We start from the raw sequence: 72,089 nt of genomic DNA, 5'->3' as shown, positions 1-72,089 counted from the left end.
ATTTGTAGGATGAACTGAACCTACAGCAGCACTTTAGCAGAAAAGCAATGTGATGCAGCCTTTCTCCCAGTAGCAGGGACTAATTGCAGTGGGAGGTATTTATATGACACACATAAACCCCCCTATGCTAGTATTTCCAAACTAGCATGAAATACTAACTGAAACTTAGGTACTTCTGTACTGTGGCTCTCACCAGGTGGAAAAAAAGCACTGCAAGGAGAGGATATATGCTTTGAGTACTATATGGGGATGTGATGTAAGTGGCCACCAGTCAGAGGGAAAGGCAGAAGATCTTGGAGTCATATTTCAGGTTCCTGTCTGTCTTCTCATTAATTTGTTGCTGTTTTTCCCCTTCCAAGGGCAGTCCTTCTTGGACAATTTTTTTTGTTTGTTTTGAGGGGAAAACAACAACAACAACAACAACAACAACAACAAACGAAGTCAGTAACCTTTCATTTCATCCGTCCCCTTTTCAAACAAAATTTAAGTGTTACAGATTTTGGTAGGCAATTGTTTTTACTGTACTTTCTCATCTTGGTCTTGTCTTCAACCACTTTAATTCTTTCCTGCTCTGACCCAGTGAACAGCAGGGAAAATGGCAACAGACCCCAAGGGAACTACAGATCCAATTGTTAAAGCCTTTGCAAAGTATGGCTGTGTGTGAAACAGGACATTAATGATGTCATTAAAAATGAGATTTTGACTATTGCAGAGTGGTTGCAGGCACATCACAGTCAAATTTTGCCTTACACTTACAATACTGTTTATAAACCTGAAGGAATCCAATAGAGCATGCTTTTTGGACATGCATATCCAAGGGACTACATTGTTTCAAATTCTAGACATCTTGTGTATGGAAAAGACTGTGTTCGTTTGAGCTCTGTGGGTCATGCTTGTGTATACCAAGAATTGAACTGAACTGTGATGTATCTTTAAAAAACCAAAACAGGTCTGAGGAAAGGGTTCCTGTCAGACTTGTCTGACAGAGACGGTTTTATCTGTTGTTTCAAACCTATCTCCACATGATATGTGGAAGTAGCACATGGACAGTAGTTACAGTGCATACCTGTCCATGATCTTATTACAGATCCCAGACATATATACCTGTGTGCCTTCGATAAGGGCCATTACAGAATCATAACTCAGGTTGGGAGTCACCTCAGAAGATCACCTGGTCCAAACCACTGCTCAGAGCAGGGCCATCTGGGAGCTACATCAGGCTACAGAATGCTGCGTCTGGGCAAGTGGAAACATCTGCAAGGGTCAAGACTCCATATCTTCCTTCAACATCTGATCCAGTGTTCAATCATACCCATGATAATCCCCCTTCCCCCCCTTTTACTTTACTGGAATATCTCTTGTTGTGGCTTATGTCTGCTGATAATTTCTGTGTTGCTGTGAACCTGCAGGAAGAGTCTGGTTCCATCTTCTCTATACCTTCCCTTTAAGTGCACCCATTGGAATGGCAGCCAAAAAATATAAAAGCGAGCAAGGGAAAAAGTTGGGTGTTGCCTAACCCCGGTAATGGGACAGACTGCTAAAGCAGGGACAGTACCAATGATTGTGTAAAGCCTTATAGAGGGGTTCAGATCATGCTGGATGGTTCCCATCCTTCTAAAAGACCAGGATGAGAAGGCAATGGAAATGCACAGTTTAAAGAACTGTAACTGGGATTAGATAGGAAGAGGGAAGGGAAAGTTGCACTGGTTTAATGAGTTTTTAAAATCAGTATATTTACTTAGTGCAAATGTGCTTGTGGACTGGACTTTTGCTCTCCCTTGAATGCACTCAACAAAACATAAAGATGAAAATATATTTATGTTCTTCCCTGCATCTGGAATAAAAGAAGGAAAGGAACTGAGGAAAATGGATGTTACTAAAAATCAGCTTCCCTGAGTAGAAAACGTTACAATTTATTACCTTTTGTACAGAGATGCATTACTTTTCTGGTGTGAAACTAATTTAATTACAGTACTGTTTTAATCTACTTATTAGTTTGGGATTTATATTTCCACTTAAAGGTTTTCAATACAGAAGTCTGACACTTGGCTTTTTAAAAATGTATTGTATCTCATGACTGTTGATTACTACTCAATTATAAACATTTTTCCTGCTGCAAAGGCCCATTGGTGGTAGAGGTATTTATGTAAGCCAGGCAATTTGGAACTAGCTCAGGGTCTGCAGTAAAATGCTCAGCCAAATGGTCTTGATAGTAAATGGAAGGTTTCTTTCTCTCTTTTTTTTCTTTTTTTCTTTTTTTTTTTTTTTTTTAAATATATTTTTAAATGGGTAGATCACAATGGTGGCTGAGAAATCTTTGTTGTTCCCATCTCTCCCATCAGCAGCACTCATATCCAGGCTGAATAAATCCTTCAGCGGCATTCTTTGCTCATGGCTGTTTGATGTGGTTCCAACAGCTTCAAACACAGGAGGCATCCAAACTGCTGGAAGTTAAAAAGGCTGAAACTACACCATTGTGAGAGTTATGAGTGGTGGTGGGGCAGCTTGGCAGTGCCTTGCAAGACCAAAGATGCACACCCAGAGAGTCCTTCTGCTCTCCTGCTCTCCAGTGCACTTGGAGCATCTTTCCTAGGGGTGGGGACAGCTGAAGAGCCCAGCAGGGTGGTGGCAAGGTCAGTGAGCTTTGGGAGCACAGTGGGATCAACTATTTGTTTGTTGGAGGGAAGCTACTGGAAGGAACGACCGCTATACATGTGCCCAGTCTCTGCTGAAATACATGTTTCTGTGGAACTGATTTCCCTGCTTACTGTGCTGTACTAATGAGTCCATCTGCAAGAAGAAGGTGGAGAAGGGAAGGTGATGGCAGAGACTCAGGGCCACTGGAGCAGGATTATGTTGGCACTGTTGTGTCCATGAGACTCTTTCCGCAGATGATGTCTTGGGGACGTATGGTTTCCATGGGGTTTGTTGTAGTTACGAGTTGGTTCCAATTGTTGCTAAGCCTAGAGGTTTGGTAGCCTGGTGACTGTGAGCAGGCTCTGCCTACTCAGAAACTGCAGACAAGAAATGGATGAATGTCTGGAGAGAGAAAGGCCAGAGGAGGAGATAGGCAGCCCGGTGCCTATCCTGCACCTTTCCTGGACAGAAAGTGATACCTTTGCATAGCACTTGCCCTTTGTGAGTGCAATAACTCCTCCTGCAGCAGGAGGTCCTGGTGAGTCCAGCTTGACAGGCAAGCGAGTGGCTGGGTACTACAGCCTTAATGCCATCACCTCTTTCCAAGCTCTAGGTTGGCTGCATCATGCTAATGTCCCCTCAACACAAGGCTTTCTTTTTTTTTTTCTGATGACTGTGCAAATGAAAAGCTGGGCTGAATGTGGGTGCAAAGCTGCTAGTGGATATAATAACTACTTGATGTTTCAGTGCCAGCGTAAATTCGTAAGTGCCTGTTGTCCCTCCTGCTAGCAGCAGCATCTGCTCTCAGCTCCCAGGATGGCTGCAGCTGGAATTCCTTTAACAGCTGTCTTCTGCTTGCCCATAGCTCTCTTTCCTTCAGCCTCTGGTTTTCTCCTTGGCTTGGTCCCTTTGACCTCAGAATATGGCTTACATTTTTGAATTTATACTAAGCCAAACTAATGGTATGCTGGATGAGTATACTTCCTGAATTGAGTGACTTGGGAGTTTTTGATGAAATAGCTCTTGTAGAAAATTCTGATTTTTCAAACACAACTTTGTTTCCCCTGCAAGAATATATTTTTATTTAAACAAAATTGTCAAGAAGAAGCACTTCTTGAAACCTAGAAGAAAAATCATGGACCCTCCCCAAGATATGAAGAATTCAAAGATGAGAGTGAAAATTGTCCTTGTTTTTTTGCTGTTCATCCCAGATTGTCTTTCTTCACTATTTGTTCCTTCATGGTGAAATCAGGGGAAGTGTGGGAGATTTGCTACTGCCCCTGCTGAACTGTGGTGTGGACAGATTTTGTCTTCCACAGCTAGAATTCTGTCACCTTTCAAGAGAATAAGATTCATTTTAACAACAAAATTCCCAAGAGAGAAACCTCAGATAATTAAAGAAAACCACCCCAGAGGTATACAATATCCAGTTGAAGACCTTGCTGAAAACTGAACAGATTATGCTTGTTATATGTGGTTAAACTGGGCCATTAATGTTAAAACTGTTCAAAACACAAAATAAATTCTGATTTTCTTCTGTCAGAGCCTGTGGTTCAATGTTCACACATTCTAGGCTCCAGTTAAATGATTTACTGTACAATTTAATGCTTTTCAGCTGTCACCCACACAAAACGATCCCTTGAATGATTTGCCAGCAAATGAAGGCAACACTTGTCCAGGATGGAGTTGGGCCAGGACTACAAAACCCAACGTGCCAAGATACACAGGAGCAATCACGTAACCCCCTGTGACCCACACTTGGTACTCAGAAAAGCAAAGGCCACACAGCTGTGACTGTATCTGTAAAAACACTTCATTTGAAATATACTGAGACATTCATTCTGCTGTGGGGCTTTTGCAAGTATTTGCCTCTACAAAGGCTTGCATCACAGGCATGCTGCTGTTCTGTGCCCTTCTTATGAACTCTTCTCTGTTTCTGTTCTTTAAATGGTGTGAATTCTTGAAGTGTCTCTCAAAACTTCACAATGGTTTTTTAAATTCCCAATTCTCAAATAGCAACAGGCTGAAGAGAAACAATTGCCATGGGACAGTGAAAAATGTACTTCATAAGCAAGGAAGGAAATAAAAAGCTACTGCTCTTCTCAAATTATACATTTGACATGGCCTAAAGTTCCTTGTTTTGTCACTATCTGAATTCATAGCATACGACCAAATAGCAGTGTATGAACAGCACCTTGCTGTGACTTCAGTCATTACTCAGGTTCCTCCACCTCTGGAGTAAAACTGTAGAGGCATTCAGAAATGCAACACTTGCATTAGGATTTGGCCTCAGTCGTGGGGTTATTCACCATTTTAAATGTCTAAGACCAGATCAAGCTATTAGACCAAAGCTTAGGTGACCACAGTGTGGTAAGAACCAAAACTTTTGTCTTGCCATTTCTACATGAATTCTGTAACTTATTTTTTAGCTAATAATGTGTCTTTTAGAAGCTCCTGCTTTTAAGACCAGATGATAAAAAATCTGCCACAGCCCCAGGTAAAACCTAACAGTTACTTAATGCAGTGTTAATAACATGCACCCTGGATCCAGACTGAAATTTCTCTAGATTCAATTTTTCAGCCCAGCAGGCTTTTGTGTAAAAGGGAGTTGGTTTTGCAAACAGCTGAAGACCGTGACTAGGATACCTTTGGAAGATCTCCACCCTTCAGCTGATCTGCTGGAGAGCTGGTCAGGCTCACTTATTCAGCAGAAAAGTGCCTTTTTTTTGTTTTCTTTTTTCTGGTGAGGAAGATGTGTGGGGTGAAGGAAAGATCACTCTTCTAGCACCAGGGAGCATTTTTTGCAGCCCATTCGATCCTGCTGAAACATTTTTCAAGTCTCTCACTGTGCCACACACTTTTCTAGGATCCTGAACAGCTCTTGCAAGTGTCTCCTCAGTTTTCAAGATCTATTTTGAAATAGGGATACTGAAGGCAGACTTTTACCCCCAGGAACTAGTGCTACACCTTCTTAATAGCACGATCTTTAGTTCTGTCATAGATAGCTACATCACCTGACTACAAGGTCCTCTCTGGCCCTTTCATGTGAGCAATGATTCAGTACTGTCGGAAAGGGAAGAAAGACACCTATCAGCTTCTCATTGCTGCTCCCCTCTGACGGGTAACTCTCAGATGGGAGAGCTCTGCTAAACTGGGAAAAGCTTGAGATATCTCCGAGTCTGGGACAGTCATCAGGGCTTGGCTAACACGGCTGACCCAGAATGGCCTGAAAATCAAATAAACCTCCACACATTCAGAAGAAGTTACTTTTAGGCTCCAAATACATCCTGTAAAAGAGCCAAGCTAAGTTTGTGCCGTGTAGCTGTGTTTTCAGATCCAAAACAGTTAGGCAGCAGCTTTATAGCTGCACTCCAGTTTCACAGCAAAATCATTTGTCTCTAATAACAACTTCAGAGATATGAAACAGCAGTGTTGTATCACTGTCTGCTGATAAGAGGAGAAAACCTGAGTGGAGTGTTACACAATGGATAGGAAGGTGGCAGTAATAACAGATGAGGTTATAATTGCTATTAATTGCTTGCCAGGTTTTTAAAAGATTCTTTCCCATCCAACACCAAGTTCAAAGGGACATTTATTGGCTTGTCTTTTCGGGATCTTACTTGTTGTGCTGGGTATGACATAAAGCATACTTCCCAATTAGCCACTTCTTCCCGTGTAACTATTCCCTCTCTATTTTCTGGAATGCAGAAGGGGACACATACAAAAGGAATAGGGTTTGCTATGAAAGGAAGCAGAAAGAAACATGGGATTTTGTATTCCTCTTCCCATCGAGCAGATCAGTAGATCTTTTTCTTTTATCTTAAACTCTTCCAGAACAACCTTTGCAATGGGTATTAGAGTACTGCAGTGTAGTCAGAGCTGTTGCATTAGGATATGTTGAATCCACTTCAAAAATGAACAGGAATCTAAATACTTAGCTGACCTCATGGCACTTTCCAGGTACCTTCTGTACTTAACAGCTCCCTTTTCTTACCTAACTGCCCTCTCTCAAGCAGAACAGACCTACCTGGGTAATCAAAACTTATTTCAGTTGAAATACTAATGAACAAACAATTTTTTTATTGTCCCCTAAATCCCTGAGGAAAAATCACAGCCAAGGCATTCTGCTGGCCACATGGTAGCTGTTCCTCTTGCTTGTGGGTGGCCTACAACATGCTCAAAAATGTTGTAGTACTGTTGTGGTGCCAGGGACAGGTGCAGAGTTAAACTGGAGATTGAATGGCTCTTCTGAAAAGGCCAGAAATGGCAGATTCTGAACAAATGCAATTCTTGTGGATTTTCAGTTGCTTGGGGTCTATTTGACTATTTGTGTGTTTATTTGACATTACTGAGTTTTAACTCAAAAAAGGGAGCAGTAGTACAGGGGAAAAACCTAAATCAAATATTTGATGAAAGGCTGGGAGACCTGGAGTTATTCAGCCTGGAGAATAACTCCAAGCAGACCTTATTGCAGCCTTTCCATATATAAAATGGGTTTATAAGAAAGACAGAAAAAATTTTTACCGGATCCTGTAATGACAGGACAAGGGGCAATGGTTTTAAAATGAAAGAGAGTAGGTTTAGATCAGATATAAGGAAGAAATTCTGCACTCTGAGGTGGTGAGGCACTGGAGCATGTTGCCCAGAGAAGTTGTGGATGTCCCATCCTGGGAAGTGTTTAAAGGCAGGTTGCATGGGGCTTTGAGCAACCTGGTCTAGTGGAAGATGTCCCTGCCCATGGCAGGGGGAGTTGGAATTCAATGATGTTTAAGGTCTTTTCCAACCCAAACTGTGGTTCTACATTGCTAAATCATGTATTGTAAAGATGTTCAGGAACAGCTACAGAGACCCACAGGGCTTATGGTGATCCCATAATTCCACAAAAATGCGCTTGCTTCCAGAGAGTCAGTGTGCCCACTTCACCTGGGGTTGCTGCCCACTCTCTAACACCAAGTGGGGCTCCTCTGGTCTTGGGGAAGTTCCTACTCTCACTGATATCAAAGCCACACAGAAAGGAATAAAACCCCCAAGCCCACCTCTCCCTAGAAATCCCTCACACCTCATTTTTGAATGGATTGCTGTAACTTGTGACATCTAAAGCACTCAGGACCCCTAAAGCGTCAAATTAGTGCAGCATTTCAGTTGCATTCCAAACACTGTTGATTCCTTTTAAGACTAAGCCTTGGAGGTTGAACCAGTACTACTGAATCAGTCTTATATGTGATAAATACAATGAAAAATACAGTGAAGCAGTACAGTCAATTCCAAGGTTCTGGTTCAGAAAATACCCTCTTTATTGTGACTGTAAAAAGAGAGAAATCTTTTACTCCTTTACATAAAAAAGTTGTTTAAAAATTGGATTGTGCTGAATATTCACTCACCTTTTTTAAAAGTGGCATCCTCTGGGAGATGTATAGGTGTGGCAATTACACCCCAGATAGACCAAGGGAGAGGTTATACCCACAGAGGCCACCCCCTTTCTAAAGGGTGGAACTGTGCATGCCATGACCTAAACTGAGGACTCTGACATTCAGCAGGATTAGCCTAATTTGAAGCAAGCCAGAGTCCAGCCCACAAGAAGCTCCCATAGTAGCCAAGTCTGTCCAACAAAGTCTGGCAATTAGTAAATAAGAGGACTGGGGAAAATGCCAGCCCAGGGTCACGGCGGGGTCTATTTGGGCAAGGCTGCTGCAATCTAGAGATGGTGACACAGAAACATGACGCATGAGGTATAAACCCTGTGGAGTGGCCTTTCCAAATACTGCCTGCTGGAGAATTTGTGGAGTTCCACTGGTCCTTGCCTAGGTGTGAGGCTCACTGGGATCTCTGGGCAGGTAGGAGGCAGTACAACTGGGCCATGCTGATTAAGGGATGTACGTGATTAAGGGATGTGTATTGGGATGTATATGTGTATTGGCTTACGAACAGTGCACCAAGCACTTTGCATGTGATGAGTAAGTTTTGGACTTTTATTGGAACTGCTGGTAGGAAGAACTGTAATGAAATGGAATGGAAATTAGGAAATAGGAAGTGAAAGGAAGAAACTGGGTTTGCTGTTACGGATTATAAACCAGCAATAATTAACTGTTGGGCACTCAACAATGTCCTTAACTTTTTTTCTAGACCCTGATCAGTTTAATGAGATGATTCTCATGAAACTGAGGGGGAATATGGGAGGAGATAAAGAATATTAATTTGTTTGACCCAGAGTAGTGATGAAAATGCCAGAGAAGGGAGTGTGGACAGAATGCAGGGAAGTCCATGGAGGCTGCATACAGAAGACCGTGGAGAGGCCTGAGGAGCTACACTGTCACGGTGTGCACGGGCAGAAGCTGACAGCCTTCAGGGACACATGGGTCCTTGTATAGTAGGGACACTACTGGGGCACTGTGTAGGATTTACGGAGCCAGTTGGCTCTGGCTGCCCTGACTTCTGTGACTTTAAAACGCAAATGATGTTCTTCCAGTGCAAGGATTTACGTGTAAAAATTGTAACTCAGGGCACACGATTGGCAGGAGGATGGGTAGAAGCACCTTCCTTGCAAGCCAAAGATGACGCCCCAAAAGCAGGGGGGCTGCATGTGAAGAGTGGGCATGGCTAGAAGGAGTCTGGGGAAGAGTGGTGCCTGCGTGCAGTGATTTTGGATCTGCGTCCTTAATATTGCAGTTGCAATAGGTGGGCTGTATTAAAAAGCACTCATTCAAGGAGCGCAGATCCTGCAGGCTGATATGATGCCACATTGGCCAGAGCAGGGTGACTCAAGTCAAATACATCCTTTGCAATACCCAGTGGTACAAGAAACATTAACCTGCATTTTCCAGTAAGCAGATCTTCAGTACAAGCAGTCAGTGTGCTACTCTCCTGTAACGTCCATTATTTGTGAGATCTACATAAACAGGGTCCCAGACAGAAGAGATCTGAAAACTCATCGCTGTGCTGAGTAGGTTTAGGAGCTGGTGTACAAACTGGATCTGATGTTAGCATGACACATTGGTTTCCTGTTCTGATTTTCAGGCACAGTGAGGTGTGTTGAGTCAACAGGCAATTTGAACAGTGCCACTGCAAGTTCAAGAAGTACCTTGTTCACCCAATAAAACCTGCTTGGACTTCAAATAACTGAAATCTGTCATGGAAGCACAGCTTCTTTTGAGCACAGACCTTTCTCCTTCTCTTGAGACATTTAGGTTTTTGATTTAGATACCCTGACAAATATTTAAATGGTTCTAAAGAAAAGCAAGCTTTTCACCACAAATACCAAGAGGTGTTTGTCTTCCGTTTCTCTTTTTGGGTATTGTGGGGCCTCATTCGCTGCCATCCATGGGCAGCCTCACCTACTCCTCCGCCCTGGCTGTCCCCAGGTAGCACCAGTAAGGCCAGACACCAAACCCAGCACTATATTTCACAGTTTCTCTGTTGTTTTGGGGCACATGTGCCCAGATGCAGCTGGTCACCATCTGTGACTGACATTTAAGCTTATCCCTGTAGACTGTGCTGGAGGAGAGAGGTCCCTTTGCAAAATGTGCTTAAAGTACAGACTGGTCTCTCCTCCCTTGCCAGCCATAAGATCCCTTAAGGACATACCTGGAAAGGAAGTGTTAGAAAGGACCTGTGAGGATGTCCCTTGTAAGCACCTGAACTACTTCTGCCCTGTGGCTCAGCCAGAGAGAGTATGTGTGTTAAACCCTCTGAAAAATTCACATTTATATGGAAAGATTTGTGCAATGAGGCTGTTCCTGTCTTCTGATGGGCTATGTGGAAAGGGATTAAAATGCAATTTCTGTAACTAGTATGAATAATAGAATAAGTTGCTCTAAGCCAAAAAATACAGTGGGTTTTTTGTTTAACTTGAAATTGTGATGGTCCATTTAAATTAATATTGTCTGTATGTTGGGAACTTCAGAAACCCACAGATATAAGCAATAAATCTTCTCAGATCTGCATGGCATGCCTTTTCCAAATTTTGCTGTACTCCTAACTCGTTTGTTCTGTGCCCAGCTCAGCTTTGTGTGGGTGAACTTGCTTGGCTGGACTGGGCTGCTGCCTCCAGCCAGCACCAAGCAGTGTGCAGTCAGCTGTGCTCCAGGAGGAGCACCAGCAGGAGCTGGGTGACTGGTCTGTAGCTCCGCAGCCGTCCCGTCAGAGAGCTGCAAGGAAAAATAAAAAACAACTGGAACACATTCAGCTTTAATTTTTTTTAACTAGATGCTTTTTACAGTATCATGCGAGCAAATCTTGCTGGCTCATTTTAGGGCTGGAGAGGGTGTCACTGTCATGATCTCAAGGTTTGACTACGCCCATGCTAATCATAGCACCCTGCCACCTCACTGAACATAAAGCCATATTCACACTGCAAGACCTGTGGGATATAATAGGATTACATCCCTGTTATGGATGAGAGAACTTCTGGCTAATGCAGTTTCTCTAGGCTTGAGCTGAAATGACTGCAAGACCTGGAGCTGCCATGAAGCTGTGGCTATGAACGATGCCTCAACACCCCTTAAAACCACCCTGAGATTAGCTAAGTTGGTTAAAGCATGGTGGTAATAAAGCAAAGGTTGAGGATTTGATCCCTGTATGGGCCATTCACTTAAGAGTTGGACTTGATGATCCTTGTGGGTACTTTACAGCTCAGAATATTCTGTGAACACAACTGCCACCTCTCCCTGCCTCAGTGCAGTGCTGTGGGCAGTGCAGGCACCGGAAGAATCCTGACATAATTTTCAGGCAGCTCCCACTCTGCTGCTGTCAGATACCCCCTTAGCATCTGCAATCAGGAATGTTTTTCTGTAGTGGGCAATCTCATTAGAACAGGTGATGTAGAGAAGTGAAAGGAGGGGAAAGGTAACAAATCTATTCAGCAGAAACAAAGCTGCCATTTTTCAATTAATACCAGTAGGTCTGCCCAAATCTTTGAGCCTGGCATTTGGACTTTGAATCTTACAGGCAGCAAGTCATCTAGAACAACTCTGATTTTTTTATCATCTTTTTTTTTCCTTAATATTCCTTGAAATGCAGCTGAAGCTGGAAGAATAACAGCTGGAGCATGCACTCACACTACACATGGGAAAAGAGTGCTGACTCCCGGCAGCCAGTGCTGCCTCCTGGTCAGAAAGACCCTGTGAGCTGTACCGAGTGTGTGCAGTGGTGCTATCCCTGCTATCCCTTTTCTACCTCTGCTTTGCAGGTTGTAAGCAAGTCAGGCTGCTAATTCATGCATAGCACAAACAAAAAAAAAGGACAAAATTCTCTCCAGCTCTGAAACAGTCAAGTGAAGAGGCATAGACAGAGCCAAGGGGATACTAACCTAAACTGCAAATTGCCAAGAAAAAAAAAAGCGCATGCCTCGGTTCACTAATGGTAGCAGTACAAAAAAGGCAGTTTGCCCTTAGGATGTCTGTCTCTTCTTGCTTTGTGTACCTTATGTATTTGTCCTTTGAACTGTTGTGCACACATGGACATAGCCAGATGCCAATATTAGATATCCAAATTATCGAGCACTATTAGGACTTTGTAAGGCTGTAATTTTGTCAGTTGCTTAAATTGGGATTTCTTGGGTAGCACTATAGTAATTTAACACATTTTACTCATTTTGATCACCTTACAGCTGCTGCTCACAAATGCAATGTTTGGCATCTCACTCTGGCTAACGATAAATTCTTCAAATATTGTTGAAAAGGCTGTTTCTGTCTGGCCTATTATAGTGGATTGGTAGTTTGACTTTTCTTGTTATTTTTCTCTGACTACTTTTCATCTCTGGTATACAGATTTGGGGTTTTTTTTATGTGTATATTCTGTCCAGTGAGAGAGTGTGATAAATTCTGTAGCTTATTTTCTAATGGCAAAATTGCTTCCAATTTTCTACTGGACTTTTTCTAGAGAATGAATGTTTTCCTTTGGCATTGTCAGATATCATGGACTTTGACTTAAAACTTCTCTGACATCAAGGACTGCCTCTACACAGGAACCTTTGTTCTCACACTGGCAAAGTAGAGAAAATTTTGCATGTAAAAACCTGATGCTGTTTAAGAAACAGAGTTGTGTTATAGTGTTCACTTTTCTGACACTTCTCATGATTGATGTTATTTACAAAAATCAGTGTAGAAACTGTGAAAGAAAAACAGTAACACTATAAAAAAATATTGGAACTATCCAAAAAATTGGAACACTATAAAAAAATTTACTCCATATAAAATAATACACTTGCTATTTTTTTAAGGAAGTACTTTCTAAGAAACTTAAAGGAGCAAAAAAGTTCAGTCAAAATATCTGAGGAATTTTAAGTAAGAAATTTCTGTGGTTTTAATGTAGTGTGTGACCAGTCACCTGCAAAAGAAAGAGCAAAAAGCTAGCAAATATAATATCTATGTTTGTACACAGCTCCTGCGGCATCCCTGGGAATACAGAGAAGATACACATTTAATCTCAGCCTAATATTAATCTTCTTATTTCATCATTTTAAAGAAAAATATCAAAAAATGTTTCCTTCATCAACACCTCTCCCACCAGGTTTTCATCACCCAAGGGTTTTCTTCTGTGCATCAGGCTGCCTGTTTTCTATCTGTTTTTGATCCGGCGAGGGTGCTTTTGGGACAGCACCAACTGTGGGCGGAGGCTGAGCACCCTCCCTGCCCACAGCTCCCCTGTGTCTCCCTGGGAGACACAAACCTGAGGGTTGGGGACCATCACTTTGGAGCCCACCAGCCACAGGTGTTACACATCCATGTTAGCAAAAACTAAGCAAGTTCCTTCAGCAAGCCTGAGGTCTTTTACTTCCATCCTCCCAGAGAAGGGTATCAGGACAGGGAACAAATCACCTTGTTCATGCTGTTTCTCATTACTGCCCTGGATGCAGTGGGGATGGCCTGGCCCTGCTCCTCCTTCCCCAGTGGCGTTTCTCCTGACAACAGACCCAGAAGGCTGCAGACATGAGTGGTGATGGGGGTCTGTCTCCTGTCGGATCAGGATTGTTGGGCAGTACCCACAGTCCCACTGCACAAAGGACAACAAATAATGGGCCCTTGGAGAGCTGTCCTCCCCTTTCTGGCCTAAGCAAGTCTTAGCTTAAGGGTCCATTGTCTAAACAGATCAGGAAGGTCAGCTTAATATACTGGACTTTTGCTTTGTAGCTCAAAACTTCTCACTCACTAATTTCATGCTTACACTTACATGTTATTTGTTTGTTTTTTTGTTTGTTGTCTCCCAGATAATAAGGTTGCCAGAACTGTAGTATAGCAAGGGTCTGTAATAATCTGTTGGGGCAGCACCCAAACCTTCTACAGTCCGATCACAACACAACATGGGAGCATCACCCTTGAATGGGAAACACAGTCAGGGCTGGACTATTGCCTGCTTGGACAGAGGCTCTGAGAATATCCCGAGAACCTGAGGCATCACGAACAGGGCACACCAGCCTGGCATGGCTGACTGGCAGTGCCAGGATAAAAGGAAGATGTGGTGGATGGCAAGGACAGGGAGAGAAACACTTGGCCTTCAGTGCTATCCCCTCCTTGGCACAGGCACAAGAAGAAGTTGCTTTTCTGAAATATTTTTAAGAGCTGTGGGGGTAAAAGCAGAGACAGGGAAACCAACCCCACCATGCCACTGTTTGATGAGGGTACTCCAGAAAAGCCATTGTCCCAACCCAGTGCTGATGAGACTGCAGTAGGCCACACAGAGCAGTACTCGGAAAACTAAAGTAGTATCTTTATTTTATATATAACCACCAGTATAAAAAGTTTATTACATAAAAGCTGTTTTGTTTACAATATATTATATGGCTTCAAGCTGATGCAGAAAGTTCATACATTACAGTTCTACTTTGTTTACAACATATTACGTCAGTTAAACGGCACCACTACAGTGTATTTTTAATACATAGTACTTCACAAAACTCTAAGGCCAAAAATTACATTGACTTGAGTTATTCAGTTTTTAAATTAGGCAACTTATCTATTTATTTGTTTTTCTTAGGGAAAAGTCTAAATACACAAGTTGTAAAAATTTGTAACATGCACCTTTCTTTTATCTTAAGCAAATTAAATCTGTAGCCATTGAAATTATTCAGGTTAGCATCTACAAGATTTTCTGCTTGAATATTGTTACTTAAATTTTGGAGGATATTTGCAGATACATAAACAAAAAAGGAAGTTTAAATGTAACTGTAGTACAAAACACCATCCAAAGCACTGAAAGAAGGAGCCTATATAATCAAGCTAGAGAAGTATTTATAAAACTTTAGAGGAATAGTAAGTGTCAGCTCAGTGGTTTATAATGAAGCTAATAAAATTCTAGCCGGTAATCTTAACTGTAATAACCAGCATTTTAACATTCAATCCACGAGAGGTTAATGAAGGCTATGCACTTTGTGTAACACAAACCATTTCAGATGTTGGAGTTCACCAGATATAATTGGATTCGGGTGGAACATGCCTCTCCTCAGCCCTTTTCGGTGAAGGCGTGTGCTGCCTGTGCTTGCTCCCTGTTGGCCTCAGGGCGCTCAAACCGCTGCCTCCATACCCTGGAAAATTAACCAGTTCAAGAAAAAGAATCCACAGAAGTGGGCTTGTGATCCACAGCTAATATTTCAAGTGGAAACAGTCTCCCACATTTGAACAAAGGGTTCTGCTATGCCTTACACAAGCACTCACACCTCTCTATTACCCCTCGGGATGAATGAGGTCCTGCCAGACAGAAAGGTGCTCTCACCTGGCCAGGGAGCCCAGGAGACCATCAGCACACCCAGGCTGTCACTCAGCCCTGGGTTCACACGTGCACTGTCCGTGGAAGGTGGGTGACAGTCATGATGATCTGCCAACAAGAGGCTCCCTGGGGAAAATCTGTACCAACTACCTGAGCTGGGCTTTGTTTTATGGCTGAATGCAAAGAAAAAGAACAGCAGTGACCATAAACACCTAGGAGGAAAAAAAAAGCACTCTGAAACAGGCTTAGAGCTGCTTTGTTGTGGAAAATGAAAGCAAACAATAAAAATGGAATCCAACGTATTATGTTGTAATTCTTTATAGGTTCATTTATCCATCTCATTACTTAAAGCTCATGGAAATTACTTTGAAAAACTAAGTCCTCCCATTCAATTTTTTAACCATTCTTTAGAGGAGCCATTAATTTGATGGAATATGAAACAAGTCTCTCAAATTAACTATAAATCTCCTTTCAAGATTGGGAGATGTTTGATTTCAGTTCAAAGGAGTGAACTGCAGTGCATGCACATGTATATAACTGAATACAGACACTTAAAATGGGGATGAATTTTACCTAAATGTCCTATTCACAGTTTCTCTGCTGAATACAAGGAGAGTTTAGCAGTACTAAACACAGCAGGACTGTATTCAAACTTCAGATAATGAAGGATGCAAAACCTTGGAGCTGACAATATATGGTCACTTAGAGAACGTGATTTTTTTTCACTTGCTATCTGAGTTCTTTATAAGAAGAATACAATAGGAAAGAAAAGTTCATACTGAACTTATGAATTGCAGTTCCTATTGGTTCATTTCCATGTATCTTTTTTCTAGCCATAACTTATGGCATTTCTCCTTCAGAGAACAGCATGAATAATTAAAACACAAATCCACTAGCTAACAACAGAAAAGTGGACTCCTCAAACCTATTTTTCACAGCAAAATCCATTTTAGTTAGGTAATACTCAGTTTTTAATGAAAATACTACATTTACTATAATACATTTTGATATAATACAAATCACAAGCATCAGCAGCTTTTAATAAAAACAAACATCTGTTTGATGCTGCAATGTAAAATCTTGCAAATTTTTTCAGATTTTTTATTATTGACACTTAAAACACTAAATGTGAAGCTAACAGTGATAAACATTAATATCTCATGGGAGTATATGAAGATTATATATTGAAGATCTGCTGTTACAGCACTGTGGCACATGAAATATAAAATTAAATCTGAAGTTCTTTCTTACTGGATATATCCAATTGTATTTCAAATAATTTTATAGTACCATTTTAAACCCAGTAAAACAATCAGTTGGCAAATCAGTTGGCACCTACAATAGGTGGCAAATGGACCAATAAATACAATAGAAATTCATTTTAAGGACTTTAGGTTTGCTTTGGGACAATATATTTTGTATGCTATGTATAAAATATGGGGACAATATTGGGACAATATATTGGGACAATATATTTTGTACACATAGGTGGGAAGAGGAGGAGAAAACTATAAAGTTGCTAAGAACAGATCTTGCATAAGTCTTCAAGTCTTCCCCAAAGTTTCTAAAGGACATTTCACTTTTCTCTGAGTTATAAGAATTTTTAGAACCTGACAGAGTTTTATTTCCAAAAATGCCTTCCCAACATTTTAAAGCTAGCTAATCACTGAGGAGTACTGAAGGACTTGTATCCCTTCCATACTATGGGTGAAAGACAGGCAAGGTCAACTAGAAATCCGATCGATACCAGATTCTGGAATTTCTATTACAAGGTTGACCTTGGTAAAGGAGTTTCAAATTATTTTAAGTATTTTTTTAAGCAGTTAAAATTATGGAGTATTGAAAATCTTTGTTTTATTGTTTGGATTAAAGATTAGAAAAAAATGGAGTGTGATATCATTAATAATGCTGGAAAGGTTCATCATCGAGTGCATAAGACCTCGGATATGACTCTCTGTTTTGTTTCTCACTTACTTTTATTGCAATGTCTCCCGTGCCAGCCTTCTTTGCACTGGCATTTGTTGGGCTCTACACAGGCGCCATACAGGCCACAGCCAGGTTCACAGACAGCTGTAAAATAGAAAGTATATATGCCTGATCTCTTGACTTTTCCTCCAGAGACAGAGTCATACATTTGCTTTTCCTGCTGTTCCACAAGATGGGTTGGTTCTGGCACAGGCTGGGGCTCTCATAATACATCTGTACCTTAGCACTGAGTGCGTGCAGAGCCTCGGAATAATCTTCACACTCCCTTTTACCTGCAAGGTCTGGCTCAGCCTCTGGCAGGAAGAATCAGATTGAAGAGCAGAGCTGAGCATGCACCAGAACAAGTGGGTAGAGGGCAGTCAACAGCACCCCTTGCACAAAATGTTCCTTTAATGGACTTTAATGTGGCAAAGTATTGACATTTTAGTAAGCATTTCTCTATTACTCAACTACTATTGCTGAGCTGACACATTGATAGAAACTCAGGGTACAGAAGAGACTGTGAGGAGACTTTAGTTAAAAAAAATATTTCTGGTTTCATAATGCCCTTAAGTCTGGTGTATGCTATATGTCCAGAAAGTTAAATAACTTGAAATACTTTGACAAAAAACAATTAGTGCTGATGTTATGTAAACAGATGCTGTATAGCCAGTATCGATGCTCCCACCACAAGGACTGATGGAGTGGCTTTGGTACTTACGCTTTGAACACAGGTCTCCCTGGTAGCCTTTGGAGCACTTGCACTTATTCCTACCAGTACATTTGCCTCCATTTCGACAGGGCTGATGGCATTTACCTAGAAATTGAAAACACAGAAACAGTGGTCTTAGTCCCCTGTGCCTACTGTCTCCCAAGGGCTCAGATAAGGGACTAGAAAACTCTCCAGTGTAGTAAGGCCCTCTGATTATTATCCACTACTGGTTGTTCAAGCTGGCAGTGACAAAAAAACAAGGAGATGTCCAAGGCCAATCAAAGAGACTTCAGGGCCCTAGGATGATTAGTAGAGGGATCAGGAGCACAGTAGTGATTTCCTTGATCCTTCTGGTAACGAGGAATAATATTGATAAGAATAGGCATATCCATCAGGTCAATGAGTGGCTCCGAGGTTTGTGCACTCAGAAAAATTTTTTTGACCATGGGATGATCTACTCAACACCTGTCTACTGACACCTGACAGGATGCACCTATCTCAGAGGGGGAAACAAGTTTTAGTGCCAGAGGTAGTGGGGCTCATTGACAGAGCTTTTAACTAGCTTGGAAGGGGGGAAAAGGACAAAACCAGGCTAGTCAGTGATGAAAGATGGGATGGTGTGCCAAAACTCGAGGAAAGGAGCACTTGAGGATCCTTCCATGGGATCCCTCAATCTGCTTCACAAGGTGTTGGCTACAATTTACCACTCCTGAAATGTGCATACAACAATGCACACAGCATGAGGAACAAACAAGAGGAGCTTGAAGCTTTGGCCCAGTCCCAGAGTTTTGACATCACTGGCATAAGTGCAACCTGGTGGGATGAGTCCTGTGATTGAAGTGCCCTGTTGGATAGTTACAGGCTCTTCAAGAGGGATAGGCAGGGCAGAAGAGCTGGAGGGGTGGCACTGCATGTAATAGAAGAGTTAGAATGTTTGGAGCTCACAGCTGGCAATGGCACCATTGAGAGCCTCTGCGTAAGAATCACGAGGCAAACAAATAATGTGGATGCCATTGTCGGAGTCTCCTATAGACCTCCTGGACAGGATAATGACGCTGACAAATTACTGTTTGAGGAACTGAGGGACACTTCCAAGTCAACTGTCCTTGTCCTTATGGAGGACTTCAACTTGACTGGGAGCATCACACAGAAATTAACTGGGAGCATCACATAGCTGGTACAACCTGGGCCAGAAGATTCCTAAAAAATCTGGGATGACAACTTTATAGAACAGGTCCTAAGGGAGTTGACTCAGAAGGATGCTCTCCTTGATCTGCTGCTTTTCAACAGAGCGGGTCTCCTCAGCAAAGTGGAGATTGGTGGCCATCTTAGCCACAGCAGCCACAAAGTGACCAAGTTTAAAATCTCTGTCGACAGGAGGAAAAGTGCCAGCAAAACCTCAACTCTGGGCACGAGGAGAGCAGACTTCAGGATGTTTAGCGAATTAGCGAGTACAGTCCCCTGGGAAAATGTTTTTGCAGGTGCTGGGGTTCATCAGCTCTGGTTACTTCTCGAAGATCACCTCCTGAAGGCACAGGAGCAGGCAATTCCAAATGTCAGATGTCAAGCAGATGAAGCAGAAGGTCTCCATGGCTGAACAGGAATCTTCTCTTGGAAATAATCAAAAAAGGAAAGTGTATGCCCAGTGGAAGCAAGGTCAAGTGACACGGGAAGAATTTTCAGAGATGCTGCTTGCCACTGTAGGGAGAAAATTAGCGTGGCCACAGCTCAAAGGGAGTTGAAGCTGCCAGAAATGTGGGGGACAATAAGAGCAGATTTTTCAAACACATTAATGGCAATAGGCAGTATTAGAAATATCACTGGTCCGTTACAGGATGAGGATGGTCACCTCACAAACAGGGACAGAGACAAGGCAGGGTTACAAAGCACCAAGTCTGACAGAGTTCAAGAGGCATTTGGACAATACTCTCAGGCGCATGATGTGACTCTTGGGGATGATCCTGTGCAGGGTTAAGAGTTGGACTCAATGATCCTTGTGGGTCCTTTCCAACTTGGCTGATTCTGTGGTTCTGTGATTTGGTGAAGTGTCTGAGAAGCTTGCCTTGTACACAAAAAACTTTTCAGATGCTGATGTAAGAGTGACCAGGAAGATTCTGCTGCAAGTCTGTACTTCCAATTTATATGCATTCTTCTTCTTTGAAAATGTGACAATAATTCGGCATGGCCAAAGCCCATATGACCTTGCAGCTTTTACAGCTTTTTTGCAAGTTGTGCCACTCTGACTTCGCAGAATCCCCCATGTGACCAGTGAGTATTGCCTCCTGCCTTCATGGGGGAGGCAGCACTGCCCAGACTATGCAGTTGCAAAGAGTGGGATCCAAACCTAGGGGCACAAGCAGAAAAAAATCTGGTTCTGGTGGCAACCAAGATACTTGAGGACTGACAGGTATGGCCACTACTTGCAGACAATAAATTGGCCTGGCCTGACAGCCAGAGGCTGTGGAGCACCATGGTGCTGTGGATGGTGCAGTGAGGGATGTTCCACATGGCAGCTCAGAAACTAAAGGCACATTAAAAAAGCATGCCCTTCTTTCCTGTTTGATAAGAACAGAACAACTTTGCTAACAGTAATTAGAACTGGCAGACATTTTTCAAGGCTCCTGGTCCTGAAATTCCTTTCTCTCACACAGAGGCTTTGTCAAAGGCAGAGGCAGGGTCTGGTGATGCTGTTATAGGAAGGCTTCTTTGGCCCTGATTGCCTGTGATGGAGGAGGCCCACGTTGGTGGAGGAGATCCACAGTCAAGTTCTTGCTGAGCACGGCTCACACCAAAGACCTTCCTGAAACTTAACACCAAGTGTCCCATCACTAGATTGTCAATACCCTGTTCGAATTTGTCTGCATTATTTCATTAATTAAATCTTCATTCTAGGAGGGGGAGCACAGAGCCCATGAGCTTAATCACTCCCAGGCTGAGGGAGGCTCACTGTCCCCTCCCTGGGCACTCTTGGGCCACTGGGAACTGCACCATCAGTCCCTTGCCTCCTTGATACCCATACGAACTACTCCAGCTTTCCTCATTATTGCCCCAAACCATTTTTCATCTTTTCCAATGCCACTACATTTTCTAGATTCTTCAGAAAAGAGATAAGCCCCCCTCCTTCCTAGATTTAGCACTAATATTACCTGGATCTGTGAGGAAACAAAAAGTGGAACCCGGGGTGGCAAACTGCTTTCTCTAATTTTTTTTTCTTTAATTTTTTTTTTAAGAAGGGTGTTAACTGAGACCTGCACATGATAATTTAAGCATCAACACTAACTGGCTGTGCTGAAAATCTCATTCATGATCACAGACTGCCCCCTTGGGAGCTCAACACCCCAGGCAGTGCTTGATCTGCCCTCAACCTCTGCAGACCTCTCTAATGCACATGTATACTGTAGATATAAAGGAAACACTTGTTTCTAATATAGATAATTATTTTAATAGCCCTGAAAAACACTTCCTAAACAGCTGACGGAACAAACTGTGCTAAGGAGAGTTTCTGCAAAAACATCATCTCCCTGCAGGAGCCTCTGGAGAGAGAACTTATAGGTCTTCTAATTTGCAAACATTTGCATTCCAAGTAATTACTGATCGAAGGGAGCAAAGCTAAGGAAATCCATGAATTTTCCTAGCTATTAAAATAAACCTGGAAAATATGGGTCAAGAGATGTGACAGCAACTTCCACCGAGTTGCATTTGGCTCAGTACAGCTCAGTTAACTTCAGACTAAGACATAGTCAAAGAAGGAAGGAAAGATTAATAATTCTCTCCGTTATTGACTGAGAAATGGAAAAAGCAACAAACCAGCTGGTGACAAATAGGGGAGGAATCCAAAACAAAATAAAACTCTCTGGAATCAAAGTGAAACACTAAATAGAGACAATGCATATCTACTACTAGAAAAAACGTGGAAGACTGCGCATGCTTGTTAGTATCGTTGACGTCCGGTACAGAGTGATTCCATTATTAGACAAGCACTCAAAACCTTTACACAATATTAAAAAACCAAACAACAAAACCTTTCAGTTTTCAGAAGATGGCTTTCTGCATGTTGAAAGGTTTTCTCCCCTTGTTGTTTTAAGACCTCCATGACTGAATGTAGCTGGCTCTGGATCTAAGAGGCAGGACTCCCCTGGTGTTTCAAAGCCCTGTCTAGCACTTCTTGCAGTCTTATGCTGTTGTGCTGGCACTGGTGCAGTGCCCAGAGTCGGTGGCAGCTGTCAATCACTAACTATTGCCATCCCAGCTTTTCAAGAGCCTAGGCAAGTGCATAGCTTTCCTTGTTCTTGTGGTCTTGTGACGTGACACCAGTTTAACTCATAGCATACTGTTATCCTGATTTTTTTTCTTTCTTTTTCACAGGAACTAGTTTATTGCCTGTATTTTAATTAATTTGAGTTTCTCAGGTAAGCCTTTGCAAGAAGTCAAAGCAGTTGCATCTACCCCAAGCAGTAGTCGACAACAATGAGCTTCAGCTCCCCAGACAGATCAATTAAATATATTGCCCTTAATTATACATACTGTAATATCAGTTCTAAGAATTCTCTTCAAAAAAACACCATCAACATAAAATACATGCTTCTCTCTTTGAATCAAACTGTAATCTTCATCTGAAAAACGTCAACAAAGTTGACTTCTTGGGGACTGAAGAAACCAATGGGGTTCTGTTAGTGTCAAATTTGAACTTGATGTAAACAAACCACTGTAAATCCAGTGGAAACCCACACTGTTTTTCGTGTGACATGTGATCCAAATTTATATCAGAGGTCAATAATTAACTTAAAACCAAAAAAGCTGTGCTGCTTCTGTTTGGCTCAAGTTATGGTAAGGTAAAAAGGAGTTGCAAAACGCCTTGTAATGCGCAGAGAAATGGTGAAACATTTACATACACCAAGTGTTATCTGCACATAAATGCTGAACAAAATGTAGGTCTTACAGTAGCTGTGTTCTTTCTCTGCATGGTAATTCACTTATTGTCCTGTATTGGCTGACAGCAAGTTAGAGTTTATTTCCAAGTGTTTCCAAAGTGATACACATTTCCAAATTTGTTATTAGTGAGGTTATTTTACTACAGGGAAAGTGTCTTGCACAGTGTCCTGTTAAAAGCTCCAAGTCCAGAAAGAACGAGATCCAACTGTACATTCCCAAGTAGCCTTGTGAATGCAACTTATATGTTACATGAAAGCTCTCAGCTCTTACGGTTCAATCCTCCTTTTGCCCCAAACCTTTCATTCCCAACTTAAAGCAGCCCTTTCAGAGTTGAAGGCTCAAACCTTATCTGCTGTGCCCAAGTGTGATTTGCCACAATGTTTGAAAATAGATGCCCCATGCAGGTTTGCAGCAGCACATCTGTCACAGGGTATTGCTTGCACACTTAAGCTTGAGGATTGTTACCAAGCCTGGTTACTAGTGAAAACAAAACAAGGCGGGGGATAGATGGTCTAGTAATGAATCAAACTCATTAGGAAGCATGTGGTACCTGATTCTGAGGGTCCCAAACTGACATGTGAGACCCTTGCTGTGAGCCCAGAAGAGGCAGGTTGCATGTCATCATTCAGGCATTGACACTAGAAGAAGGTGACATAAGTGAAAGCAAGGACACAGAGATGTTACTCACTAATTTCACAGTGGTCTCCTTCATAGCCCGAAGGACAAATGCATTTTCCCAAATAGAAACATGTCCCTCCATTGAAACAGGTTGTTGTACAGTTTGCTGAAACAAATAAAAAAGGAATTAACTAAGTCATTAATATGAACTAAGCCTGACTTGGACTTAATGTTTTCTGCTGCTCATCATAAATAAATATTGAGTAGGTTTTAAAAAGCAGGATTAACCTCTTTTTATCCGGTTTACATAGGAAGACTGAAATGTGGTTATTCCTACATAATACTTTACATGGGCACACACACAAGTCAGTATAGTGAGAAACAAGTGAATAATACAGCAATGAGCTCTCTGAGGACAGACAGTGTGACATATTTATCAATCCTCACATATAAAGCTTATTTAACAATTAAGGTCCTGTTGCTATTAAAACTGCCAGTGTTTGACGAAAGGAGCACAACCTAGGACTGGAAGCTACTTCTACAAGAGGATACTTCGCTAAAGTTCTTAATTAATGCTTTGAATAGAAAGAAACCTATGTAAGTTTTCCTGTGTGGTGACATACATGTAAATGCTCTCTCACCTGCCAAATTATTTACGTTGTGTTAGATGCAACTTTTCACCAAACAGCTGGGATTCACATTAATCCTTCAAAACATTGGCAACATTTAATTATAGTGCCCTTTTGAAATGTTTTTTTAATGTGGCAAAAGTCTGTTCAAAGACTAAATACAAGCGAGGCGGACACTGACAACAACAGCTTGTGCAGCATAATGGGAAGGTTCCTATCATTTTGCCGAAAAGGCCTCTAGGACCTTTTCACTCAGTCTTTACTTCATCTAGTTCTGCAACAATAAATGCAGAATAATGCTCTGCTGTGCCATGAGCAGTTATATTTCTGCAGGAAACAACTTAGTTTTTTTTCACATGGTAGCTTGGACTATTCCAAATTACTGTTCTGATCAACTGACTGTTCATTTTTATCCTTCATGAGCCGCAATGCAGCAACAAAAAATGAATAGCCTGCTTATTTTTCACATGTCCAGATGCTGCACATTAATGTAGTAAATAATTAGTAAAACTAATTTTACTACAGGAAACTAGAGTTCAAATAGAGATTCCACCTCCCCTCCCCCCCCCCCTTGAAATATGTGATTTTTGTGGTAGGATCCACAGCTTTTCAGTGAATCAACTGAAGCAGTTATCTAAATTACCTTTCACAGAGCTGGAGTATCTGAATGCCTTGAAATCCCTATATTCTTCCAGCAGCTGCCAGGCTGTGCTAGAGCACGTATTTGAAGAATCACAAAATTTTTAAAACTTATTTACTTGTTGCTTACCTTACTTTTCATAATCCACTCCTAAAGGGGAACTACCGCAGGTGAATAAAGAGAGGCTGCTGGATGCAGAAGCTGAGGGGTCTTAGCTAGCACTTACCTTTATCGCAGTTGATGCCGTAGAACCCTGGGGGGCAGATGCAGAGGCCAGGGGTGATGCAGAGCCCACCGTTCATGCAGCGAGGAACACACAGTGCTGAGGAGCGGGAGGAGCAGAAACAACATTGCTGGTGTGATAGCAATTTAAACTTCACAGCGCATCAGCTCCTTAAGCTACTCTTCCTTCTGCTGGTTGTTATTAGTAAGTCACCCTTGCAAAGCGCCTCTGTTAGTGACTTTTTTTATATAGCTGGAGCATCTGGGAGTGAAGGATTGTATTGGAGTAGGAAGCCCATGAGGATGATTTGCTCCATCTCCAGGCACCCCGGAGAAGGACTGCCACTGAGGGACGAGGAAAGGGAGGGATAGGAAGAAGATCTAGTTTCCTCACCAATTCCTACCAATTCCCTGGTCCTTCACTCCTGGAAATATCATCTGGGGCTATTATCCACTAAGGAAGGGGAAAGAGAAACTCTTTGCTTCATCTTCCCATATTCGCTTTCAGCCTGCCTACAAATCAGGTCCTCTCTTCAAATAAACAAATAAACAAATATGGAGCAACTAAAGTCCTGTGCTTCATTTCCCAGCCAGTCCTCGTTACCATAAAATTTTATTTAACCTTTTTGCCACATGGATTCCCCGTGATTAAGGATCACTTAACTACTGTGTCAGTTTTTGTTAAAAGCAATCTCTTACAGAGAAAACATTTTTCTTGTAAGCAATTCTTATTTTCATTAGACAACAGATGACAATAGTAATTGGACTCAAAATATATGAAATCTTCAGAATAGGCCATTCTTACTTTTAGGAGAGGTGCAGGAGATACAGTTTCGTTGAGGTCATAGTAAAGAAGACAGTTGAGTTTTTTTTTAATTACCTTTCTCACAATGAGGCCCGTAAAATCCATCTGGACATTCACAGACATGTCTTTCGTTGCAAAACCCTCCATTTCTACATCCTCCTGGACACTCCGCTTCATAAAATATAACAACAATCTTAATTAAATGCTGTCAAGCCAACCCTCAGTAGGATCAATATACTTCTTCGACAAAACAGTAAAAATATTTGCTGACAGACAAATTATGAAGAAATAAAAATTTAGCTAAGACTTTCTTCAAGAGAAATTAGTTTCTTTTTTAGTAGTCTACAAATAGAGGTCTTATCACGTGTTCAAATGTGCAGTGTGCTTGTTGACAGACTGTGCATTTTCCCTGCTCTGCTATTCCATGAGTGCATGAGCAATGTGGATGCTCTGCTCAATCCACTTTCTTTTCCGTGTGGATATGAGCAGGCTACTCAGGGCAGTACTTGCACGGCTGGTTAGACCTGCTCTCAGTGTGCAGGACCAGTTTCAATTTCTGCAGCCTAAAGTAGACTGCAGTGCAACTTGCACTGCATTAATCACCGTATCTGTTACTAGTGGGGTGACAAAGTGATGAAATTGGTATTCATATGAAAGAGTCAGCTGCAAGGCTAAATGAAAGAATGCCAGAAAGAAAATGAAAGCATTCCTGCACAATGGTCCTATATCATCATCCAGCTCTCATTCATATCTCAATTACTGATCAAATACTGGTAAAAGCATTTGGCAACACTGGCAGGATTATACAAAGAGATAAATACCTCTGGGTTTCACCACTATCCTCAAAACACCAGAGTCCATTGAACAAGACGCAAACTAAATCAAACCCTATGGAACTCCATGAAACCACGGCTGCTGGGTAGAAAAAACAATTACTCAAAAATACCTTCCAAGATACCTCACAGAGAACAAGGCAGGCAGGAGAGGCTGCCTACTCACATTAGAAAAACTTAACATTACTAGTTATCAGTGGTAGGCATGACCTCCTCATCTCTATACTCTGCCATGTGACACTCCAAATGACAAGGTTCAAAAACTCTTAGGTAAAATGATATGCCTTACAAGTAAAGCTGTTTACAGCAGTAGTAATAGTAGGAAAGGCTTTTCGGTCCAACAGTGTTCCAACACCGTACTCTATGACTCTTTCTGGAAATGTTTCTCTTCTTGTAACCGAATGCAGAGCTGCTATTCATGACAAAAAAAATGCATGCTTAAATACATACCATTTCAAGTAGAAAAATAGGAAAACATAACTTTTTGTGTGGTCACCTCGTAGCCGCAACAAATCTTCTCTTATCCCACAAAATTGCTCCTTTGCTCCCCTCACTTCCTCTGGCACAGGCCTTTCTGTATGGCCAACAATAACTGGAAGCAGTGACCAGGGCTCTAACAGGAAAGATTGGAGCTCCTCACCACATGATGTCTTTCAGAGGAAGGAAACTGACCTTTACTCTAACATCAACCTATAAGGACATTCTTATCCTTCTCAGCATCTGTCCCAAAACATTGCAATGTCCACCTTACCAGACACAGGGAAAGAATAGGAGTTATCCCAGTACGGGCTGGAAGAGATGAGGTGAGAAAGCTTTTCCTCTGCACACCTCTAGAGTTTGGAAAATCATCCTTGTTTCTCTCAGTTTAACTCCAGGAACAAAGGACTGGGACAATAATCAACCCTAGGTTTCTTGAGAGGCCATGTGATATAATACTGCTTAATTTTTAAATATTGCAACTCATGTAAAAACAGTAACAACAACTAAAAACACAGAAATTATAACTTGGACGAATGCTACAACTAAACTGATTTTGGAGCCCTTTCTGTTGAAGCCACTGTTTTCCACAATACGGACCTGTAACTCTGCTGCCCCAACTATAATACTTCCAATGCTATTTCCAAAATTTATTAAAAGATATTCAACTGAAAATAAAAAGATAAAAATAATAAAAAAAAAAGTTTTGTGTAGCATTTACAGCAGACACACAACTTAATACATTAGATCTGATTGATTGATTTTGCTTCCTTTAAGCCTCCCTTTTCCATCCTTTTTCTCTGCCCACTTCTTCTCCTGCTCCTCCACTTTCCATGGGCTAATGGGCAGCAGCAAGGCTTCAAAGGAGACAAGCAGCTTTGCTATTTAGGTGTAGTGAGGTTTCAAAGAATAAACAGCTCCTGTTCCCACTGCTCACTCTTTGAAGCCACGCTACAGCCAATTAGAGAAAAGAGTGAGGAGAAGGAATTGTGGGACTGTGAACGAAGACTTAATCGGAGAAGAATAAAAATCTTGTTCTATGTACATCAGCCCTGTCATGGGTTAATTTGAAACAATTGCACATGATATGGGATAACTGTCTTATCTTAGACACTGATTTTTCAATTTCCATAGCCTCATTTTGAAGTGATAATTATAGTTGTTTGTGGTATATCAAATTAATCCAGAAAGTCTTATTACATAGTGTTTATGGTTCATAGATGGACTGATTAAACAAGTGCTCTCCTCTCCAAGCAAACACTGCAATAACTTCATGATGTTCTTCTTCTTCCAGCGTGTCCTCTGTGTGCTTACTGCTTGAGAACTGCAAGTATTGAACACCAACTTCCACCACCTTTCCTATACCCAAAGCCAAGAGATTGCATTTGAGCTACAGAGAAGGTAAAGCAAACTTTTGCAGAAATTTTGATTTAGTGTTTTTGCATTCAGTTTGGATGTGCAAGTTGAGATTTAAGAAACTAAGGGCACCAAATCGGAACTAAGGCACTGACAGCATTAATGGATACCAGTGTCCCCACTACAGCTCCCAGAAGTCCAGTTCTCCAATTATGTGCCATTTCTGAAAATGTTAGCCTCAGCCTGCTTTCACAGGACCAACTCTCCTCCAAGCACCTCAAATCACTTGCTAACAGGGGTTTTTCATACGATACATCTCTATCAATGTCCTTGATGGGATGAAAGTGAACAGGAGGAGGGAGAAATGCCTCCAACTTAAGTCTACTAAGGGAGTTCAGTAAGAAAAGTGTTAGTAAACATGTACCAAAGAAACAGCAAATGCACACGGAGACAGAACAATCTGGAATTCACCATAATTCCTACACTTTTTGTGAACACTTTATTTTCATCCTCCCTAGCTCTTATCCTGAATGAAACATAAGACCTGGTCTTACAGGTCCTACCATTAGGTGACCTGGTCTAACAGCATTCCAGAATGTTCTCTTTAGTATTACCTTGCTGACAGGTTTTAAAGAAGATGGCATTCTGAGGGGTCTGGAGAATAATATTGCCTTCTGAATTCATTACAATCACGTTCACTTCAAATGCAGCAACCCCATCTTGTTTTCCAAGGCAAGGAAATCCAACCTGAACCACTAAAAGGATAATAATAATAATGATAATGACAATAGCAATAATAACAATAACAATAACAACCTATACACACATACATACATATAAAAACATACATTGAAATACTAAAAAAATAGGTTATCATTATATTTAAACTTCTAAAGAATGCCATTGATGAAAACTTCACACACATCACCTTCTTCATAGATGGCTCCAGAACTAGAAGTACAGCAGCACAGGAGAAGAACCTGTGCTCATTTACTGATATTACCCAACAGTCCACAGCACAGACAGAGATCATAACACAAACATACTTTTGCTTGCAGATGAGGCATTTACTTATGTAGAGCTATCTATGGATACACCAAAACAAGCCAGAAGCCTACATTTAATTTTCTAAGTTGAGCTGATCACTTCTGAGTCTAAATTTTTCAGGCTCTCATACAAGTTCTGCAAACACATCTTATATATTTGGGGAAAAAAGTTACTTTGCATAAGTTTTTCTGGTTTGGATATTGCAATAATACTTAAATAAGATAATATCATTAAGTGCAGGAAAAATGGTACTCTTGATAAAATAAGATCATGGGTGCAATATTTAAAAAGAAGGCATAGACACATCACTCTGACAGAACTAGTTAAGTGTAGCGATATTTGGACATTGCCTTTCCAGGAAAAGCAATCAAACACCTTTGAAATACAAAAAGCCTGAGTAAATAATTAAGGCCAGTAAATCTGGAGTATTTTAATGACAAAGTAAGCTTGACACCTCTGCACAGAGCAGAAGTCTCTTGCATTCAAATCCATCGCTGTGAGCTCCCATGGCCTATCACAGTGCTGAGCAGGGCTGGGGTAGGGCAAACCTCAGCTCTGGTCTCTGCTTCCCACATTCAGCATGCAGTTCACATTTGTCCATCACTGGCTAAAAACAAGGAGAGGGAATCACAGCTCTGATGTCTCTCTGCTAGCCCTCCCTCCACCACCAGGCCACAGAACAGCCTCTCCCGCACATTTACATTTCTGCATCCTCTGGAGTGCTTGCACCCAGGGCTGCAGAGCAGATGGCTCTAGCAGGAGTGACAAAAGGTAAATTAATCCGAAAAGAAACCTAAGGAAACCTAGTGACTTATACCAAATTTAATGTTAAGTAGTAATTAGAATGCTCTCCTGGGATGTGGAGGATGCAGGTTTAATCCCTTTTCTCTGTGAGCTCATGCCTTTTTTCCTCTGTTCAGGAAATAGAATTTTCTTAAGTAGAAGCAGGCTGAGAGCAACTCTGTGTTTCTGCCCAGCCTTTCAAGTTTGCAGGCAATTGCTTTACCCACTTTAGTGAATAAGCCAAACCCACAACCAAAACCAACTTACAGTCTCAGGGGTGAGTCTCAGGGTGACTGCTTAAGGGACATCTCTGAATGACAAATCCCAATAAAAACAGGCATGAAGTGTCTGGAGAAGACTGGAATCTGGAGAAGTGCACAGGAGTCTGGAGAAGTGCACGGCCTTGCAGCCCACTATTGCTCTCTACCAGCATGGAAGAGTGAGCAGAGCTGCTGCACCCAGAGAAGGCACCCAGAGAAGGCACCAGTTTCTGCCACCAAGCTTGGGGAGAGCTTCAGCACCTTTGGATGCTCAGCAGTCACATTTTAATGTCTCAACACCAGCAGCGGGCAGGGAGAGAAGGTCTCCTGAGCCTGACCAGCAGGTGGGTGGAAGCAGTGCTTTGCCAGCAGCCTGGTCGTAGCCTTCACTGGCAGCACTAGCAAGGCACTGCACTGCTTGGTTCAGACAGGGACAGGAGAAGCCAACCCAGGTCATTTAGGGGGCCAGCTCTTTCTCAGTCACAGGCCACTACATTGCTTCTGGGCACAGACCAATAACTGGTTTTACTTTCCTGAGTGTAGCGTTCAAGATGTTAATCACCGCCACAACACCACCTCACTTTGTTTTGAACTTGCTGACCTCAGATTGAACCACTCAAACTTCACAGGCCTTCCCTGTGAAACGAGCAGCCAACTGCTTCTCACTGGGCAGGTACACACACTCCTCTCAAACATCTTTTGGACAAGCTGAGTAGTCTTAACTCTTTAAGCTCCCAGTGAAAAGCACCTTCTGCAGCCTTCTTAACATCTTACCGTGTATCTAGGTGTAACAATACTCATGGTTTTGAGCACTGAATTAGGTAGCAATCCTGGGATTTGGGAATAGGATTTCAAATGAATCTAGGGAACCTAGGTGATTTAAATCTAATGTAAGTCTGAGGACAATTTGGTACGTCATCTCTTTAAGGATATACTGAATCAGAGAAAGCTGAGAGAAGGACAAGGCTGCATCCAATGCGAAACAATTGACTCCCCGGTCTGGCAAAGAGAAAAATTAGAGGGCACATAGTAGGTTTATACAAAAATCATGACTGTCATGGATAGGACCAACAGTATGGATTGACTACTGTCTCAACCAGTGCATAGACAAGTGCCCATCAGATGAAACTGTTGCAGCCAGACTCGAAACAACAGAAGGGGGATCTTCATGCAATGGGAGGCAGTGAACTCCTTGCCAAGGTGATTGGAGGTAACAGAAGATGAAATGGACTCAAGGAGAGCCTAGAAAAGTACTGCAAATAAAGATCTGTAACCTGTGTGGGCTTATAAAAAGGACAAATCACTTAAGACTCGGGAAATCCTCCGAGTTGAAGTTAGTCAGAACTGAGAGGGTAAACGAAAGTATCACATATGCATGTCCTCCTTTTGCTCTTCCACAGGTCTTCTTATGGCCACAATTGGCCATAAGATAAAATACAGGCTAGACAGGCCCTACAGCACTGAAGCCATCCATATGCCTTATTTGGCAGTAGGCAAATATCCTCAAAGAAGTTTTTGAAGTCCACTGATTTTGATAAGAACGCTGGGTTCAGCTACCTCTGAGTAAGGTATCTGTTAATCCTCATTCTTGTTTCCCACTCTCATGTTTGTTACAGCTTATTATAGCTCTTTCCTCTTTTATTTCTCCTTAATTGTCTTTAAGGACAACTAACTGTCTTTGGCCTAAAACACCTCTTCAAGAGATAACAACTGTTGATTTGTTACTAAATACAAGCTTGTGATTGAATTATTCTGCCATGTCTGTGTAGAAGAATGATTTGGTAATGCAATAGATCCAGATGAACTAGACTAGATCTATCACAACTGTTTTGCAAACATATAAATTACAGCAATAACTACTAAGTAGCATGTAATAAGTAATAAAAGTAGCAATAACTACTTTTATAGCATGTATTTATTTAGGACTGCTTGGTTAATTTTGGCCAGCTAGCAGGCAGTGTAAAAACCCCACCATCATACTAGTGTCTCACCACTTAATGGTGTAAATGCTTCAAATACTATACATGTACTGATTATCAACTGCTATTAAATGCTGAAGGCACTAGAACGCCAAACAGGACTCAAATACTGATTATATACACACTAAGCACCGTGGTGAACTGCACATGATCCACGCAGGGGAACACCACAGACATGCCCATACACTGAGGTACCAGTGCTGCCAACTGGGTAAGTCCTTTTTGGCTTTAATCAGACCTCCTGTCATGATGACTAACAGACCTTCTGCTGCAACTATGCGACCTCATCTCCAGTCTCCCTGCACTTGCAGATTATGCTTTCCTAAACACAGTCAGAGGGGGGTCATTTTGGTCGAGCCTTTCTAGATAGCTAATATTAAAGGAGAAGCTAGTTTATGTTAGAGGATGCTGGGTGTAGAGCTTCCCACATATCTCACCTGCTTTATATGGAGATGGAAATAACAAGAACTTGACTTTCATGGCTTTTTAGTTGCATTTAAATGTCTTTATTTGACATTTATCAGGCTTGCAACCAATTTAACTGCAGCAGTTGTGGTACAAGTATCATAGCACCTCTCACCCATATCTATTTTCAATACCACTCACTCAATCCACACTGAATGGAGAGACCAATCCTTAATATTAAATTCCAGGTGTCACAGCAAAAAGCTGTACTGAAACATTACTTCAATGTCGATCTACTACAAGCCAAAAATGGAAAATATTAAACATAAACTTTCAGAATGTATCCATTGAAAAAGAGAAGAGGAAGAATGGTCAAAGATGAAAGTTTGTAAATTAGTATTCAATTTGCAGCCTGGTCCTCCTGTTCTGCTTCTCATTTCTTTTCTATTTTATCCCTCATGGCCTTAGGATGGCTAAGGCAAATCATGAAACCATGGTCACCGAAACAATACTGCCATTCAGATGTACATTTCTGCCTTTCTACCAGAGCTTACCATGTATGAGCTCTGAAACAGATCACACAAACTGTTATTCATCCACTTCAGAGAAAAGTGGATTCAATAATCTCTCATAGAAAGCTGTTTTACTCCAATCAGCTCACTGTGCTCCATAGTGCTTTTGGAGCACTCACACTGGCTTGGGCTCAGCCTCTGCTGTGGAGATGTAAGTTCCAGTGAAGGACCAAAAATGCACAACTGAGGCACAAGTTTCTGCTGATTTATCTACACATAAAAGCTTCATGTGACTTGGCTCAGACAAAATATGCTGCTGCATTCAGGCAAGGCACTCACAAACCGTCCAGTGCCAAGAAGCATAGCAATAAACTTCAGAACCACAATTCATAAAAAAATTAATGATTAATAATAAAATATTTATACTTCACTGGTTGCAGAATATTTTCTACAGGAACACAATTTATAATATCAACAGCACAAACCTGATGCTTTATGAGGAACTGTCCCAAGCAGGGGGATATTTATAGTTGGATCAGCCATTATGCCTTTATCCAAAGAATGCAATGACAGGAACTCGTAGTAGTACTCAGCCTATGACAAAATAAATGAAAAATCTATATTTATTTTAATTGCTTTCACAGAAGCAAACTATTTAGCATATAAACTAGAGCAGAAAAATACTACGCTTTTGATTATGCCATTCTATAATTTCTATTTTTTTCTATAATTTCCTTGAGTGTTTCTTCATCTAAGTGTAATTTTCAGGTAATTTCCTCTTATTTCAGAGATTACAAGTGACTGTACAGGAATCACGATGCAGCATATCAGCAAGGAAAGTGGCCTCCATTTGGTGGACAACTGTTATATAGAGAAGACATTTTTTTTTTTACAATCTGCACTACTTATCTGGCAGACAACAGAAATATATAAACATTAGGCTAATTCTTAAGGCTATTTTTTGTGCAGAATCCTTCTGGAACTGATGGTGAGCATGGATGACCTGCCTGCACCAAGAGTGCAGTTTGAAGAGCGTGCCCAAATGCACAATGCAACTGCAGCATGAGATTACCCAAGCTTGCTCTGGGTTGATCTGCACAGCACAGCACGTTGCCTTGGGCAAACAGTGCCAGGCAATGAGTAGCCACATTGCTGGAGTGCCAGGCTGGGACCCATATCTTGCTTACAGCTCCAACACTGCCCTGTTCAACCTCAGTTCATTGAATTGCTCCAAGGGTGGAGCTGAGAGTTCTCCTACCACATTGGCTTCATGTCACTCATTATTAACTGCAACATAAATGATTTGTTTTGGCAATTTCCAAAAGGTGTTGGCATGATTTAAAAACTACTTTCCACTACCTTCATCCTACTCCTCATAAGCACCTGCATTGTGGCACAGAGTGTAGGCTTTGGTACTTCCCTCCATGGGACTCTGGTCTCTCTTGATATTCAATGCAAAGTGATGTCATGTGTCTGCAGAGTCACTGTACAGACCATGTACACACCTAAGATGTATGCACCTTAGCAAGTCACTGGAGGTTTACACTACTGTCAGCAGCACAACTGCTGGTGTGCAGAGCAAGTGGAAATGAACCTTTTATACTAAAATGTGGCTTCCCACTTACCAAGTAGCATTAAATGAAATACATGTAATTCTACCTGCTCTTCTCAGAAAAGTCCTTGAGGTCTTACCATGGTCACTGGCAAAAATGTGTTTACATGCAGCAACTGACAGTAGACGGTATCGTTCTGTCTACTTTTCAGATAAAATAGTGAAATAAAGAGAGATTAAATAAAAATTTTTATGAGAAATTTGGCCTGATAAATGGTAGCTAAGTTATGTCTACAAGACATCTGTCAATGTCCTTAGCCAGAACACTGTCCTTTTTCTCCTGTAATGACCCGGCTCCCTAGTACAAGGAAGACATGGACTTAGCAGAGTCAGATCAGTGAAGGGCCACAAAGATTCTCAAGGGTCTGGAATGTCTCATATACGGGGAGAGGCTAAGAGAGCTGGGACCATTCAGCCTGGAGAAGGCTAAGGGAGGATCTAATCCATATGTATAAACAGCTGATAGGGGGTTGAAAAGCAAATGGAGCCAGGCTCTGCCCAGTGGTGCCCAGTGTCAGGACAGGAGACACTGGGCTCAATACAGAAAACTTTCATCGGAGAAAACACCTTTTTACTGTGTGGGTGACTTAGCACTGGTACAGGTTGTCCAAAGAGGTTGTGGCGACTCCATCTGTGAAGATATTCAAAACTCAACTCAAAACAGTCCGTCAAGTGGCTGTAAGTGACCCTGTGTGAGTGGATAGATCGTCTTGAAGTTAGACTGCCTAGTCTCAGATTAGCCTCAGCCCCTCTGTGATTCTGTGCTCTGCTAACTTGAGCAAAAGCCCTGGCAGGGTGTGAAAGACCATCTCCCTTTAGCTTCTGATGACACTAGAAAAGCACTCATGACTTGAGCAGGGAGGTTGTTATGAAATTCCTGATCAGCCGTGGCAGAACATCCACTCACTCTGTGCGGACGTGTCATAAGGTGATCCCAAACAGCATGAGGGGCTACCCTGCACATGGACAGTCTTCGGAGGGTGTTGTGTAAGAACAGAGATGTTAGACAAGGACTCGCAAAACAATAGGGAAGCAAGCAATGAGAGGTTTTAAGGGTGAGTTAAACACATGGAGTAAATGTGAGAGGGAGAGGGGACATGGAGAGAAGCAGTAAAACCAGAGATGAAAAATGAAGTCTGGGGTTATGTTCAACAGGCTGCTTTTAATTAAAGATTTTTTTTTCCAATACAATATACCATGCCAAAATATGAAAACAAGCCATAAATTCAGATTGTGAACATTTTTGTTTTCACATAAAACTTTGGTTTGGAAAAATAATTATATGTCTCCACACATCTATAGAATAGTGCAGTGAGTGAGTCAATGCTGCACTGTCTGTTTCTCATTGGTTAGCTTTGATGTTTGGTATATCTAAACCAGGTCATAATGAGTTATGACCTGGGATATTAAAACATCATGTTCTTACTATTCTAGTAAACAACAATCGGTAACTAGACCAAATAGCTCCACTCCCATATTTCCATTGCAGCCGCACTGTTGTAGCACGTCAGCTTGTGAGCCAGAGCCCCAGTTAGCAGGAAAAGGACTGGAATTTCATTTTCCAGAGCCAAAATGATGTCTCAGGATAAAGACAAAAAGAAAGTTCCCTGTGGAAAAGTGGACCGACTGCTGCATGAGCCACAATATTCACTGCCTTTCAAGGAAGTAGTTCCTCTAACCAGAGTAGAGGTGTAGCAGTGATTAGTGCCTGAGGCAAGAATACATTCTGATACTCATTAAAAAGATGGGAAGAGACACTGCACAAGCAACAGGCTATTCAGGAGGAAAGCCACATTGGGGAGAGATACCTGCTCTCACTGTTTCTGTACAAAGGTTTGTACATCTGCTGAGTTGACAAAAACTGAACTTCTTGAAATGATAGTACCTAAGAATAACCTGAAACACCTCAGGTAGATCCAGCTGCAAAGTTATGGAGCCATGTGCTGCAGGTATGTTCGCAAATCATGTGCTGAACTGAATTGGTTAAATTTTGACATAAAAGTTATGCACAAAAATCATAGAGAGGCTGCACAGTAGCAGAAGTAGAGTAGTTTAATTCCTCAAACCTGTGAATCTGAAACATGATTTGACTGCCATAAATCCTATCTATTTGGAAAAAATCTGTCTTGACACAATCCCTACATCCAGTCTCCAATATAGTCCTGCTGTAATTGGAGTTGATTGTCAATTAACTTGCATTAATCATCATGACTGAAAAGTAAACAACATGCTCTCAGCAAATACTTGCCATGCTTCAGCCTACCATGAAATTTAGTCATAATGGTTAATTAAAGATATAGGTCTGTGCAATTAAAATATTGTTTAGTGACTACCATAACTTATGCTGTAAGTGGCCATTGTAAGTGACCTAGTAGTGAGTGATCTTCCTTGGATATCGTTGAGAGATAAAGGGGAAAAATCCATAACCTGTAATCCTTTTTTTATTATAAAGATATTCTCATTTTTTTTTTGTTTTGTTTTGTTTTTGTTTTTTTTTGTTTTTTTTTTAATCCAGCCTATGAACTCTCTGGTACATGAGGGTCAAAATTTGGTAGTGAAGCTAAATCTTAGAGGAACGCTGTTGTCAGAGGTGGTGGAAGAAATGGGGTTTCCACTAAATTATCGATCTTTGTCAATTGCACACTCTGCACTCACAGAGGACTTTCGGCTTGACTTCATGAAGCACCCGAGGAAGAATATGCTTTTAATTCTGAGTAAAATCTTTGTTTGAGACCCTCAATAACTGAGGCAAGGGCCCCTGCAGATGTTGTGTGAACAGTCTGGGGACTTGGTGCTTTCAGGCAGCAGGTAGCCCTGTGCAGCTGCCCTTTAACAGTTCCCCATGTAGGTAAAGCCCTCAGCAAAGGGAGGAAATTTCACTTTAGGCAAGTAATTCCATGGTTGGGATTAACTTTTATGGACTTTAAATGTCTGTTTTCTATAAATCAGAGGAATTTAAAAGGTTATAAAAATAACGAAGCCGTCTAACAAGTATTGCAGCAAACATCTGTCGGCAGTTTCATTTTAAATGATATACAGTTAAAATTCCTACAGAACTCCACTCCTTGGTACAAGATCAACTGTGCTGAAGTACTCTTATCACTCAGATGTCATGTCGTATCTGACTTGTTTTTTGTTTCATATTTAATCAAAGAATTCACAATATTGTGCTTTATGTTTTCTTCATTTTACATGAAAGATGTAGCATGAGAAGTAATGCTAGTACCTGAAGCAAAGCTGAGCAGCTTAAACTGTTGTATGTCACAGCTCGATAACCTAACGAAACCTACACCCTTTCTAATTATGAAGAGAATGTATGTTATGTACGAAGTGAATGTGCTTTGAAGTAGATGTAAGAAATTAACTATATTTTCTTCTCATTATTTTAAAGAGATCAGTGCTGAATGTTCTGTTATGTTATCAATTAAATTACAAATATACTCTAATGCCATTTTTTTCATTTAAATAAAGAAACACATCAAAAAATGTTCCTTTTTATCCCAGATCCATGAATATTTCTGGCTATACACACACTAGAAGATTCTACCATGTATTATCCATAGCAGATGCTCACAGCTGCATATGCCATAAATAAAATCATAAAGTGAGACAATGTATGTGTTTGTTAGGTGTTTACAGCATGGACCGTTGCTTCCCCAAGATATTAACCACATTAGGTCAGAGGAGTTGTTCTGTCTATGTTCCAAGATGAAACACGAAGCAAAGTGAGACAAATTCCAACAAAGAGTATCCATACTGTGCATGCCAGGCTATTGAAGGAGTCTGGCCACGGTATGAGTATGTACATATATATATGAACAGTTTGTTACTGTGGTGCAGTCTAGACACTGCTGCAATGAGCAACATAATGGTGCCTCCTTAGACAAGCAGATCGTACACTGTCTGCGTACAGACTGCCTCTTTTTCTGCTAAGGACAGCAACTCTGCCTAACCTGTTAATTGGCCCCGTCACAGAGTGGGTAAACCATTTTTTGCACTTCAGCATGACACTTGCTGTCAGATTCACAAGGCAGACCCAGAAGGGGAGGCATACTTAACAATATGAAGTGATACAGAAACATGGCCTGAGAAAACCAGTTTCCACAGAAGACAGGATAACCTGTTTTCCATTACTGGCTGCTAAGGGTACAGGAATGAACCAAACAGCAGGTTTAAGAACAACAGAGATACAATCGAAAGGAAGTTTGGTGTTTCTAAAAGAAAAAAAAAAAAGAAGGACACAAATTAGAACTCAGAGAAATGGGCAATCTCAGAGAAAAATACACTATGTGATAGTGGTAACTAGGCAATGCTGTGGTGAAATGCTCACAAATCTGCAGACCCTGTTCTATTTTTCTATGCCTGCTTTCTTCACATTAAGAAAACCACAGCAGACTGAATGAAAAGGAAGATTTCTTTAACAATGGAGTGAATCCCTGCATGAAACTTTCAACAATAACTACTTGTAGTTTTAATGGTTTTAGAAGAATGGTACAAAAACTCTCAGACTTTGTCAATGGAAGATGTTAACTGGTGCTTAATGTCTCTCATGGCATGTAACTGTGGATGACAGATCAGATCCTCCAACAGCTGGAAAACAGTTGAAAAAGAGAAATTTCTTGTTTGTTATCAAAAGAAGCCTCAGATATTTAAAGGTGACACTACAAGCTTCCAAGAATGCTTTGCAGTGGAGAGATGGACAGAAATCCTTGCAGAATACATTAGTTTTTGCTCCAAGTAATGCAAAAGGAATTTCAGTAAAGATAAGTAACATGAAAAAGTCACTGTCAAGAAGCTTGGTGAGGTCACAAAATAATAGATTTAGATTATATTTTGCATAGTTTCTGGCAGTTGTGTGCTCTTTGGGAGACACGGGAACACAGAGAAGCTACTTACTTTGAGCTGACGTTTTCTCTCACCAGATCCTGAGCTCCAGAAGCCCTTTAGCATTTGAAGAGGTCGTTTAAAGCCAAGATGAGATTGGAAGCTGAAGGGCTTGGCAGACAGAGTGGGATTTGAGAGAGAAAGGTGAAAAAATAAATCCAAGTATACCAGGAGAGCATTAACTCTGAAAGTCATCATCATGAGCAGAAAAAGCAGGCTACCTGAGATAGCGGGACAAATAAAAGCCTATTGCACATTCCTGTCCATCATTAGCCTGCTAATGGGAAGATGGTTTTGGTTTAGATCAGAGGTAAGCCCTTGATGCAGTAGGTATCTGCAGTGGGGACAGTGAGGCCATTACACAAGGCTAAAGCCTTGGAAAGCAGCACACAGGCAAACAGATCCATGCTAAGTAAAAGCACACTGATACAAAGGCATGTGGCATGCAGGATTTCTTAAAAAACAGTCACAACAAATTTACTCTCTTGCTTGAGGAGAGTCTGGGAGTTTCTCACTCATATACTTTGCAAAAAGAGCACAACTCTGCACACTTAGACTTCTTCTGTTTAACAGATTTTCTGTAATGTATTTTATTACTGGTTCACTAGAGTTACTTTTGAAAAAAATAAGCTACAAGGGGACAAAATCATTCAAGTTTTGATAAACATGCACAGTTAATTACACCTTGAAAATCTCTAGCAAGGAATGGTATTTCTCAGCATGAACCAGGCCTGGTGCATAAGTTTCCTTTAAAATGTTTTCTCACATATCTTACAGATGAATATCAAATAAGTCTGCTTTTGGGAAGGAGAGAGAAATAAACAGTACACCAAAAAGAGAAACAGCATTAAGAGTTCAGGTTTTAAATAAGTAAAATATACACAAACCTTAGTTATCTTAAAATATTTAACAAAACCTATGTTCTGGTATCCTGAGAACTCGTAAAAGCTATTTTCCTGAAAAGTTAATTCTTGTTCCAGGACAGCACGGGCTAATTCATTCTTTGGTCACCCAGCAAAATACCAGTGCTCTCTCCAATGGAGATTTCATGACCAGCAATGTTCAAAATCTCCCAAAGCTAATAAAAAAGGGGAAAATTACCACTGCTCTTGGAGAAAAAAAATAAAACAGCCTCATGAAGTGAGTTCCTAACAGAATAAGTCTCTACAGGTCTACTACTGCCACCTGAAACACATCTATGTGGCTCTATCTACACTGAGAAAAAACTGCAAGGTTATTTTCTCCCCCTCACAGATTTAAAAATAAGTAAAAAGCTTGGCTGGCTTATCCTGGGAGTTCATCTTTACACAGATTACAGACTGTTTGCAGTTTCCAGCTTTGAATAGACTTACTTATATCAATAATTACCCTGAAAATTCTTTTCAGAGAATCTCAAATAATTTCAATAAAACCTTTACAATTAGGGAAATGATTGCACTAACAACCATTTAGATTAGTTCTGATGGAGGTCTGAACAGACACTACATTTAATTAAGCAGAATAGTTTTAAAAGCACAAATGTAAACCTTAGAGATGGTGGCTCATCTGATGTGATGAGGAAAAGTTCACAGATGAAGAATACGCTAATCCACTTCTTGAATGGTGGTAAACATGGATAATGCACACAGATTCATTTTGGCCGTGCTTCAAACTTCCAACCCTTTGTTCTTAAGCCTCACAGGATGGCTTTGAAGTTGAGGATAAAGCTCCTCTAGCACACCATTACCAAAGAACAACCTTCTGATTATGATCTCATGAAAGTGTAATCAATTACGTACACAAGTTAAAAGCCTGGCAAACAGCAAAGGTCACGTAACTGGGCCTTTATTGAGTCCATGTGTTTCACTCTTGGCTTTAACTGGCACTCCTGTATAATAAATATAAATATCTCTCCTCAAAATGTAAGCAGTGAACCCAACTTATGAAATCTTACAGCAGCTTTTGTCCGACTGGAGTCCTTCAAGAGTGTCAAAGAGGGATGCTTCCACTTTCGTGTCCCCATATGACAGAAAGTTTGCAGCACTTCTGAGTGAGAGTTTCTTTATTTACTGCTCAGCACACAATTGTCTTTAGCCTTGTTTTTTAGGCAAATGAGTGTTTAAAAGTTATGGTGAAAAGGTTTTGAAAAAAATTCAACTCTGTCCTGACTAGTTGTTAGGAAAGACTTCTTTAAAACTGCTCTTTTAACATCCGCTGCGATCATTTTCAAATGCCTTTCTGTCTGAAAATGCAATTTTGTTCTTGTTTTACAGTCTACCATTGACCAAAGCAAATTCTAAATACTACCATGAAAGAACTAAATCTACTACTATAAAATATTTGATAAGTGTACCTGAAAAGGAACTCGTGTTTGCTGTTGTACCTGAAATCACACTAATTTGTCTATGGAGTCATATATTAGTGCAACATATATTTCCATATACCATACAGGCCTCCACACAGTTATGTCCTCTGTAACTATACACTAAATTTTTCAAAGCAAGATGGACTTATCTTCAGAGTAAAGCAGGGAAGTATAATCTTATCCCCAGTTTCTGATGAGAAACCGAACAGTTTCTGCCTTTTGGGCTGTTTCTATAGGCAGGGTGAGCACAGCTTCATACCTGGGTTACAGCACCAGCCTCACAGAATCCAGCCTTTTGAGTTAAGGCGCAGTGTATTTCCCAGCATTTAAATTAAATATCTGCTCTAAAGGCAGCTCATTTTTGACTTCCTGTATACTCACAGGAGAAGGACCAGCACTTGCAAAAGAAAATTCAGCCCAGTCAGCGTCTGATTTACCTGCTGTCTTGAACCACCTTTCTCTCTCTCCCTGGGTGCAGATGGAGTCTATTCACAGCATAGGCATCTTCACACAGCCTGGACTCTGCTGACTTGACTCAGGGTCAAGTTCAGCTTCCAGATGAACCCTTTGAACACACTTGCAGGAATAAGTCTTATTCAGAAAGGTGGGAAGTTTATTTTAGGAAAGCTGCATCCTTCTGCTGTGACTTCTTTTTTTTTTTTTTTAACTCTGGACAATGTGACCTATCATTCGTCAGTACAAATCCTGACAGAGAGGACAATGAGCTGAAAATCCCTCAGAATAATATTTTAAGAGAGAGACCTTAACATCACTTTTATTAGAGAAAATGCAAGAGGGACAGTTTAGCCTCAGTCATGAATGTGTGGACCTCCCCAAGCCAAATTTACCTCTGATGAATAACAAGCAGGAGTCTAATGACAGCAAAAGTCTATACTATGCTTTGAGACCACTGTCCCATTTGGGATTCAAGAGTTTTGCTAAGATCAGTTTTGGTAAATCTGGCCTGCTCTTGCAGACTGAGACCAAATCGTCCTTTTTGTCACTCATTACATCCCAGATGTGCTGGCAATCCCTAATTTCTGCTGAAGTCATAGGCTGCTGGAGATTCCCCAAATCCCACAAACCAGCCTTCATTACAAATGAAGTGAATAGTTCTGGGCTGAGTGTGGTCCACATTACCTTCAGGAAGAAAGAAACACTGGACAAGAACAATGCCCAGTACCACAAACCTTGCTGAGCTGTCAAGTCTGCTCTCTGCATCACTAGTTGATGTAATCTTTTTTAATTTCAGTTAAAGCTTTCGATACTCTCTCTCATGGGATCCTTCTGGACAGAATGTCCAGCACACAGCAGGATAAACACATCACATGGTGGGTGAGCAATTGGTTCACGGGTTGAGCACAGAGGGTAACAGTGAATGGGGTAACACCTGACTGGTGACCTGTCACTAGTGGGGTTCCACAGGGCTACTTCCTGGGCCCTGTGCTCTTCAACATGACTTGGACACAGGACTGGAGGGGATACTAACCAAGTCTGCAGATGACACAAAACTGGGAGAAGCTGCTGCCTCCTCGAAAGCAGGGAGGTCCTGCAGAGAGACCTCGACAAATCAGAGGGCTGCGCAATCACCAAACATAGGAAGTTCAACAAGGGAATTGTTCAACAACAACTGGATTCTGCACCCAGCATAGGGCAACCCTGGATGTTCATACAGACTGGGGAATGAGATGCTGGAAAGCAGTGCCACAGAAAGGAACCTGGGGGTCCTGGCTAATGGCAAGTTGAATATGAGCCAGCAGTGCCCTGACAGCCAGAAGGGCAAACTGTGTCCTGGGGGGCATCAGGCATCACCAGTCAGTCAAGGGAGGGGATTGTCCTGCTCTGCTCTGCACTGGGGCAACCTCAGCTTGAACATAAGGAAGGTATTAAGCTGTAAAGAGTGTCCAAAGGAGGGCAACAAAGATGGTGAAGGACCTCGAGGGAAAGCTGCATGGGGAGTTGCTGAGGCCACTTGGTCTGTTCAGCCTGGAGGAGAATGAGGGGAGACCTCCTCACAGTCTACAACTTCTTCATGAGGGGAAGAGGAGAGGCAGACACTGATCTCTTCTCTGTGGTGATCATGACAAGACCTGAGGGAATGGCCTGAAGTTTTATCAGGGGAGGTTTAGGTTGGATATTAAAAAAAGGTTCTTCATCCAGAAGGTGGCTGGGAGCTGGCTCCTGGCTCCCCAGGAAGTGGTCACACAGCAGCAAACCTGATAGAGTTCAAGAAGCATTTGGACAATATACTTAGGCACCTGCTGTGACTCTTAGGGATGGTCCTGTGCAGGGCTAAGAGTTGGAATCCATGATCCTTATGGGTTCCTTCCAACTCGGCATATTCTGTGATTTTGTGATTCTGTGATCAGTGCAGGGCACAAAAATTGTACTTGCATACCAGCCTGTGGGCCAAACCCTCCCTGTCACTTTCAATGGGACTCACTGTGATATCAGTCAGCTGAGTTCATTTGTTTGGTTCTGCTTGATTTTTTGCCAGTTAGAAGATGCTTGGGGTTTGGGAGTTGATTCTCTGTTTTGATTTGACTTACCAAACTTCTGGTAGCTCAAGGCAGCCTAAGACTGCAGTGTTGCACTTCCACACTCTTCAGACACTTCTCCTCAGCCATGAGATGAGCTAACCAAGACAGCAGACCAAGTTAAAAATTAATCACTTCTTTCTGTAGGGCTAGTTTTCAACCAGAGCAGCTTCCTGAGTAGCCACATCAGCACTAGCACAAGAAAGAGAATGGAAATATGTGATCAGGGATAGGAACAAAGATGGGACAGTGTCAGCTGCCAGCCTGATAGAAGCTGTTGTAGAATGGCACTGCAAGTGAGGTGAATTGTTTTCATTTTGTTGACAGATGTCAAATTTCATTATCCTTTTATTACGGTGGGGGGAAGAAGATAAGCTGAGAATCATTGCAAGAAGATGGTTCCTCCAATGGCCTGCTGAAGCCAACCAAACCTGCACCCCAACAGAGAACATGCATTTCCAATGGCACTGCCAGAGCCATCGTGTGAACACAAAGCTTTTTATCTCTGTGAAAAATGAAAAATCTAAACACATGATCCCACCCTCAGAAATACCTTGTTATTTCTCATTAAGGTTATACATCTGGAATAATTCAAGTTGACTCAGGTTTGTCATATTTTTTTAGCTTTCGGTTTTAAGCAGTTCATGTTAATGGTTTTCTTTGCAGCAACCTCAGACTAAAAGAACATTTCTGAAACATGACCACGGAGCTGTACTCTGTAAATGGAATATGACACACCTCTTGGGAAAGTGAGACAGATGCCAAGTGCTGTCTTTCTAACTGTGGCAGGCCACATAGGTGTGCTGGGCAGCTGAACAGAGAATAGGCTGCACAACTGTCTTCAAGTGGCTTTCTTGCCACATCATAGAAAAATGTCATACAGAGTCTTATGGAAGAGATCTTATGGACAAGGATGCTGCACCAGGAGGCTTTGTGACCATTGCAACCATACATACAGCCTGCCACTGAGGGAATCCACTGGTCAGGATATGACTTGTCTCAGCTAAGGATGCTGCTGTTCTGGTGCAAAAGCAAGGCCCATACTCTGCTGCTTTTGCCCATGAGGTGCTCAAGCAAACCACACTGGAACATGGACCCAGAACCAAGTGAGCCCAACTCTCCAACAGCCTTTGCCATCAGGGTGGTGCACACAGCATAGGGGCTCCCTCCTGTGGATCTCCTATGACGTACCAGAGAAGGACCGTGCAGCAGGTACAGCTCAGGAGGCTGCAGCTGAGGAAGGTGCCACATAACCAGCTCTCTCCAGCTCTGTTCAGACAAGGGGCTCTCCCGCACCCTCCTCAATGTGTGGGGAAGGAGATTCAGTCTCTGCTCCACTCTAAGTGCAGAGACACACTACATTTGGTTCATACAACATGCAAACTATTTTTAAACTTAAATCTCTGAGGAACAAAGTAACTTTTCTTCCTAATCCCTTCTACCTTTCAATCTTCTTTTTTGATTAGGGAAATAGAGGAAATGCTATACAAAACCCACTTGTGTTAATAAAAAGTTTCAAGAAGTCTTATGGCACCCAATTAAACAGTCTGAAATCAGGAAATACCAGTGAATAATGCTATATGTACGGACTTAACTCTGGTTTTACAGGACATAAAACCTCATTAAGACATGAGCCCATACTAATTCTCATAGATGAGACATAACTCGATGCAGCTTCTTCTGTAACTGTGATTTCTTATACAACCAAAGAACTGCTCCTACAGATTTCCTCAGAAATGGATGTTATAAATGATGAGTAATCTTTAAAAATTTGGCTCTTTCAGTCAACTGGACACCTTAATATGCAGATTCACAATAAACCACTTGGTTGCAAGTTGTGCAGTACAAGACACACAGAGGTTAGGGGAAAATATGCTTCCACATGAAGGTCAACTACCTTAATGTAATAGTTTGTTGCTGTAACCTTTCAATTGTATTTAATAAACTGAGATACATGTGTATTAAGGGTGGCATAAACTGGAATGCCACAACTTGCTGACCACAAGATTCATTAGAAATGTGTTTTGGGGAAATACATATGGAAAAAATGTCAAGCCCAAACCATGCTGGTCTTATGCAAATATCCACATATATTTCAAATGCAAAGTAGTAGAAGTCTGTTTTCAGAAAAATTATGATTTATGTGTAGTTTATTAACATACACCTGAAAGACAACAGGTGAACAATGTATTTCAGTTAAAACGTCCACTTTCCATGATATACTGAAAGGTGTGTATAGTTAACAGTTGAATTTTCAACATGCAGGTTGTTCAAACTTTAATCCAAGGCTTTTGCTTTTTCAAAGAAATGTTCTCAGATATTCTCTAGCCATTGAGAGTGGTCAGTAGCTCATCTTGTGCTTGCCAGAAATACAACTTAGACTCTACCACAGGAACTAATTTACTTATAGCACTACTAAAATCTGACTTATCTGGAAGTCTATAATTAGAGATGAGAAGCAAGCTTCCCCTAAGCATCTCTGCGGCTTGATTATCATCAGATAGATGCTTATGCATTTAAAGTAAACTGTCCTGTGAATGTGCCTGGGGTACGAAAACCAGATTTGATGTCAAGGCATAATAATAATAATGGGCAAAAGAGTGTTGGAAACTCTCATAATTGAGTATCACTCCAAGCAATTCTATTCAGATTAGAAGAAAAGCTCCAGCCCTCCTTTCTATGTCTCATCACACTTAGGGAAGTCCCTGTAGACTGGCTCCTTCCTCCACCTTCCTCTCTCCTGAGTGGAATAACAAGACAGAGTCTGAGCAGGAGACCGGCACAACTCTCCTCTGGGCAGAGAGGATTAGTTTGGGGATTTTCTTCTGATTTAATGAGAATGGTTATAAATGAATCAGAGAAGGAAGACTCTCACAATACCACGTTCACAGAAGCAAAGGCCATCCCTCTCTTTTCATCTCTCACAAAAATGGCTTTCTGCTTCCTGCTCTTCATGAGACCTCTGGACTGGGGAAGGGAAGAAATCCTGAAGAACCTGGGTATGCTCCATCACCTGCTCTAAACCACAAAGGGGAAAGACCACACTGCAATTACCTCAGGCTCTGCAGACAGGAACAAAAATATACAAATCAATATAAACCTACAGATAGAAGTTTCTGTTGAGGTTGCCGAGGTTGGGAAGGGGTGGAGTAACAAGAGATTTTACAATAATTTGCAGAGACGGTAAGCTCTGTGCCTCCATGTCACTATTCCTCCTGTCAGCAAAATTTCAGATCAGTCATCCTTTTAAATATTTCCCAATAATTTATTTTCATGAATTTTTACTGCTTGATTATATTTCACAGGATGAGAAAACAACTATTTTTTTGATGAATAAAGGTATTATATAAATATGTTACACACTTAGAAATGTTTTAAATCTTGTAATTCTACTGTCAGGTTTTAATTCATAGAATCACAGAATGAAAGTAATAGTGGTATCACAACACTATAAAAATTATGAAGTTTACTTGCCTGTAAATGTTCGGCAGGACAACTAAAAAGGGTCCATAAATTAAGCAGAGTATTCACACTAATAAAATTCAAATGTGAACTCTGTCAGCAGGTAGGATAAGATGCAGACTTTGTCCCATCAAAGGAAAGTTATTGTTATGTCAAGTATAAATGTGAAACCCATGCGGTTCTTGATGTGATGAAGGCTTCTAATTTCTGCCTTAAGAGACAGTACAAGCCTCTCCACCCTGTATCTAATACCAACATGTCACAGCTCTGACCAGAGGGAGGCAACCTATTGAGTCACAAGCTTTCAGCTATTCTCCTTTGCCAACACAGAAATCAGATCATATTTGTGCAATCTAAAGAGATGTTCCTTTAAAAAACTGGAAGGAAGGAGATAAAAAAAGCACACCAGCATAAACAAACAAACAAACAAACAAACAAATCAACCAAGGCAACTGCCAATATGCCCTGCTGGCTATTTATTTCCCAACTCTTAATATGGCTATGCATGTAATTTGTCACTTGTGATTACAAACCCAGGTAACTGTATTTTGCCTCTCCTTCCTCTCTGACAGATGACAGATGCGCTCTGCTATGAAACCTGCCTGTTCTCCCTGAGGCCCTGCAAGGAACACTGCAGGCACATAGCTGCTTGCAGCAACTTCATGTATCCGTAGCTTCACAGGGGAAAAATAAATTTGTTTCAACCTGGTTACTCAAATGGACTCCAATTCAACAGTTCAATTTACTTCCCAGAATCTCTGCAAGAAAGAGAACTGGCTAAGGCTCAAATCTGGAAAAAGGAAAGCAGTGTTTACTGCAGTTTAAAAGGAAGAGGTTGAAGTTGGTACTTGAACTCCTTACTGAAAGTGTTCAATGGACTCGATTATTTGCCTATGCAGTTTTAAGTGTCAGATTCTCACTGGCTATATCAATATTCACATTTGCAAGTTGAGGGCAAGGAGAAAACATTATAGGAAGAGCCTTCTGCTCATCATCTTCTGCTCATCATCTTCTGCTCATCAACAAATTGTGATCTCTCCATGCCTTCCTTGTGGTCTGAGAAAAAATAGGTTCATAATCACAGTACTGAAGGCTCTGAACTCATTCTCTGATGGTCAGGATGGTCCAAGAGCCTGCCCTCTCCTCCTCTGCCCAGCTATCTTTGCACAGGCTGCCTCTGTGGCTCTTGCTCTTGGTTTATGTGCTTCAGAGCTGGAGACAGATCTTCTCATTAGTGGGCTGCTGTTTGGTGAGTTTGTTTTCCCTGGTGATAGGCCAAAACCTGAGGCTGGGAGACTGCCAGGTCTGATGTTAGTCATATTTATTTCCTTTAGGATCAGTTGGGTTTAGCTAGCTGTTTATCCAGGCAAAGGGGTAACTTTGGAGGATTTGTGGGACAGCTCTAAAGGCAGGGTTTGGTCTTCAAGTTATTTATTGAAGTATTTGGCTGTGATGGCAGCAAGCGCTGAAGCAGCTCAAGGTAATTGCCCACTTTTCCTTGTATAGTCAAACAAGATGGAACTCCACCAGTTAGTTGCAAAACAAAGTAAACTTTCATTCTACATACAAAAAATCCAGGGGCTTTCTTGCTTTTTGGCTGAAAAAAATCCACCCTGAAGCTTTGCAAGTCATTGTTAAGGTGTTCTATGAACAGACTATGAATCCACATGCCATGGTGGATTTCAGGTATCATAGCTAATCCCTCTGTACAACAGTATGTATTTGCTTTATTTATATTACTTTCTTTTGAGGCAGATTTTGATTTGCTGCTTCACTGTGATTGTACAAGCCAGTCTCGGTTTTTTATTCCTGCCTGGCTCATTTTTTGTAAATGGCTAGCTTGGGGATGAGAGGAGACCAGTGGCTTTTTTGTACCTTGACTTCAGTAAGGCCTTCAGCACTGTCTCCCACAACATTCCCACAGATGAAGCAAGGAATTGGCATTACATAAGAAAGGTGGATTGCCCCAGTTGGAGGCCAGCTGTTAGTGGTGTACCTCGGGGCTGATACTAGGTCTCATCCTGTTTAACATTCTCATTAATAACCTGGACTTTGTGACAAAGTGCACCCTCAACAAGTTTGTGGATGGTACAAGACTGGGAGAAGTAACTGATACACCAGAAGGTCCTGCTGCTATCCAGAGGGACCTCTACAGGATGGAGGAATGGTCAGAGAGGAACCTCATGAAGTTCATCAAGGGGAAGGGCAATATCCTGCACCTAAGGAGGAACAACCCAAGGCACCAGTGTATGCTGGGGGCTGAGCAGCTGGAAAGCAGCTTAGTAGAAAACTGCCTGGAGATCCTGGTGGACACCAAGTTGACCAGGAAGCAGCAATGTGCTCTTGTGACAAAGAAGGCCTACAGCCTCCAGGGGCTGCAGCAGGCAGAGCCCTGCCAGCCTGTAGAGGGAGGTATTACATTTCCACCATGTCTGGTCTACAGTTTGATATAGGGAAGAGCTTGGCCACAAATAAAGAGTTAAAAAGCAAATAAGCAAGCAACAACCTCTCAGCAAAACAAAAAAAAAATCCAATATGGTAAAACAGAAGAATAAAAGAAACTAATGCAAGTAAAATAGCATCTTTCAAAAGATGGAATTTGTACACAAAAAGGAAAATAGAAGAAGAACAAACTCGGGCAAGCCAAGTGTAAAGCCACAGGAAGGCAAAATAAAAGATATCTGGAGATGCATTTTCTTGAAAGCCTTAAAAATATTAATAAGGAACTCATTGTTCTGAGCTAAGGTATACAGTTCTGACAACTCTGTTCAACGTGATGCAAATGTCTACTACATATTGGTTTTGAAAGCTCTGGGTAACACCCTATTCCTTATGTATCTCCATACCCTAGGACATAATTTACTTGGCTAGAAGCAAGTCAATCATTCTCGTAGCTACCCAAAAAACCTCTTTGGAAAGTGTGATACCAACAGAAGATGTTAAATACATGAAAAATTCTTCTGGTTGACTCTTACTTTTTACTCACTGGTATTACTTGCAATGGCATTAACTTCAGACCACTAAGAAAATACCTGTGAAACTGTCTGTAAAAATAAGAGGTGATGTTGACAGAAAACATTTTCACTTCCATAAAGAAGAGGAAAGCAATACAGCCTGGATTTTATATTTCAGAAAAGCTATTAGTAACACAGGGAGTGAAATCTGTACATTTTCACAAAATACATTCTTGAAGTTTGGGGTGTCCTTGTTAGTTCCAGTGCGTTTCAACAGTTATATTGTACGTTGCAGCCACTACTGTAAAAGCAGTGAAAATATTTTATTACTCCAGCTTTCTTTTGTTAAAACTGTATTTGAATATTTATAGAAAGGATAAACAATGAAAATCTTGAAGAATGGTTTACTTAACATAGCTTTACACTGCTGTGTAAAAAGAATAATTGTGTAGTTTACACATATACCATGTAAATTACTAAGGAAACCAGATGTAGCTTACACTACAAGGTGCTTTGTAACTCATCTCTGCTGAGCAATAAATCCCCCCCTTTTCTTCTTGGTAAAACTTTGAGAAACTTTACTGCTGTTTTCTATCAGCAGATAGAACAGATGGCTGGCACATGCTTGCTTTACTAAGAAAGTGGGATCTCCACAGTATTACTTTGATCCCTGGTGGCATGTCTACAACACAGAGATGCAAAATACCACAGCTAAGCAGAATCTAAATATTAACGGTTTGGTTCTGTGCTCTTGATATGAGAACCCCCTGTCTAAAAATCATGCTCACAATATGTAAACATCTTCACATTCCACACAGAAATTTTGGTCTGGTGACAGGAAACCACAGTGAAGGTACTACTGTAAATCTCAAGAGTGCGAGTTTATGCAATTACTTTGACCAAACTTTGAGAACAGCCATACTTTTGCTGGGGGAAAAAAACCCTAAATTTTTTAAACTGAAAAGCATCACTGTAATCACTGGTTATGAATAAGATATTTACAAATAATAAGATATTTACAAAAAATTCAGCAGTTTCTTTGAAGAAAAGTTTTCTTTGAACAATTACATCTTTTGAAATTCACTATTTTTTAGTTTCTTTCAGTTCATCAGGGAAATAGCCACGTTTGAATGGAGCACCCTATTGCATCACTAATGCCTTAAAACTGGTGGTCTGTTCTGCTCATAGCTGGATATTCCATTTTACTTTCACGGTCAGGCTACACCTCAGCAATATAAGGCAATTCCAGAAAACTCAGCTGAGCTATTTGGGGTTGATGGTCACATTGCTGAGGTCAGAATTAGCTTCCAGGAACTGCTAATTATATAGCATTCCTAACCTTCACTTTACAATATAGAAACAATGCTAAAAAATGCACTGATGACATGTATCCCCTTTTTCTAAGAGTTGGGCATTTTTCTGCTTTACTCAAGGTTATCAATTACTCTTTGAGAGTTGTTTCAGATGCCACATCGCGGGCATGCATTCAACCTTGCACCAGGAGAGGAGCTGTGGGGTACTCATAACAGCGGGGATTGGGAAGTAAGCTGCTACAATAATTCATTTGACCCCAAATACTTCTCCCATATCTGAAAGGAGGAAAGCAGCCTGGGCAGGTTGTGGCCCAGACTGACTGTTTCTGTGGATCAGACCAGCGACTGCTACAGGACAAAAACTCCAGTTTGCTTTTTGGTTTCTTTTTTCACCCCTTGTCTAATAAATCAACCTGGTTGCTGCTCTGTCACTGAGCACTAATCAACTTTTTTTTGTTTTAATAAGGTTCTCTCCCACCAATGCTCACTCACATGTGAACTTCATTTTATTTCTGTCAGAAATCTCACTGGAAGTTAAGCATACATACTGGGTTTTGTGGATTTGGAGCTTAAATACCTGTTATAAGTTCCTAAATGCCGTAGAGATGATGTTATCACTGCAATCTTTGGTATTTTCCACTGGTGGGCACAGTAAAACATGCCACAGCATTAGTCAGCATGATAGAGTCTCACTGGAAAGTTTATAAACGCAATCTTCTGCAGACAACAACATTGCCATTTGGAATAAAAGCAAGAAGGACACCAATGAGCTCTAGTGGTTACACAGATGCCTATTGTATACTATATATTAACAGTGATTTTTGCTTTGTTGAACCTTTTAAATCAAGAAGCAACCTTTCTAACTCAATTTCATCAGTTTACTTTTTTTTTTTCCTAAAGAGAATATAACATCTGTAACCTTGAAATTCATAGGTAAAAAGATAAAGTGCATAAAAACATGACAATCCCATTTTGCAGTATTTTAACCGTCTTGTAACCCCTGGCTCATTCTGACTTCACTATAAAAAAAACCATTTTCAACACCTTCAGACCCTTAAATTTTGGGGTTCCTTTTATGTTTTCTAATAACTAATTATAAGCAGTGGACTATGAACAAAAAGCAACTAATGCTTTTCTTTGGTTAATGTTTTCTAGGGAAAATGGTTTTAATTGTTTATCATACAAAATCTTTCTCACATAAAATGTATCCAGGACACAGAGGCCACTGTATCAGAAACACAGTATCTAAATGTAGAGGGTTTTTACCGTTTCAGCTTACATGGAACACAGGTATAATTTAGTCCTTAAAATGTGCCTTTCAGCAGACATTTTTGAATTAGAATATTCAGTAGTGCAGGACTGAGAAGCATTGCCACTCCCTGGGTTGAATTTTTTTACTTGCCTAGAACTTGGATCGTTATTTGTCCCAGAAGCAGGCGGACGGAATCTACCCACACGATATTTACACCCACTTTCCACAGGTGTAAACAGGGATGCAAGGTGCCCTGTTGGAGATCCAGGTGTGGTGGGTTGATCTTGTCTGGCTGCCAGACACTCACCCAGCTGCTCTTTCACTCCCCCATCTTGCTGATAGGAACTTTGTAATGCCATGGGCAGGATCTCCTGTACCTACTCAGAAGTCTATCTACAGATCCAAAAAGGGTCTAGTCATTCCTAAAGGCTACTGAGAGCCACCAAAACCTTGGAACCCCAGAGAAACATCTTCAAATTTCAAGTGGAATACAAGGTTAAGAGATCTCTAAGGCAGAAGACTCACAGAAGAAATATTTCAGTTTTAACAAACAGGAGGTAACTGTATGTTGGTCAACAGCTGTTTTACAGAAAGCGGACTAGTACTTCAGCATCTCAAATGCTCTCCTTCTTTCAAAAAGGACTAGTTTCCATTTCTTTTCCTTCTTCCTTTCTTGTTCCTCTTTCCACTTTTCCCTTATCTTCTTTTCCTCTCCTTCTCTCCCCTAACTTCCACTCCCCATTTCCTCTTCCCTGACGTAAAAAATTTCAGAAAAAAAGTATAGGTAATAACGGTAGCAAGTATTTCACACTTTCCTGGATGTGTCAATGGAAACTTTTAAGAATGTGTATACTTAGAACCAAAATAGAACAGTGGGGAAAAAAAAAAAAAAGTAAAAAATGTACTCATTTCTTCCTCTCATAAAATATTGGAAATTCTGGAGAAACATGATGTTAATTTAACCATTTAGGTATTTCACTTAGTAATTATGCTCTGTCTATGAGGAATTCAGTAATTCAGAAAATAGGAGGAGGACTAATGGGTTAAACAGCTTTGCTGCTGCTCAGAAGGTGTTTTGTTCTGCAGGTTGCATTAAGCAGAACATTTGCCTGTACTGTCTTTAAGTCTGTGACTCTTCTCACTGAAATCAGTGTTAGAACCATCTTTTCCTAATTACCTACATCTAGGTAGCAAAGGCGGGATAGGAGAGCACAGGAAAGAAATACAAGAGAAAAAGAGCAGGGTTCAGTCTCACACCTCAATCGTCCTTTCCAAAGAGAGCTAGTTTTATCATGAACAGCAACTGAAGCTGGCAGAAAAACAGGGCAGGAGATATAGTCCCAAAAAACACTCATTATTTCTAGGTATCTAAATGCCAGCCCTTGGCGTACAAAGTTGTTTTCTCTGTAAAGCTGAATGGGAATGTCAAAGACCTTGAGCAAGTCACTTAGCCTTTGTGAGCAAGTTTTGCCTCTCCACATTCCCCTCCCTCTCTACAGGAGGGGATGAAGCATTTCCTAAAATCAAAGGCTTTGTGAGGACAGCAAAAATTGCAAGGCCTCAGACAACGCCTCAGACAACACCAAACAAGTCCTGTAGCTATAAAGAGTATTTTCAAACAACCAAAACCACAACCAACTTTGTGAAACTGCAATTAGCTGAATTATACAATCAATTTTCACTGAGTAATTAAATGTAAATATTGTTTAATCACTACCAAGCTCCTTATTATATAAAATCAATGCTCAGCATTGTAAAAATGAATTAATTTTATCCATGGTTTTTATGTCACCATGATTTTTCCTGTATCCATGATAATGTATGCTAACAAGTTTCAGCTTTATGCAAATTCAACATATGTTGTCAGTGTGTCAAATCATGCATATGTTTCTTCATGAAAATATGTCACAAATTCTTACTTTTTCAACAAAAGATTCCAAAGGGATTCAATACACTGCAGATTTACATGGGTTTGCAACTTGATAAAATGAAGTTTACAGAAGTGAATTATTATTTATCAGATTTACCATTTACAAATTAAGCCTGCACATTTAGTACTTAGAGATCAATGAATAACCCATAGTGCATGTTTATAAGCCAAAGAAAGTCGAAAGAAAACTGCATCCATGCAACTTGTGTCCGGTATGAAATGTTATGATAAGTGCAGGCGACTGGGGTCTTCCAGGTGAACTCTGGCTCACGCGTCACCAGTCTGCGAGTTCTCCACGGCCCGAGACACCCGGCTCTCCCATGCATCTTACAACCCGACTTCCAGCGCCGGTTTCTCGCTGGTCCCGGAGCCCGCCCGTGTCCCGGCGCCCTGCTGGGATGGAGGCGCTGCCCACGCGGGGCCGGCGAGGGGCACGACGGCCGCCGACCCGCACCCGGAGCCGTCCCGGCACGCCTCGGAGGGGGTTTCCTCCACTATTCCGAGGCCGAAACACCTGCCCGGCTTTACAGAGCCGCCCCCGCCTCTTGCCGCGGCCCCATCTCGACACCTACCCGTCCTGTTGCCTGCCAGGTGAAGTTCATGGCGTGGATGCCGACGGGGATGGCGGGCATCCTCTGCTGAGCTTTCCTGAAGTCGTGGGTGAACGGGGCCATCTTCCCCTCGGACACGATCAGAATATCCTCCTCAAAGCCTGCGGAAGGCAAAGGGGCGCGGTGGGCGGCAGCCCCACTGGGCTGCGCTTCGCTTTGAGCTCCCGCCCGCCGCTCGGGGGAAGCGGCTCCACTTACCGATGAGGACCCGCGCTTGCTGGGCGTCGATCCACATATAGAGGGTGTCGGGCTGCCGCGGCGCGGCCTGCAGGCTGCAGAGGCTGAGTGCGCCGCAGAGCAGCGCGGCACAGCACAGCCGCCCCGCCGGGGCCATGCTCCCGCACTGCCCGCCCGCCCGCGGCTCGCCGGCTGCCGCTCCAGCCGCGCCCGTCCTCCCTCCCTCCCTCCCTCCAGCTGCCGCGGGGCGGCCCCGGCGGGGCGGGCACGGGGAGGGCGGCGGGCGGCGCCGCAGGCAGCGAGGAGCGGGGTCCCGCACGCCCCTGCCGCGGACCGCGGGGCCGTGGGTGCCGGGTGCGTGACCCACACCCCCTCTGTCACAGGAGACCTGTGGCACGGCGTCCCGCCCTTCTCCCCGTGTTCACCCTCCCTGCAGGGGCACCCGGGCCGTCGAGGTGGCACCACCGCGGCCGCAAATGCGTCGCTGGAGATACTCGCGTCTTCGTGAAGGAACGAAGTTTGTGCACAGGCGCCACCCGGCACACGTGCGGTCTGAGTCAGGGGCTGGGCGGCATCACCCAGACTCAACAGGGTGCAGTGGGATAGGGCCTCCCAGCGGCGTCCCGCGAAACCGGGCGAGGCGCCCACCCGCGCAGGTAAGTGAGGCCCTAGGGCGAGCCAGCAGCCGGACGGTGCCACAGGGGAGGGGCAGCCGGCCCGGGGAACGGCGTGGAGAATGTGCTAAAGGGAGAAAAGGCTTTCACCTGCCGTTTGTCCGAAGGTCTCGAGAGCAGTGGAGACTGAAAAGCACTAAAATGTTGCCGTTTACGGAGAAACTGGAACTGGTTCAATATAGAAACTTAGTAAGACTGAAAGATTTTTCTATTAAAAAGGTTAGTTAAACGGAATCATGCCTTTTAAAGGAATAAAAAATATTGTTTCTGAATTTTCTCGATTCTTCCATAAGAAAAGGTTTTTTTAATTTAAAAAAACACAAACAAGCAAAAAACCAAACAAAAACACAAACGCAAAACTAGGATAGATAAAGCCAATTGAGCAAAACCCCCAACTTTCTGTCTGTAATGTTCTAGCAGCAGCTTGAGGGTGTTCTCTGCCTGTGATTACTGCGCTAGACGGTACTGGTGCTCCATCTCATCCTGTAAGTGTGAATGCCAAAGTTACCTCTGCATTAACTTCTGGGAATGGAAAACATTCATGTGATGGAAAAGAGCATGAAGTTGGTCTTGCTTTTCCAGGCAGATCCAATCAAGCGGCATTCTTCATAGCAGCTTACACACAGGGAACAGGTACTGAGCTGTGTTATTATTTCTATTTTTCCTTTTTGAAGAGCAAAGGTAAAATGATAACGGTAAACCGATAATGGCAAAGGGTTTGTGGTTCAACATATGAAATAATGTCACTGTCCCACTGATGTGCTGTGCTGTGAGATTCCTGCATCTCCTTCTGAGGAATCTTCTGCCACTGTCAATGGATCACTTCAGTAATCCCACAGCGCTGTTCCTGTCCCAGAACAGCACAAATGTGTACCAGAGAAAACCACAAATAGTGATGTTGTGTGTAGGTGTGTGTATATATACAGGTATACTTTTAGAAATACCTGGTGATTGTTAAAACAACAACATCTCCACATGTTTCATACACAAATACATGTAAGGCACCAACACTTTCCAACACTTTTACTCCCACCTTCACTGCATTTTATGGGTGGGAAAAAGGGACGTGGATAGTGTCTTGTACAAGGCTACCTGAGGAACATATTTGTGGGCAAAAGTAGGCTGGAATAGAGTTCTCCTAACTTCCCAGGCAGATCCCTAGTAACTTGCCCAGCCGGAAAATCTTAGGCTCCAAAATCAGGAGTCAGTGTATGTACTCTAACAGAAATGCCCCACCTCTAGATGCTTGTTAGATAGCGGTGATTATTTACTATTTTTTGGTTATTTTGTAGGGTGACCAGCAGGTCAAGGGAGGTGATTCTTCTCTTCTACTCTGCTCTTGTAAGACCCCACCTGGAGCACTGCATTCAGTTCTGAGGTCCCAACGTAGGAAGGATGTGGACCTGTTGGACTGAGTCCAGAGTAGGGCCACAAAGATGATCAGAGGGCTGGAGCACCTCTCCTCTGAAGACAGGCTGAGACAGTTAAGATTGTTCAGCCTGGAGAAGGCTCCAGGGAGACCTTAGAGCAGCCCTCCAGTACCTAAAGGGAACCTAGAAGAGAGATGGAGAGGGAATTTCTACAAGGGCCTGTAGTGATATGAGAAGGGGTAATGGCTTTAAACTGAAAGTGGGTAGGCTTAGATAGGTATTAGAAAGAAATTCTTTACTGTGAGGGTGGTGAGGGACTGAAACAGGTTGCCCAAAGAAGTTGTGGATGTCCCATCCCTGGAAGTGTTCGAAGCCAGGCTGGACGAGGCTTTGAACAATCTGGTCTAATCAAAGATGGTTTGGAACCAGATGATCATTTAAGGTCCCTTCCAGCCCAAAACATTCTATAGCCCTATGTTTCTGTGATTAAAATTTATTTTGTGTAAAATTTATTTTTTTTTTTTAATCTCGCCTCTCCGCTGTGACCCCTCTGACTGACTGCATGCGGTCAGAAGGAGGGCTGCGGGCGGGGTGTCTCCATGCGACCCGCGTTCCCCGCTCCAGGAGCGCCGCGCCGGCGCTTTCCCGGCGGGCGGGACCCTGGGACACCGCCGGTGCCAGGCCGCCCTCTGGCGGCCGCCGCCGCCCCTGCAGGCCCTGCCCTGGCAGCGGCGTGGGGGCCTTGTCCCGCGGGATGGGCTGGCGGGGACCTCCCTGAAGGATCCGATAAACGTCTGCTCAGAGAGATTCGCTTCCACTGGATGTTCAAAAAAAAAACCAATAAAAACTCCCCGAAGCTGTATCCCGCGGAGGTTTGAGATACATGTCAGAGAACAGCTAATAATTATTTTGGAAATCTACTACTAAGAGATTTGATTTTTAAAAGCAGAAAAAATAGCTTGGTTTTAAGAATGAAATATGATTACATTTTCTTAGTTTCAGAATATACAAGAAATTTTAATTTTGTGACAAAAGAGAAATGCAGAGGGGAAAAATAGGATCTGAAACATAAAGCTTTCAGGAAGAGGTTAAAATAAGACCTCAGTATAGGTAAGAATTTTTTATATTCTAACATAATGATTTACATGGTTATTTATCACTTATAGGGGCAAAACAAGCAAAAAGAAGCAAAGGAAGATAATTTAATTGCCAATTAATAACCCTGGAAAATAATTTCCCAAACCGTGATGGTGCAATTTAAACACTCCTCAGTCAACAATGCGGTAGAAATTAGCTTACTTTCTGCAGAAATTGGTTGGTATGTTGTGACTTAAAGACTGTTCATTGGGTATGTGTTTGCTCTGGCAGACTATTCTGGCCCACAGACGCCTCTGTATGTGTTTGAACACCATGTGTCTCTCTTTCTCTCCTCCAACATCTACCAGAGCTCAGGTGAGTCTTGTGTTAGTGCTGAGACTGACCTTCTGCAGTGTCTGTTCTCCCCAGTTTCTCCCTTTTATAGTATCATGGCACAATGAGATTCATTGACAGTAAAGTTTGCCAAACTTTTGTAAATACTGCCTGCTTGCATTCAGTGGGGAGATGTAGGTAAAAGCTTGCTCTTTTTTTCTTGATCCCTTATTTAAAAGTCTCTTAACTTACATGACACAGTTCAGGGAAGAACAGTCAAGAGAGAGGACTGGAATATACTTAGGAAAGCAAATATTTTGTGGTTCTGTGTTTAATGAAATGGAAAACATACATGAAAACAGAACTGTGTTGTGAATGTGGCTTCACTAACTTTCATAGCAGTGCATATATAGTGCATTTGTGGCCTACTGTGACATAAATTGCAACTGACACCATCTCCCTGATGACAGCCTTGGAATGAATTAATGAATGGATGGTTTGAATGATGATACATCAAGGAAAGGATATGGAAATCAGTGCCTGATGCCCTTTGATCATCAGTTACGAATAATATAAAAAGATGGAGAAAAAGGCATAAATAATAACAGTATTGGGCATAAATATGGCCTGAGGTGACAATTTTCATTCCAAAGGTTATAGATGCTGCTTCACCTCAAGTCTACAGAAATAACAAATACATATTTTATCAGTTTGTTTTTATGTGGTGAACACTGGTAGATAATAACTAACACCTGTACAATTTAAATAAAGAAGATGCCAAATTGCAGCAGGATTTTCAGAAGTGCTCAGTCTTCACTGGATTTATTCACTGAAGTGAAGCACACAATTCCTGCCAGTTTCAGCAGAAACAAAGCTTATGCATTAGGAATTAGATTCTTTTAAATTCTTCCTGCTTAGGCCAAAATAACTGGCATTAAGCGCTGGCAGGAAAAAAACCCACCAAAACCAAATAAAAACCTAGAACTAATTTTATTAGAAAAATCGGTTTTTCTGAAATTAGAATACATTGAAGTTTCTGAGATTTCAAATGGGAAATTAAAGATTCAACCTTCAATTGTTCTGAATATAACATACCAATGATTTATTTTAGAACATATGCTTTATCGAAGTTTTAAAAGCTACGTTAAAGCAACACTGAAAGTTGTAACACTCCATACTCTAGAGGCAGAAGTCTCCTATTTTATGTTGCTTATGATAAATTCATTATCTGTTCTGTTTCTTTTCCTACAGTATTCCTGGCTCATCCAGAGAGCACAGAATTAGTCTGGCTTTGAACCAGTTTGGGTACTGAAGAAGACAATTATTTTTAAAGCTATTGTCTTATTTGTTGCTGTAGTTGAAAAGTGTAGCAAATGGAAGCTTGCAGAAATAAACATTGCTAAAGAAGTTAGAGAGAGATGTCCCTGTCCTTGCTTCTGTCATATTCCTGAGTGGCAATAGGCAAGTTACTTCATTCTTTTTCCCAGGTAGTCAGCAATTTTTGTTCTTCATTTCACTGTGCCTGACATCAGATCTTTGGCCTCTTCTGCAGAATCCCAGAATCTGGGTGCAAAAGAGGCAGTGCAAAAACATATAGTTCTGTCTTTAAAAAGGATAGTATAGCAGAGAAGATCAAGGCCAGATGATGAGAAGTTTGGAGAAAATGAAGTCAAAAGTAGGCATTATTTGTTTTCTGCAGCTGTATTATAAGCTGTTTTATGCAGCTGTGTTAGAATTTTCAATGTTTTAAAAATTTTTTATATAACTTGTGTGCCATTTTCCCCCTTTTAAAAAAGCAAATATAACCTTCTTTTGAATTTCAGCAGTAAATGCATTGCTTTAATTTAATTAATTTAACTTTAAGTTTCATTAAAGTGGTAGGTAAATTCATAGGTGGTAGTAAATTTAGAACCTCAGTTATTTAATTTTTAAAAGGAATAGTGTACACTAACTGTTTTTATTAATTAATTCCCAAATTGATTGTTGCTATTAGCCTGAAGGCATCAGTACCCAGCTTTTTCACCTGGTGATGCTCTTTCTCCTGGTGACATGACTTCTAAATTTGCTTCAGATTGCAAGTTCCATTTCTGAAACTGATTTTGTGTTTGACTGAGAGATGTGAATACATGTTTCTAAACTATCAGTCTAAAGTAATTTTTAAGAAATTTGTTTATTGTTTGTTTATTGATCGGTTTTTGTTTATTGCTTTTTATGAACAATTTTCATGCAAGTATATTTTTAATTGTTTCCTTTTTCTTGGGTCTTGATTGTTGAATTTTTCATTGAAAAATATATCTGTAATGCAAATTATATGTCTTTAAACCATTGAAAAACATACTAAACTGAATAGTTACATTAATTTAGTATTAACATAATTCAGTACCTTTCCTATTTATAAGATTAGCACCTGGATTTCAAAAAAATTAAATTAATTTCTCCAAGTTTCATGTAAGCATTTAGTTGTGGAATGCTCTCAGAAATAATTAAAAGGAAAACTTTATATTGAAATATGTATATATGAAACTAATTCTATGAAATAATTTTTATTCCTTGCCTTTATGATACTTCTGTAATAATTTTTAGTGAATGAAGAGAATGCTACCCCTCCTCAATGTGTTTTGTCCTGTGTTGTTGGAGAGAGGATGGAACATGATCTAGCCTTAGTTAAGGTAGGGGGTCCAGCATCTGGGGGTCCTCACTACTTCTTCTGCAGAAGCAGCAAAAATCCTGTTTAATTGCATTGTTCTGTTTACTGGGGGGATTTTTGAGGTGACACAAAGGGTAGCTGTTTGCCCCACTTTCCTGGGGACAAATCTGGCTGAGGGGATGGTCCAGCTTGGGACTCGGGCTCAGCACTTGTCGCAGCCAGGCAGTGGCAGGGGGAGGGCCAGGATGCCAGCCCACAGCGCAGTTCCAGGCCACCACAGGGTCTTGGTGCAGGGCTGGAGGCTGCCAGCACGCTGCCACGCTGCACTGGGCACTGGTGTTGGCTATTCTCAGACACAATGAATTTCAGAGTCTAACTTGTCATTCTGGGGATGAAGAGTAAATCTCCCAGTTTTGAATTGCCTTATTTTATTTTCCCTGAGCATTCCCTTGGTCTGCAGACTAAGGAAACCGTTATCCTTCTTCTCTCTACTACTTGGTGCTCTAAATATTATCAGGAATTGAGTTGCTTGTCCCTTGCCTACTGTGCACACCTTTGCTTTCTCTTTATATCAGATCTCTTCCCTGTTCCTGGTCACTCTTCTTTGCTTTTTCTGGCTATTCATTACCTTGGCAATACTCTTTTTGGAGATATGTTGGCAAACACTGTTCACAAGACCACACTGTTCATTTTTCTTGAGAACACAGTTTTATTTTTTAGCTTGTTTTCCTAAGAAAATGACATCTATACAATGTTCACAGGGAACTGATTAGCTGATTTCTACCATTTTTGACAGAGAAGTCTCAAACCATATTTAATATCTTATTTAAGTAGTTAATAGTAGAGCAGAAAAAAAAAAGAGACATGTCCTATCTGTGACAGAAGTGCAGTCTGTGCTCATGCATTATTACATATAATAGAATTACTTTTCCCTAGATGTGCCCAAACACAGGTGGAACTTGAGTCGATGATTACACCTTCTCAGACAGAAAATCAATTAGTCATGAGATGAAAACTGTAGTAATCCAGTCTCTGTTAGATTCAGTACCCTCTGAGATTGCTAGTACTCTTTATTATCCTATTTCTGGATAAACTAACTGGCTTTTAGCTTTTTTGATTGTTTGTTTGTTTGTTTTGTTTTGACAGTCTCACTTATGTCTGTTTGGGACAAATCTTAAATCTTATGAAGAGGTACTGGGCTTTATTTCTACTCTAGTGGGAATATTGTTTTACCCTAAGCAACACTGAATTTAGTGGGGTTTTAGAGAAAAAGCTAGAAGATTTTAGCAAAGTAAAAAATAAAAGGGAAGAAGGAGAGAAAAGTGGATGCCTTAGAAAACCTTCTGCCTTAGAAATCAAACATGAATAACAGCTGATAGCAATTAATCCTTTACAACATTTTTCTTATATTGTCCCAAATGAAGCAATCTCTTTTGTCGAAGTTACTTACCTGCAACATCAAATTCCATGGGTTTAACATCTACATCTATTGGAGGAGACAGTGGGCAGATTGGGTAAATATTACTCACTGAAAAAGAATGAAATGCATGACAGCTGTATGATTTGTTGCTGAATGTGGCTGCCCACAAAGCCTTTGGTGTTTTTGTCATATGCTGGATATTAAAAGCTCAAATTCTGTGACTGTGGGATCGTGCAAGCTTCTTTGATAACCGATCAAGTGGTCTGTAACTTGCCTAGCAAGAAAACCTTAAGCACTTACAGAAACAAGGTCAAAACTAAATGTAGCATTAAAATTTCTCATATGAATAATAATAAAAAAGAGCCTCAAAATCTTTTAGGAGTATTCTTGGAAAATTATAGCCAATGTCCAAAAAGACCATCAGAGTGACAGTGCCTTAGGAGCAGAAAGACAAAATGTATATTGTCCATCCTGTGGTAGGGAAGAATAGGCATGGGAATGATTATAGATGCCATAGCATGAAATAATGCCTCACATATGGTAAAGAATATTATGGTGAATTGTAAAATGGGAAAAAATCACTTTGAGCCATATGTTCCCCTCTGGCATTAAACTTCATGAGAAAACAAAATAATCCAAGAATCATGTGATTTTTGAAGTGCAGCCATTGAACTGTGTTTTCCTGTTGCCTTTGTACACTACCCAGAGTGGGCATGAGAAGTTACACAACGCTTTGAACTACACTAAAGAAAGAAGAGCACGGCCCCATTCGTCTCCTGGATCAAACCTTCCCCATGCTGGAACTGGCAAAGAAACAAAAGAGCAAAGGTGGGCAGGGCATGGATCCTGATACTCTATTGAGAGTTTCCGTAGAATATGAGTGAGGCACACAGGATGCCATCCTAGCCTAAAAACAGGCAGTGATAAAACTGCTATTGACCTAACAGCCCCAGAACTTCTGTCTCTTTATATCTTAAAGTCCCTCATCTTCCTGGAACTATTGGGCAGCTGCTGCTGTTGCCCTGGGCTCCCTATGCTGCTGTACCCCACAGCTCCTGACAGCTTCTGGAGATATGACGAGACACTGAGTGGCTCATATTTGGAGTTGGACTGCCTGAACCCTCCATGTTGTGTGCGTTGATTTTAGGTGGTGTCAAAAGTACAACACTGTGGGAATCCAATAATTTGTCAGCTCTTCCTTTCCTGTCACTTTTTTTTTTTTTTTTCCCCCAGTACACACTCTATTGGCCATATTTTTTTGCAGAAAAAGTAATACAGGTACTTTTTCCTGTGGAGCAAAACCCCTTGAATTCCTTGGTTTTGCTGCTTTCTTTTGCTTTTTTTACCATGCAACTACCGTGCAACCGGAGAGATGGGAGCATATATTTGGAAAACCTGAAGAAGTGATTTGTAGGAGCTCCATTCAAAATCCATGTGTTAGCAGCAGATGTGGCATTGGCAGGGCATGTGGCAGTTCTGCTTACATAGGAAGTAGGCAAAGGTATAACAATGCATACCAATATGAGGGAAGCTGTATAGCATAACATCCTTTGGAAATAAGAGCAACATTCTTTAGAAATTAGAGCAATATATTGAGCTATAGGGCTAGAAGAAGTAAAGAATCAACACACTGAGGTGATCTGAAACACCACAAGACTATATCATGAAAATAAAGAACTTATAATTAGGGCCTTTTCCATTCCCTAATTGTGGAATACTCGCTCCCCAGCAAATTATTTTCTCACAATGAGTTTTAATTTCTCTGGTCCCTGGTCATTCAAGTGGCACTTTTTGTTTTCCGATAATGTTTACTAACACTTGCAAAGCCTAATTTATCACATATTAGGGAATAAAATCTTTTGTTGACTTTCCACTGCCTTGGCATGGGGCAGACTAAGAGGTGTGTTTTCTGTGGGACTGGATACAGAGAATTAAAACATCTTGACCGTGTGCAGTCCCTTTGCTAATGATGGATAGAGGAGTTGAGGAATTGAATGCCAAGGGTTGTAATCATCAACACTCAGGGAAGAAAGCTGAGAGAAGAAAGGCAGTAACAGATGTAGAAGTGTTGGCAAATTCAAAAACTATGAAAAGATCCAATCAGCAAGAGATTATGACATGCCTGGCATTAAGCACAATAACTACAAACCTACTTAATTGCATTAAACTTCTTTTATAGTTATGTAATTAGGTGTTTGAAAATTATCTAATTAAAATAGGATATTCTGAGAAAATAAAAGACTTCTATATCTCTGCTGGTGCTGTTTTTTTCCTGAAAGCAGCAGGCATTCCAGAGGACTTCTGCATTTGTGTCTGTGGCAGGTAGTGACATACAAAAGGAATATACTGCTTAGAGAACTCAACACTAGGATTTCTCATTGTCATATTAATTCCTGGAGATTACGGTTTTCTCAATAGCCAGGACCAGAAATATTTTCACACAAGTGGTAGATTGTAGAGATGGAATAAGAGCCTTTTTGGTTCCAAACTGCACAGGCAGCACCTGAAGCTGAGAGAGATCAGCAATCCTGTAGCATGTTTATTAATAGGTTAATATATTCCTTTATACACAGCATGTTCTTGAATTACAGAGTTCCTGTATACCAAGTACCCCACAGTCAGTACCAAACAGGCAAAGCATATTGGGTAGTGTATTGCTAATACAAACAAATTCAATACAGAAACCCATTCAAGGATGAGATTCAGTGGAGGGAGTAGCTGAATTTGTATGTATCTTGAGCAGTCCATTCATTACATAAGTTCCAGCACTACAACATTACCAGTTGTCAAAAGAAGAAGAAATAATGTGAGATTATGGAAAAGCTGAAAATAAAACATGAATTCTGAGAGCAACAGATGGATAATGAGAGCGTTAAAATGTGTACATTATTTACAAGATGTATTTATGGACTTGTCTGGCATGAGTTCTTCAGAAAATTCTAATGGCAACTGCAGATAGATTTAAAAGGACCCTGACTTCCACAGTTAACAGAATGAAAGAGGGGACTTGCACAGCCGACATGATGTCAAGATGAATGATGTAAAATGATACAAAAAATGCTGAACTGTGCATAGTAAAATGTTTCCTAGGGGAAGTAATAGGTTCTAAAGCATTGCTTTGGTAAAAGAAGTTTAAGTAGGAAACAGCCCACAGAGTTGGTAAAAAAGCCTTGAAAAGCAAATAAATGTTATAAAAGAAAAATGAAATTACGAGGCAGTGATATAAAATAAGTGCCATATCATGCAAAATATATGGAAGAAATTGAAACAGTTACTGTTTTCATAGAACAGTTCAGCTTCATACGTGTATTTTTATCCTTTCACATGATAAAAAGAGGTCTAGATGTATCTAGCAATGGGCATGGAGTTGTCCTTGAGCTTAGGATAAAGGAGCATGGAAAACTTGCCTGGGTAAAAGCATTTACAAAATTATGGTTTCAGACTTACTGGATATTGGTTTTGCTGAGATTGAACAATATTCTCAATGACAAAGGGTTTAAAACATTTTAGAAATAAAATTAAAACTATTTCTAAATTATGTGGGCTCAGATGCATATGTAAACTGTATATTTAAGTATTAATTTGAAGATACCATCTTGGTCAATATACAATACTAATGGCTTTTTCATATGGTTATAAAAAATAGCAGGTGTACACTAGGTTGCAAATGTGCAAATGTACGATACTGAAAACTCTCATTCAAGTAAATAATAATAATAGCATTGTGTTTTGGCAGCCAGAAGGGCCAACCATGTCCTGGGGGGCATCAGACAAAGCATCGCCAGCCGGTCGAGGGAGGGGATTGTCCTGCTCTGCTCTGCACTGGGGTGGCCTCAACTTGAACATTGTTTTGGGAGCCACAATATAAGAAAGATATTAAGCTCTTAAAGAGTGTCCAAAGGAGGGCAACAAAGATGCGAAAGGGCCTTGAGGGGAAGCCGTATGGGGAGTGGCTGAGGTCACTTGGTCTGTTCAGCCTTGAGAAGAGGAGACTGAGGGGAGTCTACAACTTCCTCATGAGGAGAAGAGGAGGGACAGGCACTGATCTCTTCTCTGTGCTGACCAGTGACAGGACCCGAGGGAATGGCCTGAAGTTGTGTCAGGGGAGGTTTAGGTTGGATATTAGAAAGAGGTTCTTCATCCAGAAGGTGGTTGGGCACTGCAACAGGTTTCTCAGGGAAGTGGTCACAGCACCAAGCCTGACAGAGTTCAAGAAGCATTTGGACAATACTCTCAGGCACATGGTGTGACTCTTGGGGATGGTCCTGTGCAGGGCCAGGAGTTGGACTTAATGATCCTTGTATCAACTTGGCATTTTCTGTGATTCTTAGCTGGAAAAGTTTTCCTCCTATATTTTCCTAGATGGTTTTCCAAATAATTTCATTTAGAACTGTGAATGATTAGCATTTCTAAAAGCTGGTCTTATGTACAACTCAACTTGGACATTTGGATGATAAGGAATACATTACAAAAAGCTTCTTTGAAAACTTTGCTTTGCCTATCTCCCCCATTTTACTTTTTCTAAAGCTTGTAGCAGAATTAACTAAATTTCCCTGAGTACCAACCACAAAGTAAGGCCTATACCCCTTTTTGTCCTCTTGTAGTGCCTTATTTGCTATATGTTTTCTTGTTTCTGCTGTACAGAAGATTGTTGACTTAAAAATTAAAATCTTCCTTTTATGATTTAACATATTTTTGATTAGTTTTTATATCTGTGCCTGTTTCAGAAGACATCTAAGGGTGTAATAATACATGCCCACCCTGTTTTTCTTATATAAGGACAAATTTTAAAATTTCTTCGTGACATATTGCTTCTTCCTACAGATTGAGTAGTGAATTGGCATTTAATTTTTTGCCTGACTGACTCTGCAACACAGACAATTTTCTTTTAGTACATCTTCTGTTTGTTTATAGCCTATAATAGAAGGCATCCAGCATTTAATTCGTTAACATGCTTTTGCTATATAATTTGCAGATTTATTATCTCTAACAAAATACCATTCACAGTAACAAAGACATCATTCTTCAAAAAATCCAGCAAGAAGAGGACAAAGGACGGCCTGGGGAGAGCACTGGAATGGAATTTGTACTTTACTCTTCTATAACATTTTCAATCTTCATTCTTGAAGTACTTCTACAAAGATGAATCACTGTTTCAATTTGCCTTTGGAAGAAACTGAGTCACCTGAAGAGGTGACTTGCCACGCAGCAAGTCAGTGGCAGAGCCAAGGGCAAAGAACAAGGCTCTTCCATTTCCTGTCTGGTGCCCTCATGACATTAACTCAGTTTACAGCTCTGCCACGATCTTCTTTATAACCTTAGGTGAGTCACTTGGGTCCTTTATTCTCCTAACACTGAAGTGCATGTATAATTTAAGCTTTTTTTTTTTTTTTTTATGATCACAACTGCCTGAAAACCCTCCATAGTACATCAGCCATATCCAGGGATGGTTCGTTCTTTATGACAACAGTTACTTTGCAGGGGAGAAATTTTTCTTCAGCACACTTATACATTAGGTAATGTTTTATTTTTCCTGTTGTGTTTATTTTTTCCCAGAAAGTTTTCACAAATCTAATTTTAGCCAAGTGAAACCTATGTCTGTAGATGATAGAAAGTTAAGGAAGTTAAAGGAGCCTCCATTCTGTTGATCAAAGGGTACAGTACCCATGGGTTACAGGCCCACAGTTCTTCAGATCTGCACATGCTATTTTCCTTTTTCATAGACATCTGGAGAACAACTGTCTGCACTCCAGACGAACTCATGGTGCAGATGAGAGGAGAATTCACTCCTCCACCTACTGCTCCCTACACAGTGTGGATGAATGAAAAAAACCACTTTCTTCCCCTGCCATACCCATGAGCACATAGAGCTCTTCCAAACATTTCCTTTAGGATTCCTTGTAAGAACACCTCTGGACTGTCCTACAAAGTTTCATGGGATACAAAGCAGTCATTTCGGTATTTGGCTTTTAATTTGTTGTGTATTACTGCATTTCACTGTTCCCTCTGCTTTCTTCTGTTCCCTTTACCTTTCTTACTTCTTTTTTATAGTCTTTCTCCTATTTCTACTGTGTCTCCCTGTTTCATTTCTATGAAATTTCTATTTATGTTTTTTTCCCCTTTTTATGCTTGTTTTCCACAAGAAAAGGGAGGTGTCCCACTCTATGTCAGCTCATCATAGAAGAATGGAGAGAACTGGCAGAAATCATTGCTCATGTCAGCTATGCAGAGAGGACTAGGCTTTTGCTGCTGTGAGGATTTCCCAGAAGTGAAATTGGAGCTATTCCAACAATTTACAGTAAAAGGACTGCAGTTCTAATGCAAGTTCAACAAGGTGAAGGCCATCCTTTTTCAGGTCAGGTAACAAAGAGTAACAAAGAGTAGCTTGTTAGATGTGTCTCTGGTCTGAGAAATTAAACCTTTGAACAAGAAGCTGCATGGTACACTGTGGAGATGAAGGATCCAGCCTTCATGTCTGACACCAAAGAGGAGAGACTCATCTCTGGCCTGTAAGGACAGAATGAAGAACAAAAGGCCCTGTAACTGGAGTGCATTATTGTGGGGCCAGGCCATTAGTTTTTAGGTATCCCTACGTCCATTGTCTTCTAATCAAGGTGCTCTGCAGAGTTGACTCTGAAGAACACTGTATTTTGTTGCATTAGGGTCAACCTAGGAGTAATAGTAGGAGAAGAATGTGTATTATAGCCACTTTTTCCTGAGCAGAACGGGTATACCCTACACGCCTTTCAAAATGGTAAAATCTGGTCCTCTCTGCCATGCATTGCCCATATTCCCTGCTGAGTGTCCAGGCATGAGTTCAGCATCCTTGAAGGATAAACGCAGTACATTGCTTGCCTTGGTGCCATGTCATACACCACAGAGTAGAGGCTGAAGAAATGGAGCAGAAGCCATTAGCAGCATTGTCTTGAGAGGACAGTAAAATGTTGTGAAGGAAAATTTTCTGTGCCTCATTTTTACAAAAGAAAACTGAGTGCAGTGATGACATTCACACGTGTTAGACAACCAAAGCATATGTGGCGTGCTAGAGATTCCCACTGTGTGACGCAGAAGCTTCAGTTCACGTAGGCCCAAGCTGCTTTTAGATGGATATGTTTGTGTAGGCCAAAAATTGATTGTTGTTAATGCTTCTTAAATGTACTTGATTTTTACAAGAGCAAACAAAGTTCTAGAAATCTGGCATGAACTTTGAGCAGGAAATGGCAGTCATAGGGCCAGTGTTCTTTGTTCCCATTGTCTGTGAGTAGTTCTTATGGAAGTTCTCCCTCTTTGGGAGAAATTTTCTATGGCAGTGGAGTTATTGACAGTGGAAATCACACAGCCTAAGGAAATCTTTAAAATGTGCCAGGACCACATTGCTGAGCACTCGCAACAAAAGGATTGATTCAATACTCAATAAGCAGTTGAGAGTAGGAGAGACTGAGATACTTGTGGCAGTCTGCACTGCTGAAATGTACAAGTGCTTTCCACAGAAACACAGAATTTTCTAAGCGCTGTTGGCTTCCTCTTTATGTACCTTGCCTGCAGTTCAGGTGGGAAGTAATGGAGGCAAGTGTGTATTCAAGAGGCATGGAATATCTTCTCTTGTGTTTGCATAGAGCCAGGTACAAAAGAGCAGTGAAAATGGATCAGATTTCCAAGTGTTAAACAAGCATAAACAGTAATACCATTACTTTTTTGGAACACACTGAATTTAGTGCTTTGCAGCAGCAAATAGCATGGACTAATGACATGGACAGAAAACAGAATGGTGGACCTATTCTGAACTTCTTGGCTTTGATTATTTTTGTCTATTGTATGAATTCATACTCTGCTTAGTTATTGAGTAAATTGAAATTAGAACTTTGTGGCACAAGGAAGGCATTATACAATTACCCTTGTATGAATATGTAACCGTAAACTTCATTTTTTCTGTTCCATGGATGATGGCTCTTCTTTTTAACATTATTAGATGAATTAAATA

The 72,089-nt window shown here is 41.2% G+C and overlaps 1 protein-coding gene across 2 annotated transcripts; it reads right to left on the bottom strand.

Annotated features, from left to right (window-relative positions):
• Positions 1-14,319: 14,319 nt before the first annotated feature.
• Positions 14,320-56,783, bottom strand: WIF1 (WNT inhibitory factor 1). 2 transcript variants are annotated; one of them, XM_027905907.1, is made up of 10 exons: positions 56,609-56,783; positions 56,372-56,511; positions 33,997-34,105; positions 29,140-29,280; positions 25,935-26,030; positions 25,059-25,154; positions 23,634-23,729; positions 18,023-18,118; positions 17,311-17,406; positions 14,320-15,154 (listed from the first exon to the last, which is right to left on the bottom strand). In XM_027905907.1, exons 1-10 carry the CDS (start codon positions 56,742-56,744, stop codon positions 15,033-15,035), a joined length of 1,128 nt encoding a protein of 375 aa, XP_027761708.1. In that variant the 5' UTR covers positions 56,745-56,783; the 3' UTR covers positions 14,320-15,032. The 2 variants fall into 2 exon arrangements, with proteins under 2 accessions (XP_027761708.1, XP_027761709.1); XM_027905908.1 differs by lacking the exon at positions 29,140-29,280 and having other exon boundaries at positions 56,609-56,748.
• Positions 56,784-72,089: the final 15,306 nt, after the last annotated feature.

The sequence above is a fragment of the Empidonax traillii genome, unplaced genomic scaffold (assembly GCF_003031625.1).
Source record: "Empidonax traillii isolate 1590-97213 ecotype Southwest subspecies unplaced genomic scaffold, ASM303162v1 scaffold1220:size151964, whole genome shotgun sequence".
Classification (NCBI taxonomy): domain Eukaryota; kingdom Metazoa; phylum Chordata; class Aves; order Passeriformes; family Tyrannidae; genus Empidonax; species Empidonax traillii.
Note: the sequence above shows the minus strand (reverse complement) of the source record. Positions and strands in the feature narration are given on the sequence as shown.

Excerpts from the sequence above, each read along its gene's own strand:
- WIF1 (XM_027905907.1), bottom strand. The coding sequence starts at position 56,744 with ATGGCCCCGGCGGGGCGGCTGTGCTGTGCCGCGCTGCTCTGCGGCGCA. Across the intron at positions 17,407-18,022 it reads GGGAGACCTGTGTTCAAAGC|CTGTCTGTGAACCTGGCTGT; the intron begins GTAAGTACCAAA and ends TCTATTTTACAG. Across the intron at positions 15,155-17,310 it reads CGGGAGACATTGCAATAAAA|GGTATGGAGGCAGCGGTTTG; the intron begins GTAAGTGAGAAA and ends TTAATTTTCCAG.